This window comes from Strix uralensis, chromosome 1, assembly GCF_047716275.1.
Source record: "Strix uralensis isolate ZFMK-TIS-50842 chromosome 1, bStrUra1, whole genome shotgun sequence".
Taxonomy (NCBI): domain Eukaryota; kingdom Metazoa; phylum Chordata; class Aves; order Strigiformes; family Strigidae; genus Strix; species Strix uralensis.
In genome coordinates, this window is record NC_133972.1 from 132,516,460 (window position 1) to 132,588,548 (window position 72,089).

The window sequence follows — 72,089 nt, forward strand, 5'->3', positions numbered from 1 at the left end:
CTGGCGCGGGAGCGCGGTGCACTCGTGGTTTTGTACATCGTGCTTCAAACTGCTGTATTTGGTAGCTATTTTGCTCTGTTCATTGCTATCACTATTACTGTTATTGTTGTTGTTTGTTGTGTTGCTATTGCATTGTTGTATTAAACCTTTCCTTATTTCAGTCTTGGGGCTTTGTATTTCACTCCCTTTGTGGGGGAGGGGCAGCGGCCGCGTGGTCTCAGACCCCGGCAGAGGCTGAACCACCACAGGGACTGATTTTGGGATGGTGGAGCCGAAAGGTGTGTTGGCAGAAGGCAGGTACAGCTGATCAGATGCCTGCTGCCCTTCCCAGAGGCAAGATCTTGCTTTTTCAAGAAGCTTTTTCTTCAGGCATCCTCTGCTACAGTTTTCAGAGATCAATAAAACACAGACACAGTAAATTCATTTCAGAAGTTGGCCAGGATACTGGTTCTCTATTCTGGGGTGAAATGTGAATTGCATTGGGATTGTCTTTCATTACTTTTATGCATCTGGAATACTCTGGGACAGGAACTAACATTCTCTGTATTTAAATGTGAAATTAGTGAGCATGTTATTTGACCCTGTGCATAACTGCATATCTGCGCACCGTGATGTAGAATTTGCAGCTGAATGCCGTAATGCGAGGAATTCTTTTTGTGATTTCTTTCCATCGCACTCTGAGAAATTGCAAGTAACTAGAAAAACAAAGACATTTTTAGAATACTCGTAAAAAAAAAGATAAAGATGATTAAAGAGGGGAAACTTCAAGGCAATAATTTATTTTTGAGAACGTGCTTTTTTATTTGTTTTATACTTAAATCAGTTGAGAAAACTAGTTTCTAGGGAGGACATAAATTATTCCCGCTCCATAATAGCATATTCCCCCTTTCTTATTTGACTATTTTTTTAATTATATGCTTGATTGCATTCAAATATTTTCATGGCCTATTATTTGAAGGCAGTTATCTAACACCCTCCACAGCCTCCTACATCATCAAACAGAAGGCAAGAAATTATGAACAGGAGAAATTCTCAACATTTACTGACAAATAGAGTACACGGTTTACGGAGTTTACACAGAGATTAGTTAAAAATAACCTGGTGTGAAAGTACTTATTTTACTGTTTTATATGCAATGTGTAAATATATATTAAAATAACTTACTTTCTTTTACTGTTTTAAAAGGAAGTGCTAAGAGTCCAGATAGATTTAGTGTGAGACTCAATGTGAGTTATGTGCTTTTAAAAAAATAATGAACAGAACTGTATTTGTGAAAGAATAAAGAGCAATTTTCACAGCACCATTTTGTTTATCAGACATTTACATCCTGAAAAATCTCCAGTATCATACAGAAAATATTACTTAAACAAGGACTAAACCTAAATAACTCATTAATTCTGCTAATGACTAGAGAGGAAGTTTAAATTACTGGTACCAGTTTTAAAGCTATCTAGTTCAGTCCTTCCTTTTCTGAACAATGATGTTATCTAGGTGGTTGAAAATCCCAAAGTAATTCAAAACAAGCATTATTGTTTTCCTTGGTGCAGAACTGAGGTGGCAAATAATACAGAATTCCTGTTAGCCCATAAAACTGTGGAAGTCACCTTCTCCTTCCTCACCAGTAATCCAATCTAAAATCAGAGCAGTTAAGTCATGCTTCACAGTATTTCTTTATGTCTCTGGGTTTCATTTTCATTTTATGTTTGCAACGTTGCGCAGGAAGCAACAGAAGTAGATGAATCCATATGACCAAGAACACAGGGTAGATGCAATCATAGAAATTGCTAAATTGCCAGCATTTAAGATCTTCAGAGCCGTTTGCTTTCAGTTATTTCTCTTTCATTGAGTGAATCTTCAACAAACTGAGTAATTTTACTCAATGAAAGATTGCAAGGTAAATGAAAGATGTTAGCATCACTTCTGAAGGTGCCAAACTGAGGAGACATTTTTAGTTAGCCCTGAAAATATTGTATATTCCTCTCACTAATGATATATGAAAACCCCTTAATTTTATTTAAAACCCCATTAAATTCACATCTATATTAATATATAGTTATTGCAATATGCTATTTAGATATTACTATAATACTATCTTCTTTAGTAATAAATTTGACAATCTTGCATTTACATTTCCGACACTGTTCTTCATGATCTATCTGACCTCCTCAGGTTGCAGATGAAGAAGGACCCTCACTTCAATCAAACCCTGTAGTTGAGAGAACAGTCAGTAACAGAGGCTTCAGAAACTGGGAATTGTTGATTCCTCCCTCGGAGGGCATTTTGCCAGAGAATTCTGCTTGAGACTCATGGAAATTCTTGGACTAAATGTATGCATGCATGGGACTGGAAAAATATATATGAAGCATGTGTTTCTATAGGAATCCTATTCACCTAAAGCATAACAAGATTTGGAAACACTTTTTCTTTGTGACTCAGATCTAAAATGACCGTGAGCTTGACAGTCTACCTTATTGCACATTTTTACCAGGTTTGTAGTAATCAATATTTGCTAATCGATATTTGGCAGAGACAAGAAAGAGACTATGAAGAGGAAAGACACATTCTTAAGTGCTTAAGTAAGTGTGTGCTTGCGTTTTTCCACTTGAACTTCAAGCATGATCTTTCTGAAGGCGTACTCTACGTCTGAAGTAGAAAATGAAAATATGCACCTGATAAAATAAGAAACGGGGATTTCAAGAAAGTGTAAAGTTTCACATTCAAGTTTCCTTATTTTAAAGCAAACGATTTCAGTATTGATTCTTGAGTCTCACAGAGTTTTCTCTCAATAAAATCTGTAAGAACAGCTGCAGACATTGTGAGATTTTAACAATGAATAAATAACACTTCTTCCAGAGCCTGGTTAAATTTATAGGACTTTTTCCCACAGTAACTGGCTTGTTCAAATGTTTACTAACTCGTGCTATGTATAAATATTCAGAGTTCCACTTCTGTAAATGCATGCCTAATCTGGGCCAGCTGAAGGCAACTCTCCGTGTTCAGTCTCCTGCAGCAATACGGACACTTTTGTGGGAAGTCAGACTTTCTTCCCACACTCATACATACGAAGAAGGCTCAAAATATCAGCAGTACTTCAGACCAGCTACCTCCCTCCAGTCTCCTTTTCTTTGCTCTTTTCACTGTCTGTGTGGGGAACACATGTCTGCAGTTATGATTGACAGTTCTCAGAAAATTAATTAAATACGTGTTAAAAGCTGAAGTTCATGGCTGATGAGCAGTACTGCTGGGACAGCCTGATGCCACCTGGACCATATCAATGTTACCTGGGATATTAGGTAACTAAAAAGGATGCCAGAGTTCCTGGAAAAGCCTTTTTTCTTTCTTGTGCTGTGTTACACATCAGGAGCTATAACATGCTGTGAAATACTTGTGCCTTCCAATGGAAACTGAAGTAAAAGCATGAAGAATTGCAATGTCATTCGATGGGGTGTTCAAACTGAATCTAAACTTGATTGGGAGAAAACATTTATTCTTCAAGGCTGAAGCATATAGGGAGTGTACAAAGATTTTATTACAAACATATGTAGCCATGCAGTGGGTGTCTCTGCCCCAGAGAGCTACACATTAGTTCCAGGTTATCCGCACAGTCACTCTGGGTTGGATATGCCAGTAAAACATATCCACATGTTGTGCAGGCTTTGCAGAGCCAGCGAGTGACAGAGCCTGTGGATGCCTGCATCTCTCTCCCAGTATCTGTCCCCCTCAGGCAGGTGCACAAAAACACCTATGGTTTTTAACTGCATGTCTGCACAAGGACATACCTTTTTCATTTGTTTCTGAGGATATTTGCTGAGTAGCTGTGCTCCACAGGGAGCTTCATCTGCTTCACGAGAAGGAAAAACTAAGCCTTCCTGAGCGCTAGACCTGGACCACAGGGACATAACTATTTTTGACACTGCTGTACATCCTGGATGTTCTCATGTTTACAGAAGGTGAAAACCTCCATTCAGGAAATCTCAGCTATGTAATGCCAAAGGAAACCTGCACTGGAATGAGAACAATAGGAACTGTCTCCTGCAGTAGACCCTGAATACATGACTTTTCAGTGTAAACTAGGTCAGTGATTTATTTGCCTCTTTATCATGCCCTGGAGGACACTGTTTCTGTTATGTGCTCACAACTGCATCTTCATCACTCAGCATAGCTGACGGTGCAGGGAGCTGTGGCTCTCCATCCCCAACTCTTCTGCATTTTTGTGTGTTCATCCTTCTCTTCCCCCTATAAACACTGGGCAACCTCCTTGGCTTCTGTTATTTCATATTACCAGGGTTTCCAAATTTGGCTGTGTCCCATGTCTAATTTTCTGGATTCAGCAGTCTTCTGGGCATCTCTTTTTAAATATCTTGCTGCACTTTTATCACAATTTGCCCTCCCAGTTTCACTCTTGTGCCCAGTCTTTCCTTATTGCCAGGCTTGCAACTAATGAAGGTTTTATTAAGACTACTGTCAAAAATCTTAAAGAAGGAATACAAGAAGTCTTCCAGGCATATGAATGACTCCAGGATGCTTTAGGTGTACCTGGTTTTTCTGATACACAGGACAGTTTTCTAAAAAAAAGCGAAAAAACACTTTCAGCTCTAAACCATGAAAATTTCACTTAAACCTTGGAATATTCATGAAAAGGTATTGCATTAATTACACAGATGTTATGCAGTAGAGGGCACTTCCTCGTGCTTATATGGCACAGTGCAGCCAGGCAAGATCTTGAAAGTATCAGCTGGATTTAGGATCTTGCAGTTTTATAACGGCATTACGTGAATCTGTTTCCTTTAAACTGCTTTCTGGCTGTATGACTCTCTTGTGCCATTGAAGGGCAAACTCCTCATTTGGGGGGATTGTGAGGGCAGGGGATAGAAGAAGGGAGTGAAAAGAGGACGGACACCCCTCAGTCTCTTCCAGCGGTGAATGCTCTCGCCACAAAAACGCATGCCTCAGTCTGAACGGGAAACATAAATCACCGGCAATTGGAGAAAAACTAAAAAACCAAGAACAAGCCCGCCTTTTGCCTCTTCAGTTTTGCTTACAGGATATGAGAAGCAGATGAAGGGGCTGTGGAATTACCCCTTCCAAAGGCAGGACGGCGGCTGCCCCGCCGCTGCCACTCCTCGTCGGGGTGTCCCCTCAGGGGCTGGGGCCGCGGGCGCCTGCCGGCCCCGCTCCTGCCCGCCCGGCTGCCTCCCACAGCGGCCCCGCCTCGGCCTTCTCTCCACCTGCCGCCCCCCGCCCTCCCGGGACAGCCCCTCTCCTTCCCTCGGTTGGGCCGCTGAGGGGAAGGCGGGCCGGGCCCGGGGGCCGCCTGCAGGCCGCTGCGGGCCTAGCAGGGAGCGGGGCCGCCGCAAGCGCACGGCGGCCGCGGGCCGGGGTGGCGGCGGGGCCTGCACGGCCGGTGCCGGGCAGCGGGGAGGCCCCGCGCCGCTCCGGTGTTGGGGTGCACGGCCCTGCGCGGGGCGAGGGCCGGCAGCGGGGGGCGGCAGGCGGTCCCGTTAGGAACCGGGGGAGCGTGCTGTTCCCTGGGTGCTCGAGAACTGGTTTAGGTGTCGGGAGCAGCTGGTGAGCTGAAGGAAGATCCAGCCGACACGGTACTGTACGGCAAATGGGACAGCGTGTGGGAGAGAGACCAGGGTGCCAGGTGGCAAACGGGTGAGAGGACACCCGTGGGGGACAGCTGTGTGTGATGCGGGGTTCCTGCCACTGCCATTGTGCCTGAGCACGCTCCCAAGTCTACCTGTAGGTATGTACAGCTGAGTGGGTTAGACCTGTGTGCGAGTGCTAGGCTCAAAGGGAACATAACACGTTTCCTCCTTCTTGCCCACGTGCCTTTGCCCACAAGAAAACTGGGGGTCACCAAAATGCACGATGACCTGTTGATCCAGCAGCCCTGGCTCACTGGCAATAAACTGCACATTTCTAGTTTGAGCCCCTCCAGTGTGTAGCCAGGTAGAAATGGTGAGTCCACTGTTTAGGATCTTTGTATCTAAGATCGAAAAAGCAGAATGGGTACGGCTTGGCCATTGCTCCAGCAATGAAGTCGGAGCAGTGCAGGGACAGCAAGCAACTCACCACCAAGTCTGAGCCCTCTGCTCTTCAGCACTGTGATGCTGCACTGCAAATAGGGGCAGGTCACAGCGAGGGTCTCCCAAGCTCTCCCTGCCACATTAATCACCTTTAAATTACTTTCAAAGCTATAATGGGTCATTGAGTTTCTCTTTTCTCCTATATTCTGGTCTCTGGGGCATCATGCCTTCAATAAACTAAGCTGAAAATGTTGACCAGTTTTCATCTGGGGAAAAAACAAAACACTTGGTTTGCCTTAGTTTAACTGGTAGCTGACTAGTACCTCTGCACTGTGGATGCCTGGGACACAAAGGTAAGTGAAGGCGAGGGTGAAATAAATTATTAAATTGTCCTTAGTATCATCAGATGATTTTGTCACTTCACCCTGTATTCCAGAACAGTAACAAATGCAGGAAATGAGCACAGCCCCCAGCACAGATCTTGCTGGGGTTCCCCAAGCAGCCTAACCCCACTCTGGAAATCGACTCTTCACTTTTACTAGTTGTCCCTATCTTTTAGGCAGTTGTTTATCTATACAAGGACCATCATCTTCTATCCTATAGCAGCTTAGTTTTCATGAGTGAAAAACAGCATTTCTAGTTAACATAGAAATTTATAAGGTACCCTAGCAGTTTGTGTGATATAAAGAGACCAAAAATTTAGAATTTGAACCCAAACGTCACAGCTTCATCAGTACTTTTCATGACATGTTTGCCTTTCTGAAGTTGTGTATAAGAAATGGGAAGCAATCCTTTTAGCCAAGACCGCACTCACTAAAGCTGTTTTAGAAATGGGAGCTACTCATTCCTAACTTCAATAACATTTCTGAGGATAATATCCTGTAAAGCATGAAGATCTTTCATTCAGCATTGATCTCCACAGAGAATGAGTGATGTGAGGCAGATTTTACCAGAGGAAGGCTGTTTACCTAAAATACTAATTTGAACACCTGTAGCTAATTCAATAATCAAAGGAAAGACATCTGGTGTTTTAATTGCCTGCTGCATTCAACTCAGAATCTATTGTTTCCGGTTTGCCCAATGAGTACAAATTTATTAGTTATAAATAATTGCTAATCTGTGAAGTGAAGAAAGAAGGAATAATCTAACATATCAACAGCATTGTGATTTTGCCATTATATACAGTTACAGTATATATGTAGTTTTTAATGACAGTTTAAACTTGGATATAGATTACCTATATCCTTCCTGTCTGTTTTGTGATGAATAGTAGAAGTCCAAATTTTGAACTCCTATCACTAAGAACAGAGTGGAATTCCTTTACCCCATTTTTAAACAATTAAATGGACATTTCGGGATAGAAAATCCATCCAAACTTCCTCATCTCCTGGTAGAATTGCTGCAAAGTGATTCATGCTCTCAGAAACCAATCTGGCAATGAAATGAGTAGCTTGAGTCTGCCACCTTGCCTCCAGATAACTAAAATTAAGTGAGACAGATCACATACTGCTGTGGGATTGTTCAGGTGAGCAAATACATTTTAGTATAAATAACCAAGTGCTGCACAGTTAGATCTTCAGTTTAAAGTATGCCCCAATCCTATATAATGTGCTTTGAATTTAAATGAGTGTCATCAGGAATCTTCCTTCTGCTATTTAAGCTCTGGAGAGCACTTCTCTGGTAGTTGGTGATGAAAAGGAAGATGTTCATGTGCAAACAAAGCAAACAACATCACATTATTAAGTGAAAATCAGGAAAGACTATAATTGGTTTAATTAACATTCTTCATTCTGTGTTTTTGTGAGGAAAAATAGGACATTTAGGAATAAATGCCATAGATATTTAAACTTTTATTCATTAAATCTGTTTCACCTTGATTGGTTTAAAAAAAAAATCATAACTCTCACCTGTATTTTGTGCATTTTTGGTCCAGTCAGAGAATTTTACTGACAAGGAAGACAATTTTGCTGCCTTTCTCAGTGATGTGAAGCAGCATTTTTCAGAGGAGTCATCCTTGCTTCCAAACACAAGCAACTATTTCACCTGTCCTGCTTGTGCTAAGAATGGTGGCAACCAACTTCAGACAGACTTTTCCTTCACCTACTCTTTCCTTGATCCCTTTTCCTCAGGATGCGAAAAGTAAACTATGGACCAGCACTAAGCTAGGTATGTATCAGACTTGTAGGAATACTTTCTGCTTAAATAGAAATGTGTATAACTACCGAATTAGCCATTTTTACAGAATATTTCTGTCAAGCATTATGTAGTTTGGGGATACAATGCCATCCAAGATCTTTCTGATATGTATTTCTCAAAATGACTGCAAGCTCCTGATTTTCTTTTTCCCCACATTTTGAGGGGAGACAGGCTGTAGCTGGTATCGTGGACATGGTCTCCAGCACATTCCAGAGTATGTTGGGAGCTGCTGAATTAAACAAGACTTTCTAAGTGGTTGACACTGGCTAAAGCTGGTCCAGTTCAAAGTGACTGGGTCAAGATAATGACTATTTGAATATAATTTGAATGATGCTAAAATGTTGGGGTTTTTTTAACAATAGAATGCAGTTTTTAATAAATCTTAAAATCAAGGGAAATGCTATGAATCTCTTGCTTTTTGTACCAGAGTCACTTGTGGGAAGACTGGCACTGTGGCAAGCCAAAGACTCAGACGTTCTGAGAAGAGGAAACCACAGTGTCAGACATCAGTCTTTGCCTGACCTCTGTAACTGTGGGAGGCACCCAACCGTGGGGAGCAATGATGGCTCACACATACCTGGCAGCCCCACCTCCAGCGAGCAGGGAAATCTGGGAGGTAGCCCTCTGTTATTTCATGTGACATACATTTTAGGTATATTTTCTAATACCTGGGGGATTCTGAGCAATTTCATGTGCTCTAACATAAAGGGGAAGGTGTGGCTGTGTGGCAGCATTTGTGAACAGTGACAGAGAATACTCCCATTGGTGTGGGGTGGGAGGAGTTACCTGGCCAACCTCGAGCTCTCCAGCAGCCTCCACTGCACTCTGGATCTCAGCATACTTCAGAAGGGGTCTGAATCCTCTTAACCTATGTAGAGGGGTTTTTGAGGGGGAGAAAAGAGGTATAAACTGTTAGGTGTCTTTTTGTAGCTTTCGATGCCTTTCCTTTCTTAGATACCTGTCTGTAATCCAGAGCTAGTAATCTATTCTACCAACATCCACTCAGGATAAATCCCCTTTCTGCCAAATTGTTAGCACTTTCTACCAAACTTGTGACACATGACAGTAATTGCTTGCTGTCCTTTGCTTAAAGGCATATCTCCGGGAAACAAATGAAAATATTCTCCCATACCTGAGAGTTTGCACACTGATTTTGTACAGGTGATAAAAAAATTTTTCCATGTAGCTTTCTACTTTGTTGCTTTTCATTGTTCTTGTTGCAGCTTACGGTTTAAAGAAAACTGCTTAGTTCTTTCTGACTATGACAGACTGAAATAATATATCTGGAAACATGTATTCCTTATAAGATAGTCTTTGAATTCTTTGCCTCTAGTAAATGGACTCGATTTAATAGCCTGGAGAGTTTGAAAATGGATATTCTCATGTTTGAAATTGGTGGAATGTTATTTTACTCTTACATTTTAGCAACATTTAGGTCCCAGCCAGCAAAGCCAAGGAGAAAGTGCCGTTGAAGAGCCAAGTGGAGGCAGACCTTGTGTCATTGTGCTGTAGCTGTGGGGAATACCACAAGCAGAGTTTTACCCTTGCTGTGCCACCCAGGCCTATGGCATCAGCTAGGCTGAGAACCTAATGCCATCCTTGTTCCTAGTCACATCCCCAAAACCACAGTCTTGCCAGGCACTGTTGCTGATATACATTATTTGACTAAACATAAAGGGCAAAAGCAGAAGTAAGTTTCCTGCTTTTTATTCTTTCTTGGTACCCTTTGATAACTTTCTCAGCCATACAAGAGGGAGAACTTCAGTTTTTACGCCTAATTCTGATCTTTGACAAACAGCTAATCTGTTTCATGGGAAAGCTTAAAGTGAAGCAGTTTCCAAGGCACCTTGGACTATTTATTACAGACACAGTTTAAGTGTTGTTTACAACTTCCTTGTTGAATTAGAAAAAGATCATAGTCCTGTTTGTTTAATCCCCTTTTCCAAATGTCACAATTTAATAAAGCATAATTCTGGAAGATTTACTCTTCTAGAGAATGACAACACATAAGCAAGATATCCTCTCTTACCTGTGTGGCCCTCCTCCCTACTCCTGCAGCCATGCTGTAGGCAAACATTCCTTACGCCTCATTTTCTCCAGCTAGCCTAAGTCCCTCGTTTTATTTTCTTTGTCAGTCACCTAGAGCACTAGGGTAACTCCAACCATACCACAGTTTAAGGCAAACTGCCTTTCAATCCTGTCTGAACCTCTGCTTCTTCAGCAGGGCTTTTTCTGTCTGGAGGAAATATGGATGATATGAAAGCCTCAGAGAAGACTCCCAGGGTTTGAAGTGTCTCTGAGATAATTTTTAAGTTGCACAATATGCAAACGATAATTCTCTAATAAGAAAGTAAACAAACTGGAAGGAAAAACATTTCACTGAAACATAAAAAGAGGACTTGTGCACTTCAGAGCACATATGTCCCACCTCCCTATTTTGCATGCAATGCTAGTTAATGCTAAATACTTCTTCCTCGTATTTCCCCAGAAAGATGACATTTCCTATTATTAGTACAAGAGAAACACAATGCTGCAAGTGTCGTGCTATCAAATTCTCCTAATATTAATCTTCTGCACTTTTCTTTTAGATATTTTAACAGGCTATGTTAATAAGTATCTGAATGCATCTATGTTGCAATAATAATGAGGGAACTATTTTAAAGTATTTTGCATTTGGTGGAATACAAGCCACTAAAGCTAACCAATTAACATTAACGTCATTAGATATGATGCCACCTACAAACTGGAAACACGCCTTTCATTTACGAAGTGGATGGGATGAGAATTTATCCCAACAACACATCAGTTGCTGTTATGTGTGGTTGGAGTCACCTAAGTTTTACATTGTGAGAAGTGTACTATGATTCCTGAATTATGGAGATTGTTCCTTATGTAGGAATTATTGCTGATATATACAAACTTGTTTCTTATATAAAAGAAATTATATTTATTTTCTTGATTCTTACTTTAGTTGTTGCAGTGGCTTCTAACTCTCATGTAAAAATATGTGCCTTATTTGGGAAGGAGATTGTGAAAAATGCAAATTGAAGGAAATAATTAGAAAGTTACTATAAAGTCTGCATAACAAGCATCAGCTGCCATGAAATTATATATGTTAAAAATTATATATATTAAAGAAACACCACCAGTTTACCAGGTGGTAAACATATCTGTATAAGGGAAGCATGATCCTATGTAACATGGCTTAAGTATTGAAGTGGAACAATTTTCTTCTAATTTCCACTCCTGTGTGGGCCCACAATGTGAGCACTGACCTCCTGCATTCAAAGGTATGGTTAGAATCACGGCTCTTCTCTTAATTGGCAGCTGTTAATTTATGTGCGGTCTCTCAGATTTACCAGTTTAGCAGTTAAGGCACTGCTATTCCTTCAGTTTGCGGGAAGAAGTAAACTATAGATAATGAAGGACTTTAGATAATAAAGTAGACATCAGGTCTAGCCTGCTTTCCTACTTTAAGCTTGTTTGCTGTCAGACTCTAAGTAGCTTTCAAAGACCTTTTCAGGACTATCACACTCTCTGGCTTCTTTCAAACTCTTTTCCTGTTCTGGAGGAGTATCTATTTTATTCCTTATTTCCTGTTACCTCCTAGCATATCATCCCAGGCAGACAGGCAACACTGCAGACTCTTCACCCAGCTCTACTTAGCCCATGCTATTGCAGAAAAAAAAAAGTATGTGTGTAAATGTAAGAGAAGAATATGTATGCTTGCATCTGCATGAAATTTGTATTTCATTTAAATATGGGAAACCAAAAAAAAGTGAGAAAAGAAGCATTAGCTAGTGTTTTAAAAAAGATAATTTTAGCATACTTCTTAAAGGTTAGTATGTGTGACTAAGCTAGAGAAATTTCAAGGAATTTAAACCTTTTGGGGAAACTATTTTCTGATACACATAGGCTAGCAGCTACAACCATATCATTCATATTTATCCTCCTCTGTCATATATGTACTTTGCTTTAATTTTATATGCACTCTCCTTCAACACTAGACTAAAATTCCTTGTATCATTCTTTATAGGACAGTTGAATCTTGTGTACATTCTCTAACATCAAAATCTCAAGAAGCACATTAAAGTATATTATGATTGAGCTGAAAATTATATGAGATCTTTCCCTCTAAATTGTAAAACAAAGGGATTTAGAACCAAATTCATAACATCTATTTTAGATATACTCATTTGGTGATGAGGTGCCCTGAAAGCTTAACCTTAGCAAGGCACATGCAACTTGTCTGACTATATGGTCAAAAGAAAGAGTAAAATTAAAAGCAATACATTGCAGTATAGAGACGTTCCTAGAACTAACCCATGGGCAACACTGACAGCATCTGAAGAGCTGCGGAGCTCTTAGTGTCTTAGAACATGGAAGTATTTCACAAGACTTGCATAGTTCTTCGTTACCAGGTAAGATGGGTTAGGAAATGGAAGATATTTGAATTTTATTCCTGGATGTTTTGTCTGTTTGTGTGTCAACACTTCTGTTGTTTGTACTGGGCTCATCATTGCTGCTACTTTACAAATGCTTTTTCTTGGAGGAGCTGAGTTTGCTAAAAAGTAAATCATTTAACAGTGTAAAAGATATTTATTGAGTAATTTCTTCATATAGAACTGATGATGTACCTGTACTTCCAAAAAATTATTTGTAAGACCATAAATATGTAATTAGAAATGCTAATAATTTGAAAATACAGTGAAAAGATAATTTTCAATAATGAATTTTTAAGATTTGTGGGTCTTTTGACTAAAATGGAGGAATAAAGCAACAGTTTCTGTTCTAACATCATCCTTTTGTCTCTCATGAGTGAAAATAGAAACAATACATTTAAATATATGTTATGTCACACTGTTTTTTTGTGCTTCCCAGATTATAAATGCAGATATCGGAACAGCACATGTGTTGTGTAGGACAATTTTATGAAGAAGTGCCTTCAATCATCAGCCTGCGTTTTGGTGGGATGGCAAACAATACTTCAAGTGAAGAACTGCTACAGTGGTGCAGTGAAAAAAATACCATTTGAGATTTCTGAGTCTTCCCTCCATTAGATAGGAGGGCTGCCCTGCTCCTTGGGGAGTTCAGTTGACCTAAAGTAGACATCTACATCATACACACCTGTAGACACAAGCTACCTAGACTTCCTTTAATAACAATGTGGCAGAGAGGGCATTCCTAGGCGTGATTCATCTAAACCAGACACCAATAAGAAATCAGGTGAATGGTGACTTAAACGGCACCCAAGATGCATATTGGAAATATTAATGTGTTAATTTGTTAACCATATTTCTGATAAAGTAGCAGTGGAGGAAATGACAGAGCAACCGCTAGAATGCCACATCCACCAACAGAATACATTTGATCAGTGAACACCTGGGAAGCATGGAGTTTATGAAAGCATCGATCAATGCCTTGTGACTATTTAAATCACTGCTATCTCAGGCGGTGCTGCCAGCTGAGAACAGTTAATGAAACATGGATGGCCACGTGATCATTTATTTGGCTTCAGCAACAGTTCTGTGCAACGGTAAATGAAAATTAGATCTGTATTCATTATTTTTTAAATTAAACCAGTCATTCTTTATTAGCAGTCTGTGGCATCCTGAAGTATCTGAAGTATTGAACAGAGGCATTGTATTGACTGAAGAGAGAAACTAGGAATATCCACAATACTAATCAGTGTAGAATTTTGATCTGTTAATAACAGCTCATCGGATTGATTTAGGCCTTTCTACCTCATGAAAATATATGAAGTATTGAAAATCATGAGATAATATAGAAAGTAATAATGTTTTTCTAGGTGTAAAAGTAAAGAGGTGAAGATTCTGTTTCTCGTTAGCCTGAAAAATTGTGTAAGCATGAAGCCTCCTTGTCCACAACTTGTAATAGTGAAAAATAGGGACAGTACATTTATACGTAATTTATGCCACTTTCACTATTTTTTGTGTTTCCCAGGGTACAAATAAGAATATTGGAACAGTGGGATTGTCAAAGGTAGTGACAGAGGAACAGGGAATTTCCTGGCTTCCCACTCCGAGTCTATTCTTTCACAGTTGTCCCATTACTTGTGGGAACTGTGAACTAAACATCTTTACATGCAGAGGCTAAGAAGAAGATTCAAGTTACTCATGAACAAGACTTCAAATATTGCAGGATTTGAAAATATGTTTTTCACTGTGAGTTAGTATATAAAACTAGCCTCAAATTAGCTTTGAGTATCTTAGAATGTCTTTTTATAAAAGCTGTCCTACTAAAATAATTTCCTTTATTTCTCCCACTCTAGGCAATCTTGCAATCAGAATTACTGCTCAATAAAATAGGAGAATAAGGTGACATTGGGAACTCCTAGTATCTAGTAAGCAACATGTCTGTAGCACATTTCAACAGTAAGTGAAATTAATGGGAATCTTCCCCATGGTGAATAACATATTCAAATACTTATGTGTGCTGCTCTGTGGTCTGTGCGCAAATGCATCTGTAGCCTTTGTGCAGGCTGGGAGCATCTGATGGAAACGAATTGTCCTTACCTGGTATCCCGAGACCTTTGGCTGGGTTTCCTGCAAGCACCGGTATCTTGACAGCGTGCAAGGGAAACCTTGCACACCAAGGTCTTCAGACTGGCCCCTGTGTTATGCTGTCTTTTCCCATCTGTTTCCTTTTGTTACTGATTGTTACTGATTTGTTATTAATTTGAGTTGATGACCTTTGGTGATTTTGATAAGGAATGATTAGGACTAATCAATTAAATGGAATCTCACAGAAATACTGTTTTTTATAAAAGATAGTGGTGCAATGTTTTAAGTAATCATAGAGATGTTGTTTAAAGTAGCCATACAACCAGTTACACTGCTAGACGAGGTACCATTGTTAGACTGTTTGGTGAGGATGATTTATTGCCCTGTAGACCAGGTGTTTTAAAAGCTGTATTGTGAAAGGGCCTCGAAGCATGTTAAAATTGCAATGTGAGCCAAAGTCCTTGAGTCAAGGGCATTGGAGGGTCTTTCTTTTAGGTCAGTAGTCCATGGTGGTTGCAAAAGCAGCCCCCTGACTCATTTCAGGACTCACGTGTGCATGACCGGAAAGAGGTGGGAATAAGAAAATGAGTTACGGGAGTTAACATGTTTATGTATAAGAACTTGATTAATATGTGTTACTGTATCCAATATAATCAGCATGCTACATGAGTTAGGTGTGTGTTGTTGGTGAGACGACTCCCCTGCGCACCCGGCTGTTAATAAAGGAGTGTCTGCTTATCTACATCAAATTGGTGTCAGTAAGTTCCCGTTTTGGTGACACTTTGGTCTTCTCTTTGACTGTACTAGTCATTTACTCTCTCAGATTGGTTTCGCTCTTCAAAACTGGCATCCAAACAAACTCATTAGGTAACATAAGGAGTTTTCCAGGTTGATATTTAGGGAGGATGATCAGGCCTTTGCAAAGCTGGAGGTTGTTCTGGGAATGTTTTATAATTTAATGGGATAATACCAGTTCAGGTCATTAAACAGAACAAGCTATCAGAATTTCTGTGAAAGTCCAGTTGTTTGTATGATGTGCTGCAAGTTACGCCTCAGTGTCTCTAAGCTGTTGTTACATGCTTAAGTATACCAATGAAGACTTTGAGCATATATGAGAAACTGCAGTGATGACTTACAGGGAATCTAAAATGAATTTGATTGGGTGAAAACACCTCTCACATGAAATATGAACTAAAAAGTGTAGGAGAACGCATGTAATATATCTCCATTTTCATGCGGTGGCTGTCTTCACTAGAGCTGTGTATTTCAGATGGTTATCTCGATTTGGCTGTGACAGTGCATTATACACCCAGAAAGAGCTGCAGACATTTTGGGCCTGAGCCTAGAAGGCTACTGCATAATGATGTTTATGGTATAGTGTATCATACATTTGTATCATACATAGTACAATGTTCCCTGCTTTCTGCAGATGCATTAAAAACATTCTTCCTTAAGAAGGAGCTTTGCTGTGGGGCAGGGACTGAGCTGCACTGAGCCATCCAGCCTGTGGACCTAATCGGACAAGGTGCTACAGTGAGTGTCTCTTCATCATGCTCCGAGAGTTAAGGAGTCACAGGGTGCTGTGTACCACCAGAACCACCTGAGCCCTCGCTTAGGTGCTCAGGGAGTGTCACAGGGTGGCACTGAAATATCCAAGAGGTTACAGAAATTGCTGAGAAATTGAAGTTGCATGTGGTTGCCACTAAGATTTATTTAAAGATGTTAGATTACAAAGTGACCCAGCATTGTTCCAAGTGTTTCTGTCCTCAAAATGCTTGTTATTTGAATGTGATTAATGTTCTTTATAAGGTACCTGATTCTACAACTTCCTCTACAAGCAAAATGTGCTCTGAAAAGGTATGTTCTACTACTGGGTATAATAGATGAGCAAGAAACTCTTATTTTATCTGACATCACAGATTATTATCTCTTTATTGATGTAGCAACACAGGTAGATTCAGCCCATGGATAATCTGCCTAATCTGCTTGTCTCTTCATCAGTTTCACAGAGAACCAGGAGTGCTCCCAAAGGAGAAAAAACGAAGATATTCCAGTCCCATTTGAATCTTCAGTAGTAACAGAATTTCTCCCGCAACATTGTTTTTGTGTGGAAGAATTACAAGTAAGATGGAAAGCCTCAAAGAAGGAAAGCATTCATTTCTCAAGAGCTGTCAGTAACTCTGAGATACTTAAGTGGCACATTATATTTCAAAACTCAAAAGATAATTTTGTATTAAAAACCAGGAACAGCATCCGATTGTATCTTCTGAACTTTAATAGGAAGGTCTTGGCTTACAGTTTTACAACTGTATTACAGGATCCATCACACTTCTCTGTACAAATAAAAAATGAAATATTTTCCTGGTATTTTCATAGAAAAGAATTAGTTACTCATTTCTAGGGCTGATAAGAAGATCTAACAGATCACTGTCAGACTTAGAAAGTATAAGCTTTACAAAATCCTTCTTGAGACAAGCAGATTAGCCAGAAAAAATGGAGCCAAGGAGCGCCCGTGGCTGAGATTGCAGCAATACAGAATAAGGCTCTGCAGGGTGGCTATGCAGAGTAGGTGAAATATGGCTTAGAAAATCAAGGATTGTTTCCTTTATATTATTCTTAATCTTCTCATGTCCTGTGTAGATAGTCGGTAAATTTACAACTGCAAATGTTGGCAGTAAGGTTGACATATTTTAGTTAAAACTGAAAAAAAAAAGGTACTTAAAGGAGAGCCCTTACAATGTGCTCTTTGGCTGCAAATGTTTCATCCTGACATACCAGATTTTTAATGATGGTTAGTCCACCAAATCTTAATGTCACTAACATGTAACTAGTTCAAATGGTAGCCTCATTTTACAAAGCATTTTAAAATGTATGTCTCTTGCCTTGCAAGCCCTGTTCATGAACTCTGCAGCACAAGCAATGAAGTTATGTATTAAGCATATTCAAGCCCACAATACATTCACAAATATAACATCATGCCAGTTTGTATAGTCTCCTGTAACTGTACTTAAAACCAATCATAGATCCAGAGCCAAATTGCAACAGTCATGTAGAATAAGGGAATCCCAATATTCAACGTATTTGCTTGCAGTTGACAAAAGATCGTTATTTGCAGGGAGCAGTTTAGACTTTGTTCCTGTCTCATTAGTAGGAAGAAAACCGTATTTCAATTACTGATCACCTAGAGAGTTTTTCAAAATATAAATCCATAAACCTTGCTTTCCAAAGAGCCAAATTTCAGATAGCTTTCTCCTTCTCTCAACTAAAATTCTTCCTGTAATATGTACAGGGTACGTGAAAGAATTTACTGAATAAATGTGTACTTTGAAAAGACTGGGATTTCAGAAAATAGATTTTTAGTTGGAGTGTGCAGTCACAGGCATTTGTAGCTGAAAGGGAGCTTGTAAGTATAGGGTTAGTTAAGTACAATAGAAATATGGTGACAAATGTGGGCAATAGATGACTGTTTAAGCTTCTCTTTAATTCCTTACAGGGGAGTTTTATAAACTATGCTCTGTAGATTCCCTATTCTGGTCTGCAATTTATATATTTATTTTTAAATTAAGCAAATGATGAATGTTTTATGTTAGCATTTTCTGAAAATTTGCATGAGGATTGATTTTTATCAATTAAGTACCAGCACATACTTTTGCTTAACTAATCATTGAACTTCTGGTCTTGGGGTGTTTTTTCCTTTAGGACCTTTAGGTTGTAATTTCATTTAAAGACAGTTGAAGGACATGGGTGTGATTTCTTTCCAAATATAACAGAGTTTTTGCCCAAGATTGTCCAGGAATACATGAGGTATTCTTCCTGTCTATATTCCTTTTCCCATGATTTACAGTGGAGTTGTGTTTCACACTAACGAACAGGCTACCTCATTGAAGTTTCAGTCTCTGCAAGCAATACAGTCCACGCAAAATTGTTGCTTGGTCACTTAATACCTATGTAATTTTAAATTTTAACGATTTTTCAAAAATTACTGAGAAATTGCTAAAGATTTCCTGCACAGATTCCTCACTATGCTCTTAAGTCAACAGTTTTCTAAGTAATTTTAACTAAGGTCACTGAAACTAAACAGAACTGTGTGGACCAGTTTGCAGGTCCAGATTTAGCTGCTGACTTCAGGGGCCTAACCTGGGACACATCACCTTGAACCCAGTTATCTGGCCTTGGGGGTGCTTCAAAGCCGAATCAGTGCCTGTAAGGTGAGAGAAGGGAGTCAGATGCTTATAGACTTCACCAGTGTTCAACATGCCTACAGCAGATGCTCACCACAGAGCCCATGTGACTCTATTGTCGTAGGAACGTTTTACAAAATTTATAGAGCCAATTAATTACCACATAAGTAATTTCTGTAATGGATTTGTTCCTGTCAGGTTCCTCTGGTTGTGGGGCTTCATCATCTTTCCCTTCTGAGTAGGCACCCGATTTTTTGCCACCACAACAGTTTTACAAACGCTCTAAGCCACAACCTTTGATAAATGATCCGGTATCAGCCTCTAGCCATGGACAAAAACCGAGGCACACACATCCTGTAGAACTGTGTTTAGAAGAGGGCGCTGCGACTAACGAGGAGCACGGTAAGCGGCGCAGCACTGCGCACACTCCAGCACCGCTCGCTGCTGCTGTTCACTCCTCTTCAGGACACAGGCTCCCCACGCAGCTCTCCAGTCAGAGCACATCATCCCACAGTGCCCTTCTTCATGGTGGCTTTGTGCGAACTGCAGTGCTATTTTGGCCCTGAAAGGAAAGTATGTTAAATGCTTTGTGTTTTTTTTTTTTTTTTTTCCTTCTGCAATGAACAGTAGTGCGTTTTTCCTAAGCTTTGAGATTTTTCTCAGAAATTGAGAGTTCAGACTATGAAATGAAGTCAAATATCCCTGCTTGGTGTTAGTGACTTTATCGAGAGCTCAGATAAAAGCAACATGCTGTCATGAAATGAGAGAGCAGATTGTGGCTAAAAATCAGTGATTAAAAGACAGTTAAAATTAAATTGCATGCTGACCAATGTCAAATACCATACAAGAAGCAAATTTTCTGTCAAAGAATAAATATGATTCAAAATTAATTTTTACTGAAAATTTTTGATTAGATGGCACTTGAGGTCTTCAGAGTATTTTGTTTTCAATCCTTTTTCTTCCAACCGAAGGCCTTATCCATGCTGCTGGGGATCTTAAAGCAAGATTCGAAGAGTAATACTATTTTTCTAGGAATAAGACTGATGAGACAAACACAGAGTTAGCCTTATGGTTTTTTTTTTTTAGAAAAATGTACTCTATAAATAAAGAAATTATAAATTTGTTGTATGTGCTCAATAATTCTAACATCTGGGAGTAACACATTTGGTGCTCCCATGTTATAAATGGGGCAAACGAATGACAGGCCAAGCCATTTTGTGAAAGCCCAGCCAGCGGTGGAGGCAGCTGTTGGAAGCAGACAGTTCTAACCCATGTGTTGCTCCCAGTGTACCATCCCAGGAAATTTTTTGAAGTTTCTATACCCAACTATAGCTTAAGATGTATATTAGAGACAGAAGTGGCCAGAGGAATGCTATTCATCTAGCTTACTAAAAATTAAAACCACCGTTTCTTCATAATTGGGTACATATAACTGGATTGACTGCAGGAATACTAACTAAAGGACTGTTTTTACTAAACTTTCCTGCTGATTTTGCATGCATATGGCACAAGAAAGAAGGCAATGCTAGAAGATGAGTCACATTCTTACGTTTTGATAGCAAAAAAGTATGAAGTCAGAGGCATGATTAGATAAAACTTTTCCTTTTGAATTGCATCCATGATCTTGCTGGCTGCATACTCTGCATCATAAACAGGAAGAATAAGGGGGTTTCTGGTGAAACAAGAAACAAAGCATTATGAAATTATAAAATTTTGCTTTTGAGATGTATTCTAACACAGAAATCATTTAATTAAATCATTAAAGAATTTTTCCCATTCCCTCAGGTAGTTTTGAAAAGGACTCTCCAATCTTCTTTGTTCCTTCTATCAAAATAAATTCAAACCACTTTGGTGATATTGAGCATTTTAATGACTAATGAGTAACTTTTTGTGCAAACCCTGCTCAGACCCTAATGAAGTTAATGCCCACTGTGATGGTGGCATTGAAAACTTCCCAGCTAATCCATAGTATGTGCTGTTCTATGCACGAAAGTTCTGCCCTCCGCACACCTCCTCCTTTTTTTTACTGTAGATGTTGAGGCGACAGCGAACTAGACCAGGACCAGCTCTGTTTCCAGTCAGGAGAAAGGCTGTGCTCTGCATAATATATGCTACTACAGACGATGAATGGTGGAAGCAGGAGCAGAGCACTGAAAAACCAAGATCACTGGTACTGCACTACTGCAGTGGCTAATTCGGTGCCTGCAGCCCCTCCGATCACTACAACCACACAACCACCCACCAGTTACTACCACCACAGCTGTTCTCACTCAGAGAAGTACAGTACCTGCTAACACAGATAGCGGGGCATAGTTAATAGTGACAGGTCACGGGTATCCTGACAGCCAACTGTAAACACAGTGCCAAAATTACTTGGAGCAGAGAACCTCAACAGAGACCATTCTACTGACATAAGTTTGCCTTAAATACCGCTGTTCATCCCTAACCGTTCCTTGACTGCCAGGTTATTACGCAGTTCCTGTTGCATGTCACTAATTGTACGCAGGACTTGGCTTTCTTATGTCAAGAGTCTATGTCAACATAGCTGTATGTGCCAATAGGGCAAAAATACTGAACTGAAAAGCAAATCAATCTCATAATAGCTAGAGATTGAATACGGCACATCTAGTAAGCAGCAGTTACTTTTTACATATGAAATAGTACACGATCCAAGTTTTACTTACTCGGTTTGAAAACCTTTAGCTAATTTAGTGTTAATAAAATACGGGCAAATGACTGTGGTTTTCACACCATGTCTTCCTGCATGATACAGTTCTGAATCTATGGCTTCCATCATTCCAATGACTGCACACTTACTTGCAGAATAATCTGAAAAGTAAAGAAGAAATATCCAAAATATGTCAAAAGCACCACAGTAAGTGTTATATACAGAATTTAGTGTTTTGTAATATTATTTAAGCCCTGATATTACTTAGTTATATAATTAGCAGTCTTGTAATTAGAATTTTAAAGATGCTGTACATATTGGTGATGCTGACTCTGAAGGTTAATGGCTCTTCCCATGACTGATGCACAGTTGTCTAAGGATAAGATTAATCCTTGTCAGAGGACTTTTTTTCAGTGCACTATGGAGAGATACAGGAAAATGAGCTTATTCAACATTTTATGTACATTTCCAGACACTCGGATACAAACCAGGCATTCTTTCAGTTCAGAACGTCTTCACCCTTTAATATCACAGGTTACATTTCAGTAAGAACTATTTCTAGGGGTAAAATTTAAATACCCTACTTATAAATGCTGCTTCAACCTATTACTTCTTCTTCTGATTTGACCTGCAACTGCAAAACCATTTTGTTTGCCCAGGAAGGCTGAATCTTGTCTGATTTTTATTGTTTGATGAACGCATGAAACTCCATCCTTGAAAATAAAAAAATTTGTCCTCACAAGGCCCTGTGCAACCTAATCTGAGTTGGGCCTGCTTTTATTTGGGGGTATGGACCAAATGACCTCCAGAAATCCCTTCCAACCCAAATTATTCTACAACTTTGCAACTGTAAGAACCTTATTTTAATATAGGAATTTACATGTGTTTCCTAAGACTTTTTTAAATGTGTGTGAAGATAGTTGTTAGATACAACAAAATACTGCTAAAAGAGTAACTTCAAAAACTGGCATCAGAGACAGTTTGTTATTCTTCAGGAATTCACCCACAGTGGATGACCTAAAAATGCACAGCTAAAGTGTAAAAAGTTATAATGCATGGATGGGCAGGTCCACTCTCATAAGCCTTACAGTTAAATGATGAAAACTGGATGTGACCTATTATCAATACTGAATCTGGCCCAATGATAACAGGTGGCAAATAAACACTACTGCAGCACCATCAATCAGCAGAAGAAACAAGAGATATTTATTACACTGAAGCTGACATTCTCATAGGGCGACCTAAGAGATACGATCAGGATGTCAGACAGGCTTGAGGAGAGACTGGGCAGCAGACCCAGGCTGACGAAATAGTCAGGACTGTAGCAGACAGCTCTCCTGAAGGAAACAGCTGAGAATATGGAGCTGTTATACATCTTACAACACAGTTTATTCAAAATAATTTCAATGAAAGTTCTGCCAAAATGCCTTCTGGACCTGAAAACCATTTTCCAAATGTATAGTTCCAGGTATAACCCATGCATATCTCAGGACTCTGAACATTTTATCTGCAGAAAACCCAGCATGCGAAAGTGTTAGACAACGTGTACGCAGGGCTGCCTCCCACTGCACACGTATGAGCTGTATTGCCCTTGTTCTGTGGAGATACGACAGGCTGCAGTCAGACAGTAAAATCTGCAGTGAGCTTCCTGTGCCACTCAGGCAACATGACATCATCATCCTCTTCAATACACCACCACCTTTTGTATCTGCAGGCTCTTCCTGAGTGTTCAATATGTCAGTATAAACTGCTTAAGCCAAGCATTTATGAGATCTCCAAGAAAAGTTATTGGTATGTAGATCTAATTTGTAATGGCACTTGACAATAGTAACCTGGCAGTCTGTAATTTCCAACAATCCTGCTGCACTGGCTGTGCTAACCAGGTGTCCATGGTTACAGGTCATCATGGCTGGAAGAAAGGCCTTGCAAGTCTGAAAGACATATAAAAAAACCCCTTTATAACTAGACATGTCCAAAATGTTGCATTCCACATTAGGCTTTACAACCCAATTTGCTTTCTGGGGCTTCAATATATAAGAACACCAACCAACCTTCTATGTCTGTAAGAATTTATAAATGAGACATAGCATTTCCTTGAATGACTTCCCTCCATCTGAAGATCTGTCAGCTTTAAAATCGTGTTATTAAAAGCAGCAAAGTTTGTATTTTCTCTGCCTCCTGGTTCCTCATGGTTTCAGTCTATTTGAGACTATTACCAAAGATTCAGTACACAAGAGGGAGCTAGAAGTCAACACATCAAGAGGAATTCAGCTGTCTGTGGGCCCTATTTGTTACAAATCAAACAGCCTGAGAAGTCCAGCACCCCAGACCACCACTGTGGGTGATACTAATTTTATAAGGAGGATGCTAGTGTTTTATGAGGGGCAAGATAAGAAAAAAGACAACAGCAGTAAGTTTTTTTCAATAGCTGAGATGTACTAGGTACACACATCTAGAGTTGAATATACATTGCAGGACATGGTTTTTTGGTTGAGGGCCCATGGTCACTGTCCTCCTGCCCTATGTCTCTTCAGACCTGTCAGGAGGAACATCCCTCCCAGTCCATCTGCCTCAAGTATTTAGAAGAATGATGCACTGTGGGCTGGGAAATGATTAGAGGACTTCCGTGTGCAATGATTTTCCTTTGAGAAATGGCGTTTAGTGAAGGAGTTGCAATGCTACATTTTTCCCTGGTGCAGGCTGTCACTCAGGCATATAAACAACAAATGCAAAACGGGGCAAGAGTAACACTCCCTCACAACAAAACCTCCTAAAGGTCAGCTGAGACCCCAAAGAAGAGCAAATTCCTTCAGAGGCATTAAAACAAAACAAAGATAATACATAATATCCAGATTAGTTTTTTATAAGCAGATGGTGACTAGGAATGAAAGCACAACCTGAAGACTGACACAAACAGGTGCAGCATAGAATTACAGAATCATTTAGGTTGGAAAATACCTTTAAGGTCATCGAGTCTAACCGTAAACCTAACACTGCCAAGTCCATCACTAAACCATGCTTATGCCTCCCTGAATGCTACAAGTCTATTAGACAAAGCCTTCTGATGCCAGCAAACATCAGGAGCAAGAATGTCATGTGCCATCATGTCAGCACTAACTGCAGCCACAGCTGTTACAGATAGAGCAAGTTTCACGACACAGTCACACAAACTTGTGACTTACCAGAGTTCCCAGGCAGGTTTGTGTTAACATTACTGAGACATAGTGAGGAGACTGTCAATTTGGTGTGTCTTCAATTACAGGATGATTTAAAAAATGTATCTTCCTCCATTCAAGACCCTTCCCATCCCTATTTCAAACTGGGTTCCCCAGGTAGGTGCCATCATGGTGATTTTCACACTAAACACTTGCCTGTACCTTTTGGTTACCCAGGAGAGGAAAAAAATACCCAGACTTGGGAGAAGAAGTTGACTCTTAAGGTCTTTTCAAAATCTGCATCTGAAACGTCACAGAACTTTTCCCCAAGCAGTATGCCAGCATTATTGATTAGAATAGTAACATCCCCAACTTCTTTTCTAACCTGAATAAAAAAAAGGATAAACAGAAAGGTTTAAAAGGTATCCTTGCATCTTGTGCTTCATTTATGAAAATGTTTAATGATATTTGCAATTATTTATATCTCTGCTGGAGATGTAAGTATGTAAGAACTGTGGTACTGCATCAGATCAAAGGTCCATTTAGCCCCGTAGCCCTTGTCTAATGGTGGAAAGCAGTAAAAAAAGGACCAGGACTCTAAGGTCTCCTCCAGTGTACTCCTCAACTTCTCACACTCTGCAGCTTAGGATCCTCCCGAGAGAGATAAGGTATCTATATCTTTGTATTTAATATATCCCATGATTTTTTTTTTTTCCCCAAGAATTTGTGTAATTGCTTCCTGAACTCCAGAATACTTTTGGTTTCCACAGGAACATAAGGTAATGAGTTACAAATCTTTAGTGCGCACTGCGAGCATGCTTTAATTGCAACCTGAGCATTTCTTGTCCCCTATTTCTGGTATTGTGAGAATCTGTATTCCTCAGCCAAGCCTGTTCAACCCCTTTTCCAGATCATTTCTACTGAACAGGAAAGAATTCAGCGCAAATACCTGGGGGATACCAATCATTTGAGTACAGAAGCATGTACCATGAAATAGATAGATAACATCACTTGGAGAGAAGGCCAAAATCACCATGAGCTCCATTTGGGATTACTATAAAAATATTTTATTCCATGATTTGGATTTGTATCAAAGCAGATGGCCAAGATTTACTTATAGTATTAAGAATCAGGCTCGCTGCAGAGATTTCTGTGCTAGAGGCAAACAGTTATTTGGTGTCTCAAAAATTATAGAATGACTACAAAACCATAAAAATCCCAGATATGCTGCCATCTGGCAATTTGGTAATAGGTGCTAGGATCTGATGCCCCAACATTTCACCTTCCTTTGGCTCTGTCAGGAAACCTTAGTGTTCAGTTTGATACTCTTCCAGCTGTGTTAGGCTTTCTCCTTGTCATAGACAAACAGGGCTCAGATACTAGCACCTTTCCACCTGCACAAATGAATGCAAATCTGGACACTGCTGAGTATGACAGGAATACCCAGCTCTTCCTTTGTGGGATCTATCTGTACTTTCTCCCCACTTGTACCTTTTAACTACTGTGTCAGTCCATAAGACGATCCTCTTTCTCTTCACATGTTGACATAGCTTCCCCAATGGCAGCATTTTATTTAATCTGGCTTCATTTGACCTGTTTACTCACTACCCCAAAAAATGTGGGAAGCTTGACTTTCATTTACAAGAAGTCAAGCTGATTATTCTTCATTATGTATTTCTTTAGGTGACTATTAATTCTTCTCTTTATTATCACTTCTACCAATTTTCTGTAAGACAGGTTTAGTTTCTTTGTGTCCTCTCAAGTGCTTTTTAAAACTGGCATATGTGCTACTGTTTATTCCTTGGACACCTGTCATAGCAAAATACCCCCCTCCCCCCATTTCTAGCTCATCAGATCCATATCTGATTTCCTTCAGAATTCCCAGGTGGACACTGCCAGATCCTGAAAATTACCTGCTGTTCGCTTCACCAGTTTACTCTAAAAACCTCTTCTTTAGGGACTTGATGATCTGATTTGCTTCCTAGAAAGCTTCCATTATGGGAAAATACCTAGGTTTTTCTGCAATGAATACACCAAATAAAAACAATTAATTTAACTTTTCTGCTATTCCTTTATCTCCTGTGTCCAAGCTCAAGACTTTTCATATCACCAGCCAAAAAGCTGCGGCTATTCCCAAAAGTATAGGAGGCCCCTAGCTGAAAAACTCTAGATCTAAAAAAAATTTCTGGCTCCATCATGACTGTTCATGCAAATACCTACAGACATGTTGGTATTGTTAACAATAATTAAACACCTTAACAGCAATTCCTGGAATTTAAACAGCTCTGAGTTTCTTGCTTGTAGGTCAGTCTGTGCACTTCCGAATACTCTTTGCGGATTTGGTCACAGCAAATTCTGCAGGCTGGAGCCCTGTGACTGATTCGGTTAATGTGTTTGGAGATTGAGAATTACTTGAGTGCACAAAACAAACATTTTGAGACTCTGTTAAAACTAAGAACAAACAAATAATTTCAAAATGTTCAGCATCGACAGGAAAGTCCAACAGAGAAATCACTTACATAAGCTTAAACTAATAATTTTGGTGCATGTCTTTGCAAGAAGCAGATAGCATTTATGGGAACAGGGATTTAATGCCAACTTCAAATGTTATTTTTTAAAGAGATTTGATCTTGGTAAATTCTAAAATGAGTTTTTTCCTTGCAAAAAGGGGATTCTAGGAGAATTGCTGTTTGATTTATAGTATCATTCCAAATAAAGATTAAGTGTCACATTTGAAATACTGACTGCAAGTTGCTCGGACTGATTTTTCATCTCGCTGAGAAGTGGTAACAGATGCTACGATTGTTGAAATTACTGGGATTCCTCCTCCAAAATTGCAGAGTTGTAATCAATGTCTTACACGGCCAGGATCATGTCATTGGCACTGCCCGATTGGCAAACATCATCCTCCTTGAACACTGCATCTTGGGTCAGCACAGGCCAGAACACTCAACAACTTCCTCGTCTCTGCAGACATACTACTACAGTACAATATATCCTTGAGGCCACTGTCCATGTAATACTATGATACCACTTGCGGTTCTTAAAATCTAGCACCAATGGCTCCAAATGGAATTTTTTTCTGTGCGCTGTCAATTCGCTGTGCCCTAAATGCTGCTAACAAGTATGGGTAAAAGAATACCTTGCTGACTTGCAAGCATAACTGCAGTTCCAGGTACTTACAGATCCTGAATCCAACTTACCCTTTAGAAGTACTTTTCATCAGGAACATTTCTTGAGGAAAAACATTTATTTTCAACTCTCATAGCCATGTTAAGAAAACTAATCTGTTTTGGTTAAAATGAAAAGCAACAGCCACAAAACAAAGAGCCCCCCTGACAACTCATAGAAAATTGATGTTACATTTCAAGGCAATATTCATGTGTCACCGAATATTTTAGCTAATTTCTCTGAGATATGCCTTTGGACACTGAATGTCAAAGATGTGACTTAAGAGTTATTTATGCAAGTACATATACTGAGAACTTAACAGAAGAAGAATTTATCCTTGGATAAAACGGCAGAGTGGTTAACCGGATTATAAGTGATGTTATACTGGGAAATATTTTCAGGCAGTACATAGTTTAAGGGCGAGTTAAAATTAATTATGTTCATTTAATGTCTGATTTCTGGACTCTGATAGTAATAACAAAAAGTATTAGTGTACAAAGCGTAGGTCAGCACAGCAGAAGAGGCTCATTTAAAAGGGAGTCCTTCTCTACCTTACCTTCCAGCTGGATTGACCAAAAAATAAACTGAAGCTGAATCATCAATTTGACTGGAGACCAGCCATGTCCTGATGATATTTCTGAAACCATTACACTCCACATCATTCTTACAGAACTACAGTTTTCTAAACAAACAAACAAAAGGATACCCCCCCTTAGAATTTCCACTGTTTTTTAAAAAAAAAATTATTTCTTGATATCTTAAAGAAATTTTAAAGCCTAAACAAGCTAATACATGCAGCTAACTTCTGCTGCATGTCTTATGATACTCTTAATCAAAGTTACCATCTCTCAACGAAGACTGTAAATGGGTAAATCTTGACAGAACACATTAAACCCAGTTACTTTATTGAGAACATAGTTCCATCTAGAAGCTACTTGTCAAAATGAGAACGTCATTGCCCTACATGATTACTTCCCTTTAGTGAATAGTACAGTTTCAAAAAAAAAAAAAAAAAAATTCAATAGCATATACTATTAAAAAGAAGCAAAAAATCAGAAGCAAGAGCCAAATCAGAAGCCAGAAGATGCATCTTACCTTGTCTGCTTGTTCATAGACCTCCTCCCTATTGCTACAGTCACACTGGTAGACAAACACTTGTGTAGCTCCATTTTTCTGGGCCAATGTGCTTGTTTCTTTGTTACCTTCTCCATCAATGTCCCAAAGAACCAAGGCTGCTCCCAGCGGGGCAAACTTTAAGGCAATCTGCCTTCCATCTCATTTATGGAGCCAGTAATAAGCACTATTTCCCCAGCAAAACTTTTTTTTGCATGGAGGAAATATGAGTAAGATTAAATTCTCAAAAAAGAAAAAAATTAATAATTTCAGGAACTCTAGTATCTTCAGGATGCTTGTGAAGTTGGACATGATTTTTCAGGCACAAATACCACTCTTCTGTTATACAAACCCAGAAATACGTTACTGGCCCTTCAAAACATTGAAATATTGACTAAAAAAAGATTGACTTTCAAACAGGTATTTCTTTCACACTGTTCTTTTGAGCAGGTACAAAACACATTACTAAAGACTTCTTTTGTAAAAGCTGCTGGCTTCTTACTAGAGGATGAAAGCAAGTATTTTCTGCTAGATCCTACCTGCTGTTTTGCTCCAGAGTCCTCAGCTTCCTAGCTTTTAAAAAAGGTTTAGTAACATATATTTTATACATGTATGTTGTGGCAATGGCTGTAGAGTACTTTGTCTTCATAGCAAGGTGATCCTAGCTGAACAAAAAAGTACTGAAAACACTGGTGCGATACCAAGCTTAGAAAGGATGGTGTCCTCCTTAGCAGCGACCGTGATCTGTGGCTTCCGAAAGCAGGCAGTAAGCACGCATCCACACCGCGTGTATTTTCCAATGCTGTATGGGCCGCAATCACATAACACGTTTTAATTTGTGAGCAAATTACAGAGAAAAGCGCGGCCCTGTGGGTTACAAACCTTGATTTTTAGCTCGCATTCAGACCACACCATTTCCTTCACAGCACTTTGGACGGCAACGGCAAGGCTGAGGAGAAGGGGCACCAGGCCGGGGCCCCCGCCGCGGCCAGCCGGGCTGCGCCCCAGGGGTATGTGGGGGACACCCCCACACCCCCACTCCCGCCTCCCCGCAGCTGCGGCCCCCTCCGCACCGCCCTCCGGCCCTGCCCCAGACGGGCCGAGGGGCCTGGCCCGCCCCTCCGAGGGCTGCAGCCAGTCCCCGGTCCTCGCGGCCGGCGGGACCCTCCCGCCCTCCCGCCGCCGGCTGCCCCTCACCTGCCTGCCCGCCGCAGGCCGGGGGTGGCCTGGCCCGGCTCCGGGGATTGAGCTCCACGCAGGGCCGGAGGCGGCCGGGGAAGGTGCGGGGCAGGGGTCGCTTGGCCGCCGGGCAGGCCGCTCGCCCCCGGGGCCGGGGGTGTGTGTCCTGGCGGGCTCCAGGCCGCCTGTCGCGCGGCGGCCTCTGCTCCCGCGTCCCGCAGCCGCGCTGTCGCACCCCCGGCCCTCCCGCGGCCGGCCGGGCCGAACCCGGGGGGGGTGGCATCACGGGTTGGCATCTCGCTTGGGACTTGAGAGACGGCCTGGCCAGGGGCTTGGAAAGCAAGTGACCTTTCCTTCCTCTGCTGCTGCTACTTTATTATAGCTGTGCGGTTAAACGCTTCATACTCCACCTCATACGTTTCTGTTCTGCAGCTTGCCCGCTTGCTGGAATAGGAATAAAAAGGGAGATGCTGATCATAAATGACTCCCTATAGAACAGTGAAACCACCTGTTTATCATTGTTTCACGACTTTAAAATGACCGTTGTGGTTCCTCAGTTTTCTGTACATACATTATCCAGCTTTAAAACCGCAGTCCCGCACCACTGTAGTGTATTTTTTCCCAAGGCTGACTAGGAAGCCGTGTTCCTGCTTAGGCCCGTAAGACTGTGCTTTTCCTGTTACGCTCTCAGCTTGTCTTGATCACCGTGTCATCTTCCACACACTGTTTATATAAAATGGCAAATGAAGAGAGCACTACTTAATTTGCTGTGCTTTGCATTTTGAATAAGTGGTATGAAAGGTCTTGTCCTGTTTATCGGCAAATTATAGAAGGAAAGAATTTGAATAAAGTCACGGTGTGCTCTGGTCCATGCACCTATGTTGTAAACACAATTCAGATTACAGTTTATGGGGAATCACGGGGCATTTTCCATTTCAGCTGAAACAAAATGGTAGTTCACATAATTTGATGTAATTTACACCAAGAAATATGGTGGAAAATTCTATGTTGTCAGTGCCAATAATTGTATGGAAGTGATGTACTTCCATGCACAATTAACTGTTGCGTATTCTAATCAGATGCGAACAAAAGGTGAAGCTGAAAACACCCATTGAGGTTGAAGGCAGAGCTCAAAGACTCAATGAATTGTGGCTCCAAACAAGGTGCCAACCAATGCAAAAGAGATGGGTAAGGTAACACCAAGTGTCTTACGCTGTAAATGGTAATTACATGGCAAAACCAACAGATTATGGGAAGGGGAAGATGAAATGCTTCAGTGATGAATCTCTTGTTATGAAACAAACCAGCGGAGATGCTTGTTTGTTAGGATAACACTTCAAGGTAAACCACATCAGTGAGGAAATGTGTTGCAACCAGAACTTTACAAGCTGTAAAGTAACAGGAGGAATCTGTTTCCAAAGCACATGTTTATGCAAGTTTGTAAACATAGACCTTCGCTGTTCTTACACTGAACTGATTAAAGGAGAAGCTATCTAACTATCATTCCATAAGTAGTCAAGATTACAATGATGATTAATAATTTAGATACCTAAATTAGAGGCTTTGGTGTGGTAGTGGAGGGTTACAGCTCATTGCTAGCTTTAGATAGAGAGCGGATGTGGTGACAAGGGACTTGGGGGACTCTCAGTATATTTAGGATAGGTCGCATACTGCTCACCACCAGCTAGATTTGGTGTTTCCTTTAGAGACTTGTTTACCATTTGGAAATCATGTGTACGTGTGGCTTTTTGTCCCAATTTTGTCCCTGTATTTCAAAATGTTGAATTTTTCTGTCAAACAGAAACTTAGTCTTCTGGCGGCTGTATGCACTGTAACTAGTGTCTAGCCCCAAACTTACCTTTCTCTGCACTGATCTTCAAATGGCTTGTACCAAAAGCTCCATTTCATAAGTGATAGTAAAAATACAGGAATTAAATTGTCTACAATGTTTGACTGCACTGAAAAAATAAATAAAGCTACAGCCAGAGAAGCCACGTGAACGGTTCTATGAGAGGTGTTTTTATTATTGACCTTCCAGTAACAAACCTTCAGATATCTGGCATTAGTTTTAATCATAGCAAAGCTATTATATATATGAAACAGGGCAAATGCACAAATAGATCAATTTAAAAGTTAAAGGTACACCACTACAAGATCAAGAGTAGAAATAACCACACAACTGAGAATACCTAAAAATGACAGTACACCAGTATCTTTATGCATCTCTGTATACTTTGTATATACTTCATGTTAGGAAAAATTATACCAGGCATATCAAATTAAGCCTATCAAGTCTATTAAGCGAGATTATTATAATAAATCACTATCCTGCTTTTCTGACTGCAAAAGAATTGGTCAAACACACATGCTAAAATCTACCCATGTAGTGAGGGATTCAGGTGCGTTTTTTTCATGGTGTAAATCCTCTGGCACACTTGCAGTTGCCAAGATAATAAAGATGACATAACATTTCAGTAAGTATGTGTTTGTTGCAATACACCAAATTGTCAAAACTGCTGTCATGGTTTAACCCCAGCCAGCTACTAAACCCCACACAACTGCTTGCTCACACCCTCCATGGTGGGATGAGGGATTGAACTGGAAAAGTGAGAAAACTCATAGGTTGAGATAAAGACAATTTAATAAGTAAAGCAAAAACTGTGAAGCAAAACAAGGAATTCATTCACCACTTCCCACCAGCAGGCAGGTGTTCAGCCATCTCCAGGAAAGCAGGGCTCCACCATGCATAACAGTTACTTGGGAAGACAAATGCCATCACACCAAATGTCCCCCAATTCCTTCTTCTTCCCCCAGGTTTACATGCTGAGCATGATGTCATGTGGTCTGGGATATCCCTTTGGCCAGTTGGGGTCAGCTGTCCCAGCTGTGTCCCCTCACAACTTCTTGTGCACTCCCAGTCTACTCATTGGTGGGGCGGTGTGAGAAGCAGAAAAGGCCTTGACTGTGTGAGCACTGCTCAGCAGTGACTAAAACATCCCTGTGTTATCCACGCTGTTTTCAGCACAAATCCAAAACATAGCCCCATAGTAGCTACTATGAAGAAAATTAACTCTATCCCAGCCCAAACCAGCACAGCTGCTGTAGGCCATGCATAGTAAATACAAATGTAACTCATTTTATCAGCCTCTTGACTGATAGGAAAGATTAGAGAATTACACCCTGTACTGAAGCCAGTGGGACCTTTTGAATATTTTGGGCCACGAAGATGATCAGGGGGCTGAAGCACTTCCTGTGTGAGGACAGGCTGAGAGGGTTGGGGTTGTTCAGCCTGGAGAAGAGAAGGTTCTGGGAAGACCTTATAGTGGCCTTCCAGTACTTAAAGGGGGCAGGAAATTCTTACAGGAAAGATGGGGAGGGACTCTTTATCAGGGACTGTAGTGATAGGATGAGGGATAATGGCTTTAAATTGAGAGAGGGTAGATTTAGGTTAGATATAAGGAAGAAATTCTTTACTGTGAGGGTGGTGAGGCACTGGCACAGGTTGCCCAGAGAAGCTGTGGCTGCCTCCTCCCTGAAGTGTTCAAGGCCAGGCTGGATGGGGCTTTGAGCAACCTGGGCTAGTGGAAGGTGTCCCTGCCCATGGCAGGGGGTTGGAACTAGATGATCTTTAAGGTCCCTTCCAACCCAAACCACTCTATGATTCTGTGGTGACACATTGACCAACATCTTCTTGTTACTGACAATGTGAAGAAGCTTACTTGCTTACTGCCTTAGAAATGATATTGAAATGCATCTTGACCTCTGAGCTGTAATATATACTTTAAAGATGCATTATTAATTACTAGTGATTATTATATTCCACAGCTTTTTATAAACAGTTATTAAGTATGTATTATGTATTAATAAGGCATTCATGTATTATCACTATGTAAAACTTAAAACTCTACTGCCACAAAGGAAAAAAATTGATTTAGTAGAACTAAATTACTTTATTAAAGTGCTTGATGAATCATTATTTTACTAGGCAACTGAATGGCTTGTGTTTGTCTTTTTAAAACTTAATATAAGCCATTCACATGCTGCAAAGAGATGTGCCAAACAAATTCTTTGATATAGACAAATTAACTGATATTTTTAATATTTGCTGACAAAACTAATTTCCAGACTCTAATAGTGCTTTAGATCTCTGCTGAATTTCTGAAAGAATTTTATTTCAGATATTCGAAAGTAGTTTGATATCATATCAATGCTAGCAATTAATGGAGTTGTACAGATCATGTGGTAAAATAATTTGTATTCATATATTTGGAGAAACAACAAAAAAATCCAAATATGCCTAATTCCTCAAAGGGTGAACTGTTTAGCACTGGTAAGGACTGGTGAGGAAAAACAGCTCTCTGCAGGTCACTAGTATTCAGTGATGTTAGTGAATTTATATTATTAAAAGAAAATGTTCAGGTTTATAAGGAGCTGGACAAGAAGTTTATAGCATCTGTCTGTGATAATGAATTTAGTCATGTGGTTGACTTTTAAGAGTAGTCCAATATGGGACACAAGATGGAATGTGGGAATCCCTTATTACACAAGATAGATGACAACCTTAACTCTCCAGCCCTTCTTTAATAATTTGAATTTTCTGAAGGACAGGGAAAGCTCAAATTGTCTCCTAAATGTCTGTGTCAAAACACTTTTGATCCATAGGGGTCAAAGGTGCTAGTCTGAAATCTTAGCAGGTAGCTAAGACTTAAGCTAAACAAAATCAAAGTAGTGGTTTTATTAATTCATCAGAAGGAAATTAAAGCCTCAGCACAAACTTCATGTATCCTTTGGATCTGTGCATATTCTTTCTAACAGCTTTGGCCAAAACTCAGGACTACAACAGAGCACCCAGGATGGAATACACCCTGTAGTGAACCTCAAGATGAAGTTGATCAGGGATATAAGGGAAGTGGCTGTACACCCTATAAATGAAGAGGAAAAGGAGTTCCAGCTCACAAAACTTGGATCTTGTACCCCGAATAAAATCATGAGTTGCTTTATTTCCAAGGAATAGAGGAGAGCAAAGAGGACCTCCTTTCCTAAGTTTTTTCTTTTCTTCTAATTGGTTCGATGTACTTTATCACACAGTCAACCAAATTAATTTAATTTCCAGGCCAAGTGTTGAAGTGAATATTATGAGTTACTGTATCAGATGGCTGTTGCAATACTGCTGGGGCATGATCCGGGAGATAACTATAGGCTATTGCAGCTATGGGAGGGTTTGTATTTCTCATAGGCATTTAAGAAAGACTTTAATACTGTGAATAAAATCCTCAGCTATTGAATTTAAGCCGTTCTACAGTGAACCTACAGAGGCATTGCTGCCCAGATCTCTATATCCACGTAGGGATCTCTTGGCAGGCCGGTGCATCTTCAAAACTGTTGCTTATCTGCATCTGCATCTAACCCTGAAGGTGCTTAATGATCTGCCCATTGGCAATTACAATGTCTGTCAAATGGCAACGCCACCCATGACTGAGAAGGTGCTTGGAGTACATGCCTAGCCAGAGCCAGGTTTGTACTCCTTGTGATCTTGCGGTATCTGGATGTGGTATCTGTGATAGTACAGTCATACCTGGCTTAAGTTTCACAGGGCACCAATGCTTGTCCGCTGCTTCACTCTGAGGAAAGCATACAGCTGATGGTACTGTTCCTGAGGAAGAGGGCATGAAGCACAGCGCTTGGCATTATTGTGCCAGAAGGCACTTAAGGATTTAAGCTGCAGAACCTCATATCCCAGTGTGTGTCATTTGGGAAAACCTACTCTTGACTGTTCTCTTCACAAGGAAAAAGCCAGACATCTTGAAGACAGGTTTGGGCAAATGACCAGAGGACAAAATTATAAAGTTTTCTCTTGTACGTAAGCAGGTCAAAAAGAAAACTGGCTTTGCTCCCAGGGGGAAATGTCCATATTCCCCAGAAGAAGCTGGGGAGGAGAATGATGTCTTCTGTAAGTTAGTCACATACAAAGTCTTTTCTTATGTAGTCTAACCAGTTCTTTCTGTCAAACAGTATTCCCTGTCTCCCAATTAATTGAAAAGACTATGGAACTATATATTCTTTTCTCTCTTTAGCCCTTTCCAGCTTGAATGATAGGCAATTGGGCTATTTCACTAGGATGGGTTGTTTATTTGCATGTGGGCATAATGGCACCTTGAATATACTCTTAAATAATTTGCCTTTCTTCTTGTATACCGAAAAAATAAGTTCTTATATTAGTGACAGTAGTGCTGAGGACTACCAAAGTGGGTTGTCTGATCTCTTTGAGCCTGACTAAACAGTACCCAGTGACACTGTGCCACTGTAGAGCCTAATAGCGATGGGTGAGGGGAAAGAAACATGGTATTCCTGCTGAGGAAGGATCTCTTTTTTGAGATCACCTTCTGAGATCAGGGACTCTGAGTTGGATTCAGGGACTCTGAACTCCAACAGTAGTGAGACAGTACAGAGCAGAAGGCAAAGGGGATATCCTGATGCGTGTCTGGGCACTCAGATAGACAAACTGTTATGTTTTATAGTAGTTGGAGCTTTCTCAAGGCATGACACAATGCATCTAATGAACTTGAATAATCAAATAATCTGAAAATCACCAGAGAATAATGATGCCAGGAAGAAGTGCAACCAGGAGACCAGAACAACTGCAATGTACTAACAGTGACAGTGAACCACAGAAGATCTCAAAGCTGTGCAGGAATTGGAGGGGCAGTTGACTTCAGTAATGAGGGATATTATTCAGAAGATTGTTTCTCTAAGCATTTCTCTTTACCTACTGCTACGCCTATTTATTTTGCCTCAGGTTAAGGTCAGTTAGTGATTTAATTGCTCTTTTCATTAAGAGACTGAGAAAACTGGTATTCCCATTTATATAAAAAAGGTAAAGTAGATGTGTCAGCGTGCTGCCATCTTTTTTGGCCAGGCCTCACCAGTGACTTTAGCCTTTTGAGGTTCCACAAGGATTGGTGCTGGGACAGTGAAGGCTGTTATGTTTAATTGCAGGCGCTGTGTTGTGAATGGTCATGATGCTGTGAGCAGATTCGTTTTATGGAGTGATGATGAAACTCCTTGAGTCTAAGGGATCTCTGAAGAATTCAGAGGGAGAAGCTATTACTTCTGAACCTCTTAATCTAGCCTGCGAAACCTGTTAAAGTAATTTTTGTCTCAGTTAATACAGAGAAACTCTGTATGATGGATACCTGGGAGTGAAATACCTCCCATATCTCAAGTCTGCAGATCTACAGCTCGATAAGCAAACTTTAAGCATGCATGGTCTGCCATGGAAGTTCTTTGCTTTGACTAGTTTCCACTGCTGCTGTTCAGACGGAAGCTGACAGCTTTTTCTTCTGGCTGATGGGCAAAGAATGTGTTAATCACTTTCTGGGAATGGCTTTGTCACATTAACAGTGTCATTAGCTGTCACAGCATGACAGCTATGCCACATTAACAAAAAATAAAATAAAAAAGACATTCTTCTAGAGAATATTTTTCTAGATGTAGAAATGTGGTGCAGTTGAAATTTCAGCCCCATTTCCCACCCTTCTCAGCTAGTTATTTGCAGAGATGAAGATGGAAATGTAGAGAAATGTGAAAGTCCTGCTGTAAAACCCATTTATACTGCAGGTCATGATTGAAAAATGCTGGTGTATATATTCTAAGAAAGGTTTATGTGGCTTATCTGCCTCAACTGCATTTATGAGAGAAATTCACTTATTATTTATACTGCTGCTGCCATTGTCTTCTGCTCATGAGAGAAAGAAAAAGCATTACCTGAATAAGTGTTTGAGAATATTTTCCAGAGGCATTAATTCTAAGAGTTAAGATGCAGATTCTCATAGGAGTGTAGGAGCAGTTTTCATAACTCAGTGTCCTGTAATTTTATATGGATTGGAATTGAGATGAGTTGTGATCAGGGGTCTGCACACAGATCTCACTGCACTTGGAGTGCAAGTCAGTGCATACAGTTAAATTTAGTAGGAAAATACAGGTTGGTAGGATCTTTTGCAAGCATTCACTGTTGGGCTGGAGAAGACTGTGTTGAGAAAGGGAGTAACAGCAGAAAGGCAAGAGGCGAAGTTCATGTATGTCCCTGTATACCTACAGACATGGATAGCTATGGAAATACACTCATCATCTGTGTACAAGGATATGCCAGCCTTCTCCTTGAGGAAACAGTGCAGTGCAGTGCTTTTAACAAATGATTTAGCAGAGTGATGTGCTTTTGTGATGACTGTTTAACCTTGAGAGATTTCATTCCATGGTTTCAGCAAGGATTACAGTAAATGCTCAATTTAGGTAAAGCCACAATCTAATTGAACAAATTCAGTCTAAATCCCTGCTGGGCCAGTAAAGATTTGCCTGTCAAATACCTCTAAGTGTTTTCATTTTCTATAGCAACAGTTAATTGGATATGCAACTGTCAGTTTAAATGCTTTAAATGAGGCTGATGGGATTAGTAATTGAATGCTCAGATTAATGATTTACAGCTGGTTTTACTACCTTGTTTGTTGCTTACAGCTATGTTGATGATAGCTCCCTACCCTTATGATGTAGGTGGAGTAGTGGTTTACAACTGCAATACAGTTATGATATTATGAAATACAGTAATGATGCAGATTTGATGTAATCAGTGCATTCCTGATGATATGTATAACTACTTCTAATACTGTGGGCAGCAAAGGATTATGATCAAAATATTAAAAGCAGAAAATCTAAAAATAGCCACCCAACCTCCACAGTTAGGACTTGGAACTGGAGGTCTGTCATTCTCCAATTAAATGTATACAATTGTCTTTTATGGTTTGAGTCAGAAAGTAAACCTCAATGTTGTGGGTGGTGAAATTACATCCAAAGCTGTGAGTGGAAGCTGACAAAGGGATTTCTACGAGACGTGGTAGGGCTGCAAAGGAAGAGGAAGAGATGAGGTCTGTGTACTGCCAAAGTGGCTGCTCTTGGAGAAAGAGACCAGACTGCAAAGCTTAGTCAGGTAGAGGGATCTCTTTGGTGATGCTTGAATCACCTTGGTGTGAACTGAAGAGAAGCATGAAAGTTTTAGGCTTCCAGCAGGGGACTGATTACACTGTTCTCTATGTGACTTTTCAGATCCTACTTCAGTGCTTTAAAAGGCCAGAAATATGGTGTTCTCCTTGGGGTCATCCCAGAACATCACTGTAAATAAAATGTTTCAAGGCCAGCTGACTCATGCCAGGAATTAATTCTCAAAGCAACTTAGAGTCAGGGAACGTAACCATTCGTTTGCTTTTTAAGTTGCAAATTCTAGGATGCTCCTGTTGGCATAAGAAGGAATCTTGCTGTTTGTGTCCAGCTGAGCTCAGTAGTGTTTGAGGAAGAAGGCTGTAAAGAAAACTTTCTGTGGCACTGAGATGTATACATAAACTGTAGTTCTATGATTTTATTATTTTGCCTTATATGTAGGCCTCCAAAACCATCCTTAATGAGAGAGGCCCTTATACACTACACATTGAAAACTTTGGTTCTTGTTAATTAAGTTCCCTTCAGCATTAAAATGAGCCAGTGTATATTTAGAGTCTATGTTCAACATAGTTTAATAATACTTATTTCGGTATATTAAATTAGAACATGTTTCTGTTCTTATAAAGATTCTATCTTGGGAAACATTATCTGAAACAGCTAACAACATTGATGTTATAATTACTTGTATTTATGATATGGTTAGAAACCTTTATAAAGTGAATTATTGTAATTATTTAGACATAATTACAAAATAATTATTGTAATAATAATTTTGAAGTTATTTATATTTATTGTATATCATGCTACATATTTATTTACCAGAAAAAAACCCCAGGAAATTCAAAGTCATGCTCTGCATATTTCAGCTCATAGAATATGCCAAGTTCATCTGAGATGTGAGAATGGCTCTATGACCTTTCCTCATTATCCCAAGATTTAAGCTCAGGTTTTCAGGCAGAGCTCCAGCTGAATGCAGTTTGATATTCAGAAATCATTGTATTCATCAGCTTCTCTCTCCTTCATGATTTGCTCCTGTATGTGAACGTCATTTGGTTCAGGAAATCCTTTTTTTAAATTATTTTTTTTATTCTTCCTTCCTCTAATTAGTTGCTATTAAAAAGCCCAGCTCATCCTTGCCTTACTTCAACTAGACTATCTCTTCCTTTTGTTCCTAATGCAGAGGCATTAATCTCTTTCACTGGTTTAGACTCTTCTAGCATTCATTGTTCATATTCAGTTTTTGTTACACTTATTCAGTATTCAGCCCAATGATACTATATTTGATCATACTCTGGAATATTGATTGCCATGTAAAAATGCCAAGCCAATTATAAAAGCCAGGGAAAGGAAATGTATAGTCTGTTTTTTGGTCTCAGGATGACATTTCTTCCCTTGGAATACTCTTGCAATTAATTTTCTTTCCAGACATCAGGCTTTCCTCCTTTCTGCTTTTATTTATATAAAGCAATGCAGCTGTTTCAGTAATCTTCCAATGAAGTGACAGTTCTAGGAATGTATTGTAAGAGGAAAACTAGGGGACCCTTTCAGAACTTGGACCAAGAGTGAGATGCCCTTTTTCATCTCCCATCCCAGTAGACCCTATCTTCAGCATTAATTTTGATTTGTGATATAGTAAAGTGGGCTTTAGGAAACCTTGCTTGATTCACTGACACGTTTTGAGCTGATTTCACCTGAAATGTTAATTACTGAGAATGTTAGAACACTTTAATGTTAGAGAGCCCCTGAGTGGTGGCATAACTGAAAGTTGTAAGATAATAAATTCCACTTCAACAGAAGAAATTGGATCTTATTCTAATTTCACATCTTTTAAAGTATAATTATTAAAGTGTCTGACTGGAGAGGTTTTCAATTATAATGGAAGGAGTGAGGACTATTCAGCTTTGCTATTTCATTCAGAGAATCAAAGTTGCATCCCCCTTCCATGTACATTGCCACCTGCCTGTTCAACCTTGGAAGAGACTTACTCCTCCACTTTGCTTGCCTGCATATATCCCAGTTAGAAGTTTGTATCAAGTACTTTTTTTACTGTGTAAATTGATATAAATGGGAAAGTTTAGTAGATCAAAACGCTTCGTTCCACAAGATACTTACTAGGTCTCTAGAGCATTGGGAGTTTTATTCCTCATTAAATCACCAATTTCTGTTAACTGTAAAGGATGGGTGACAACAACTGGTACACGTTTTGCATCATCAAGTACAGCAATGCTTGCTTTAGTTAGAAGTCTGTCAAGGGCCTATTCTGACTAAATTAGAGGTAAGTAAGTTTTAGGGAAAAGTGAATGAATGTTGAAGCGAAAGACTAAGGATGCAACTGCATTGTCATTTTAGTTCTTTCTGGAACGTACATTTGAAGCAAACCCATTGCTGACGCCTGTATCCCATGCATGAGCCTGTGCTGCAGAGCAGTCCCAGTGTGCACAGCCCGGGGTCCTTGTAGATGAAACTCCTCAGGTGGTATGTTCCAAGAGCCTGACTGATGTCCTCCGGCCACTACTGGGAAGGTGCTATGGGGGAAAAGAACAGGAAGAAGACTTTTCCTATGGCTGGTGGCATCTTGAAGAACTCTCTAGAAAGGTGATAGGAAACACAACTGAATCCTGAAAAGGCCATGGAGTTTCTACAGGCATTTGTATTTCTTCCTTTTAAAATTTGGTATCATCAATTCTGTACAGCAGAAAGAGGAAAATAGGTGCCCTGCTTTTTACTGAAGGAAAAAGAATGCCTTGCATTTTATCAACAGTTCAGTAGGATTTTGGCTATTTCAGACCACCTATATCATCCTCTAAGGACCAAGCTAAAAATCATTACAACTGATTGTATGTGATGAGGCTTTTAAGTGCATATTTAAAAACAGCTTAATTTTTAAAAGTCGTGAGTACCTAGAACATCCCATTGACTTGAAGTTAAAGAAAAGTCAGACCCTTAATTTGCCCTTTGTGTCAATAGGTAGTACTGTGCAAAACTGAAATACAGATACTGAATGCAGAGGCACAAATGGTTTTAGACATCTAGCTCCCATAAACTATTTCAGCAATAATCATGTATCTAAACAGCATTGAAGATTTTGGCTGTAGAAACTAAATTATTGTCAGTGCCCGTCGTCAAAGTGATTTTTATCAGGTTAAGTGGGAAGTAACCAGTAACTAGTAGCAGTAGGTGGGGAAAAAGTGCTCACAGACTAGAAATCTAGGGGGACAGTCAGAATTATGGAAGGAAGCGCACACTGGAATGGGAGCTGGCCTTTTGTGTAAGTGTCACCTATGTAAATGCCAAAGAATCTACAGTGTTAGTGTTGGGTTTTCTGTTTGTTCTCAGATTTACTTATATGGCCTTTGTTTGAAACAGAAAAGACTGACCAGCAGTATCCCATATTTCAGTAGTGCCAAAGTGATTTATACCAGCTGAGAAATCAAACACAAAACTCTTCCATGGAAAACCATTTGTCAGGTGTGCTGTAAAATTAGGATTTTGAGGTTTTTTACGCAGTTTTGGGTCATGTTTATTTTGCGCTTACTGCTTTTTGAGTTAGTGTTTATTTCTTTAAGGCCAACCGTACAATCTTATATTGAATGGATATAAAAGGTGTAACTAATCAAACGTGGCATTGTGTTGTGCACTGGAGAAATGGTTTTAGGGCTTTAAGTCAAACGCATGATTTTCTTTTTTCATGTGAATTGGCTGAACACTATGAATTATAAATTTAGGCTTTAAACATTTATTCTGTTAACTGGTTAAAATGAGAGCTGTTAGAGCAAATACAGTTATATTTGCTTTAGAGCATATTTATTATTCTCGTATTCTAGGAAACAGAAAGCTAAAGACAAAAATGTGTTTCAGCTGTTGTGTGTGCAGTACAAATTCTGTAATTACAGAAAAGAGGTTGACATTGTTCTGATTGCTTAAAAAAAATTGAGGTGATATTTGATTAAATGACTGAGAGAAAATAAATAACTTTTCAGAATTTATGCAGTTAGGATGAAGAATTTATTGTATATACAGTTAAGCAACTCTACTGTAGATGTACTTCCTCTTTAAAGAAAATGAATACAGTAATCAAAATAGTTCTAGCATGGAAACTACAATACAGACTGAAACTTGACTAAAACAGAAATTAGTTATTTGACTTGAAAGAACACAGAACCTGAAACAACAAATCGCAGGTTGCATCATTAACCAAGGACAGTAAAAAACTGTACAGTACAAGCAACACGTTACAATAAGTTATGACCAATAAGGCAGTCTTTCTCATTTAGGACAAAAGGGACAAAAGGAAAGGTATTAAAATCTCATAAATCCACCATATCTCTTTTCCATCTCTGGAACCTCTTTGGAATAAGTTTCCCCATCTTCTTCTGAAGGGAGAATGGAGTCGGCGAAGCGCTTAAGAAACCCACCGTATCGTTTCTGGTAATCCAGCCACCATTCTGGCCTGCCCACTCTTCTCATGAAACCACCGTATCTCTTCTGCAGCTCTTTGGCTTCATCTTCCAATTCGGGGCTGCGCTTTATGCTTCTCATGAACCCTCCATACCTTTTGCTGACATCCCCGTCATTTTCATTTATCTCTCGGTAATGCCCCGCTTCAGGGTTGTCCCCTGTTCCTAGAAGCTCCTTCAGCAGATCAGAGGAATTAGCAAGGGCATCGTCATCCGAGTCTTTCTTCATAAACCCTCCATACCTCTTAGCCAGGATTTCTCCTCCGTTAGCTTCACCCTCTGGTTCTACCCGATAGAGCTCATCCATTTTCTTCATGAACCCCCCGTATCTTTTCATGAAGCCTCCGTACTTCTTTGCAAGCAAATGGTTCTCATCCAGCTCTTTCTTGTCTCCTGGAGCAATGTTGCCATTCTCAGAAAGATCCAGCTTTGCCAGCTGCAGGAGCTCCTTGCAGGTCTCCCAGGCTTTGGCAGAAGGCAGCTTTCCTTCACATTCTAGTGTACATGCCTGAAAAATGGATGCAGTTTACTGAGAATGATTTGGTAGTAACAAGCACCTCACTGCCACCTTGTCTTAGTTTTACTTGTTTTTAAAAGACCATGAGTGAGCCTCTCTTTGTGAGTGGCTTGGAAGGACTGCTCTTCTGATCTGGTACCTGTCTGTTTTGAAGGTCTTCATATCCCTCTCTGAAGGACACGGTAGTCTCACTCTAAGAGACAGAATACCCGACAAGATGGATTGTGGGTCCTGTATGTCAAGGCTGCCCCTATGTTTCTGTTTCAAAGGAAGCCACACGTACAGTTTCTGCACCTCCCTTACACTCGGGTGCATTGTTATCATTTTTTTGTTGTTGTATTTACTACTGGGAAGCTAAAAACCCATTGTGGTTTGCTTCATAATGGAAGTGTAGAAGTATATTCAATCTTCAGAATTAGAAGTAACACTCAGAAATTTTAGGAAAGAAGTTACAAGGCATTGTCATTGCAAAGAAGCCAGCTGTACTGTACTGCTCAGTATCTTCAGTTCGCTGCATAGCTTTAAAGGCTGTATTTCTGTCTGTTATCATTAGTTGCTCTTTGTGGAACAGATCTTTCAAATGTGTACAAATACAAATGTAGAAATACAGGCTCTCTTAGGCAGGATCAAAGTTCTGGTTTTGCTAGTCTGACATACAAAGTAGCGACAATCAGAAAGAGGGAAATAACCCTAAATGGTGTTGCTTCTGAATGCAATGACAAATTTTCAGGCTAAGACATAAAAAAAGGTTTTCAGTACCTGTATGTGTATCTCGTAACCTGCCGTGTAAAGATAATAACATACATATTAGCTACTCCTACCTCTGTTGTGTCAGGGGAATTCACTTGTGAAGCCACACTCTTCAGTTGGGAAACAAGTGAATCTGGTGTTTTTCTTTCTTGCCCACGGTTTTTATGCCACAATAATTAAACAAGAAATCATTAATATTTTCAATACGAGAAACACTTATTCTGCCTATAGATGATGATTTCTAAGGATCTTGATATGCTTTAAAAGTGTGAAATTAAACCCCGGCACAGTTTTCTCTAATACTGAACTGACCAGCTCTCTACCTCTGGCCTTACCTGTCTGTTGAGCCCCATTTTAGTCTGAGAAATTTATATAGGGGTTTTGATATGATCAAAAGAAAATTAAAGGGATTTGTGTATTTTGCAACAATATTTATTTTAACTGGCACTACATGCTTGTTATATATTATAGGTATGCTGTAAAGAGAATGTGATCTCAGCTTCAGTCTGATTTTGAAATTGCTCTAAATCAAAGCAAGAATAGGTCTTTGCCTTCCTTTTCCCTTCTCAAATAGTTTAAATAACCCCCTATGGCCACATTAACATCTGCTATCTCATACGTGTCAACCACCAGCTACAGTATGGTAAACCTTACAGATACAATGTGATAAAATCAGTTATGATATTACCAGATGCTAGTATCTACAAACACTTGTTTCTAAAAGCCGTATGAATGTCTATAAGGAATATATGGTACAGCACATTGCTTCTTTTCCCGGAAATGGACTCTGAATCTTTCTTGAGTAATTGCTGAAGGTGTACAAGAGAGAATATCAGTATAGACACCCACAACATATAGTCCAGAAAGCACATATCCCTCCCTCTGAAAGAGCAAACTACCACTTTTTTTCCCTAGTTGACATTAAAGTTTGATTGAAAGCTAATGGAAGCAAAAATATAGGGAACTGTTTTGCCAGCCATCCTAAGAATATTGCCCTTATGAACCCTGTTGTGGTTAAGAGTGAGTCCTTGCTTTTGGAGTACGCAGAAATACTCAGTGATTCCTAATTCTGTGTAAGAATAGGGTCCAGTCCTTCCTTTTCTGTGCTCCCAAATAATCGATGACATCACAGGAACGAAACTTTTCAGATCATTTAGATGTGCCGAGAGCAGGATGCCTCACGCATCTATGTGAGGTCAGGCACCGCAGGTGCCTCCGGCAAAGGCCTCGGCAGCCTGAGTTCCCGCCTCCCTCAGCTGAGGGACCCCAGACTTTCACTGACCCCGATCCTTAAATTTCGAGTTGAGTTGCCTCTGTGACTATATTTTTAGATCATTTCACTATCATTAAAATTACAGATAACACACACCCCCCACCCCCCGCATTCTGGAGATTTTTTTAGCAGGATTTGTCTTCGGAGACCCTGTCAAAGGGATCTTTCAGAGGCATATTCGTAACGCCGTGCAGCACCGTGCACAGAGGACGAGCAGCGGGAGGTACTGCTCCTCAAACCAGGCTTGAACCCCACTCTTGGTGAGATTTCAGGCAGATCCGCCGCTTTTCAGCTCTACAGCCACCCTGCCTGCAGAGAGCTCACGCTGCCGGGGAGCCCGCGGCCGGGGGTGCGGACCCCGCTCCCGTCCCGCCCGCCTTCCCCCGCCCAGCCGGCGCCGAAGGCCTTTCCCGGCAGAGCTGCCCTCTCCGGCCGGATTTCCCTCCCCCGTTACGTTTTCACTCGTTTTTTCCCTTGCCCCCCCCGGGGCTGCCGGGCGCGGGGGTATGTGTGTCCCCCCCAGACCCCTCGAAGCCGCCGCTCGCTGCCGGGCAGCGGGAAGGACGGGCGGGCGGGGGGGGGGGGTGGTGGTGGTGGGGGGGGGGGGGTGGGTGGGGGTGTGTGTGTGTGTGTGTGTGTGTGTGTGCACCCCCTTCAAAAACGGGTCTTCCAAGCGACCTCGGCCTGTTTCCCCACTATTTTTTTTTGCTATTTCCCTCCTTTGCCCCTTCCCCTTTTCCTCCCTCCCAAAGTTAAGGCGGGGGGGGGGCGGCCCGCCCGAGGGGGTCTCCGCGGCGCTGAAGCGGCCGGGCGAACCCTCCCCGTTTCCCCACCTAGGCGCCCCCCCCCCCCGCTCCCGCGTACCAGGGGGTGGATGCCGGTGCGGGGTCCCAGGCGGTAGGTGCAGGCAGCGCAGTCGCGGCCGCAGTCTGCCCGCACCCCGGGCAGCAGGCAGGTGCTGAGGGCCAGCAGCGAGCAGCCGAGTCTCAGCAGCAACGCCATGGGGCTGCAAAAAGGAGACGTAGGTCAACGGGCAGCCGCCTTCCCCCGCTCCCCCCCCTCTCCCCCCCCCTTGCCGGCGCTGCCTCCCCCAGCTTCGGGGCAGGAAAAAGCGGCCTCAAATTGTCCGGCCGCCGCGGTTTATAAAACCAAGTCTTGGGTCGCAGGCAACTGCGGTCACTCACACGCTTTATGGAGCCGGGGCGGTTGCGCTTGCGAGGTGAGCGGGCGCTTAAGGTAAGCGGGCGCTTGGCAGCTGCAAGACAACGGACCTGCGTCCCGGAGAGGAGCGGACCGGAAGGATGAAGCGCCCAGAAGCTCCCGTCCGGTGAAAGGGCTCGTCCCCAAACAGTTTATCCCGCCCAGGCCCAACCCCAGGGGGAGAGAACGGCAGCCCCTCCCGGGAAGGCTCTCCCGCCGGAGCGCCCCGAGGAGCGGCCCCGACGACGGGCACCAGCCGCCCCGGTTGCCCTCCCCCGGTCCCCGCCGCGGGCAGAGCGGTTCACTCACAGAACGGGCTCCCGTCGGGGCTCCCGGGAGTTGCTCGGGACTGAGCTGCGCCTTGCCGGAGCCTCGGCGTCGGAGCCGCTGTTACTTATAGCGAGGACGAGCAGCCTCTGGAGAAACCTCGGAGGGGGCGCGGGGGGAAGGAACCCGCAGCCTGCGGCTGCTGACAGCTCCAGGGAGGGCGGCTCTGGGGCGGGGGGCGCCGATCCGTGCGCCCGCCGCTGCGGAGCGGAGCGGGTGCGGGAGGCAGCGGCGGCACTTTATAATTCGTGAACGCGGGGAGAGCGCGGCCTCCCCCAATCGCCGTCGGGCTCCCGCTGACGCAGCACCTACGACATCCCCCCCCGGCGCCGCTGCCCGCCGGCAGTGACTCCGACGGGACTTGGGATGGAATGGGGCGGGGGGGGGGGAGGGGTGCGCCCCTGCCGTCGGGGGGAGCGGGGGACCGGTACCGGGAAAGTTACGGGGGGAAGTTTTCACCGGGGGCGGGCGGGGATGAGACATCGGCGTGAGTCAGCCGGGGGGGCGGGGTGAGGCCCCCCGAGGCTGGCGGCAGCTCCTCGGCGGCAGCCCCTATCCCCGGGGCGGCGGGCGCGGTTTCCCCGCAGTGTTTCACAGCGCCGGGGAGCGGGGTTGCTTCTGGGGGTTTGGGGTTTAGGGTGTTTTTTTGTTTTGTTTCGAGTTGTTTTGGTCGCCTTCTCTCCCTGCCACTCTGCCAAAACCCCAGGCCGCTGGTGCTGAGGGTCCCTGCCACATGCCTGCTACCTCCCTCCCTGAGCCTCGGGTGTAAAACACTTTGGGGGAAGCAGGTTTTACTAGAGCGAGCGAGAAGACAAGATTTTTGATTTGAAAATATCGGGATTTCACAAGTACGTTGTTTTCACAGTTTTGGTGACTGGGATAGCACAAATAGGAAGGAACCAGGTAGAGGTAAAATCCCAAGCACTTCTGCAAGGTTCTCAAGCCCAGCAGCTGGAGCAGCTCGCTGCTCTGCTCTGTTTGACATCCTGGGGAACTGGTGTAGAGCGATGACGCTGATCCCTCACACCTCTTGTTTGTAGAGGGCACTGCCCAAGCCATGCTAAGCTGCGTTTCTTTGACTGTCAGAAGCCATCTTCTATTTCCAGCCCCAAATCATTTCTATCTGGTTTATATTTATTTGTTTTTCTTTCATAGAATTGTAGAATAGTTTGGGTTGGAAGGGACCTTTAAATGTCCCAACCCCCCTTTCAGCATTGTCCTTCAGTTTAAAGAGCATTTTTCCCTTTCCTGGTGCGTTTCTGGGGTGGGATTATTCTCCCTAGTCCTCATTTGCTGAAGCGAACAAGGTGTGCTCTTCAGCTTTCTGTCATGAGATGGGCCCTTTTCATGTAAATGTTCTGCTCTGCATTTGCTATACTTGGAGTTCATAATTTCTGGGCAGGAGTGATGAGAATGGTACATAGTATGTTGGTTGAGATTTCATTAGGGCATCAATGCATAATTATTTCCCCTGGAGGAGGAAGACACCTCAGTTTATACCTCCTCAGATCTCATTTGCGTTTCCTGATGCTGCAGTACATTGATGTCACACACTTGGCTGGTAACTGAGATACAGCCAGGTCTTTATTCTTCGGAACTAACACAAAGTCCAGTACTGTTCTTGTACGGAAACTGCGCTTTCTGCCACCTGTTGGTCTTTACATCAGCTATCTGACTCAGATTAAGGACACTCAAATGAATGTCTGGGTTTTTGGAAATACATCCATGCAAGCCAAAGACATAGATCAGTGTATATGAGAAGACAATCTCTGCTCTCTGTTGATGCAGTAATATCAGCCAACTTTGTAAGTGAACCCTCAAGAGAAGAGGTAGACATTTTCAAAATCATCCCAGTGGGTATATTTATGTTAGCATGTGAGGGATCTACATTTGGAGCAATGAGCAAATTGCTATGCCACTGAATCAGCAGGAATGCTATAAAGTTTGTTCCTAAGATGGTTAGGAGAGCACTGAATAACTCCAGAGGTGACACATTTGGTGCCTCTTTTGCTGTAAAGTTGCTTTCTACAAGTACAGCTTTTTGTGATGGACATCATCAGATTAGTCCTCTGGGTCAATTCCTGACCCTCAGCTCTGCCACTGTTTACTGTCTTGCACTCTAATAGTCAACATGGCCTGGTGGGACAGATAGCCCAGTAGCCTCCTGATTTTTCCTCCTGCAGCATACATCCCATGTCCCTAGGCTGACTGGCTCCTGCTTTCATCATTCTGCATATGAGCATCCATGCTCAGCCTGCCCACTCAGCTACTCAGTCTGCCATGCCCTTCAGTACTCTGCATAATGTCACTTATTGTGTTTAATCTGGTCATAATCAAAACCCAGCCAGTGTCAGAATGTCACTGGGTGCAGAGGTGCAGATAATCCCTGTAGATAAGATAAAGACTATAGCAGGAAAAGGTGAGGGATGAAGAAAGAGTAAAGCATATAAAAGGACCAGAGGGTTATTTTACAGCGGATAAGTCTTATGACTGCTGGTAAGGACCAGAGAAGAGGAAAAGATGAAAAGAGATTGGGTGTGAAATCTACATGTGCAAGGTAAGAGAGAGAGGAGAGGTTCTGTGCACAGCCAGCACTGGGCAGAAGAAATCCAGCTGTGACTGTTGGAAGTGCTACAGATATCCCTGACTCTGTGGCTCTTCTGCTTCTCCATATCCTCTGTCGTTTGAGTCTTTGGCTGGTTCCTCTCTATCACTGGTCCTCATCCTGCATCCTTATGGAGGTTGTATGAGGGTCCCTAGGGCCTGGCAGGGTGGGGAGCAGGAAGAAGGTCCCAGCCAGACTCTCGTTTTACCCTTTTCTCACCAGGTGCTACACAGGGTCCTCTCCTTCTGAAAGATGCTAATATTCACAAAGAATGAGTAGTAATACAAGGAAGGAGTAATTAAGAAAACATTTCTTAAAGAACTCACTTTTCCCAGTGTCAGCAGATGAAAGCTCCATAATTCCCTGTCTGAGTTCAGTTTTGTACGGGGAAAGTATTCTTTGCTGGGAGAGGATGAAAACAGGAGAGTATTTGGAAAATTTTGACAAAATACTGCAAAGAAAAAACTACATAAAGAAAATGACTCACTATAGGAGTGGAGGATAATATTTCCTCAGCAACAGAGGACTGAGAAACAAAGAAACAGGGAGGCATAAAAAGAAAAGGACGCTATTCACAGCAGTGAGGTTGATAACTTGTTGCTCCCTACTAACTTTATAGTAGAAGTGTCCTGGTGTTGATAAAAACTTTGGCATTCATATAATTCAGAATTACCACAGACATAAAATGCTTTTTACCTGTCATCAAAATATACCAGCCAAAAGAAGCCTGTTTGTATTATGGTAGTGCTTGCAGCCCCAGGGGCCCTGTTGTCCTATGGCTTGTCCAGACTCCCAGACTTAAGCTGGAACAAGGTGAAGCCAAGATGAAATCATCTTTATTTTACTGATCAAGAACACAATTTGAATGACTTTACAAAGTCTTGCCAAAAGTGGGCAGCCGAGTTAGAAACTAAATCTCTCTCTCTTGGATTTCACATCAGTATCTTTACTGCAGGACCAGCTTTCCTCTCCAAACTATACTCATTATACTTATTGAGATGCTACAAAATCATTAATGAAGATGGATTTACAGAAATATGAAATAAACATGCTGTTAGCACCCCAAGCAACCCTTCTTGCAACACAGAGCTTTTTTGATAGAATTGAAATGAAGAATAGGGAATCTAAAACAGCATGTTGATATTATTTCTAGGTCACAGCATTTCTTAAGACCAGTCAGGTTCTGTTTAGCTCAGTCTAGATGGGCTTAATTTTTACTGGGAACATATATAACTGATATCAGAGCTGGGAAAAGCATTGCAGGCCAACTGTCCTATACCAAATATCATCAAAGTAATTTAGAGACATGAGTTATTAATCTATAGGTACAAGTTATGGATTGCTACTTTTAAAAGATCTTTATTAAATTATGTCTAATGTAAGCAGAGAGGAACTGCTATACGGAGAGATACTCAATGTATGGTTGGTATGGCGTTGCCCAAAATGTACCTTTACAGGACAGAGATGTTGCAGTGCTTCCCATATCCCTGGATATCACTTAATATACATCTGGGTGTGTGTCATTTAAGATATGAAGAAATAAGGAAGATACCAGTGATGCAGACATTTCTGCTCAAAGCTGCTGAAGACAATCTTGTACGAAGAACTGGAATGCTAAACTTTTCATCTCAGACAAAGCTGGGTCTTCTTACTAATATTTTTGCCCTTTTTTAGAAGGCAAAACCATAAGGAGATTTTTTCACTGAAAGAGCACTGACAGCTACTGTCCCTGTATCATGGCTGATGCCATGCAGCTTTCTAAAGGGGAAGATGGGCTTCATGCTACTTTCTCTGAGTGAAATAAAGAGTGTGACATGTATTCAGTATAAACATACAGCAAATACAATTTTTGGTGCATTTGTTTACCTGCAATTGCATCAGACAAGAACGAAGCAGAGAAATTTATACTGATCTGCGGAGATACATGGAGATTCACTTTATTACATGTTTCTCTTTCTCACAGGCACATGAATATGTGCACTCAAAGATTTCCAAGATCAGGCCTGAACTGCAGTAAGTAGAATGTGCTGCAGAGTAAGTAGAACAGACTGTACAAAATCCGTATTTGTTATAAAAGCATTATGTTGCTCATTTCCACAGAGGCCATGGGAGGGGTATTTCCAATAAAATAAGAAGAAAACAGGGTGCTCAGTAGCAAAATACATTGTGATGGAATCCAGGCACAGTGATTATTGTTTAAGACAATAACTACTCCACATGAGTTGAGTGATTTATCCTCATTTTTTTAATTAAGAAAACTCATCCATGAATTACAAAGGAAGTATTAGATTCCATCTATGAAAAGGATTGCAGTGTCTAATGGATATGTGGAAAGATTAGCTGAAAATTGTAAATGAGAGATTTTGATCACTTCAGTCATATTAAGAAAAACAAACAAGCAGAGTTTAACTAATGTATCTGGAGTGCAAACTTCAACTATTTTCCCATTATTCACATTCATACAGTAGATTTTTGGAGCTTTTTCCTCAGTTTCAGCCTCACATTTTCACTGCTAGTATTTTATTGCCCAGTTGGGGAGTGCTGTGTTCACACTTTAACACAACATTCAAAACAAGTTATTTTTGCAGACTGGAGCTGTAAGGAGAGCCTGGCGTATTACATGAAGACAGGGTAAAGGCTGGCTGGATTCCTTGTTGCGCTCCTCTGGGGGCACAGCTTGGTGCTGCTGGGCAGGCAGAGGTGACTTGAAACTCCCATATTTTGGGCAGTTCAGGAACTTAATTTGAAATGGTGTGATTTCCAGCAGCCCAACAGGGAGTGTTTTACAACTGAGCACTGAACTCTCTCCTTTCCACTCCCACCATGGCCTGAGCACGACCTCCCTCGCGCCATCTCTGGGCCATGAAGGGAGCAGTGAAGGGCCATGTGTGCTCTCCCTCTTCTGCTCGTGCGCCGGAGGGATTCCTCAGAGATGATCCAGATAGCAATGAGGGTCATACTTCATTTCATTATACCTCTGCTGGAAATTCCCTGGTCCACACTGGGAATCTGTCTGCCTTACAGCCTGCCGTGGCTGTAGCACACAGCCTGTGTGAGAGCAGCACGGAGCCTCTTGTGCTCTTACAACATACCTTGGTCTAATGGTGGACTAAACTCCTCAGCTGCAAAAGCAACTTTATGCTCATTTATGGTAGAGTTCACCCCATAGTAGCTACAGCCACAGTTGTAATCCCTGTGGAATTGCAAATACTAATCAGATGATGTTCATGCAAAAAATGGAGTGGAAAGGTGCATAAAGCACAGGGTTCTCACCAGCACTGTGTGAAAGGTCCACCATTTTTCTTTCAGTGTAAATGCTTTTCAGTTGCTTTATGTGAATTGGGACTTCATTTATGTTCCAGAAAGTGTTTTCCATAGGAAGGAAAGCTGGAGGTTTAATCAATCATGTTATCTAGCTAGGACAGGGAAGAAGATGCTGACATCCTAAGAGCGTTTGAAAAAGAAATAAGAAACATTATCATTACATTTCTTCATTTTACACATATTTGACTTGTTCCACTGGCCATTGTTAGTACCTCTTTGTGCTTTGTATTTCTATTAAAAAACCTGGAAACTGAACTCTGACCTTTCCCGTCTCAGTTTACCGGTCTACATTCCTTTTCTCTAAAGCTGCTTGCTTTATAGTTGAAATTCATTTCATTTCTCCTGCTGAATAATTGAACACTCCAGAAACTAAAGAGCGACCGCAGACAGCTGAGCCCTTATTGCTTTTCCTGTACGGAACTGGTGAAAATATTTCATGAAAGTTGAAGCTGTGAATTTGACTGGGGCCCAGGTTTAACCTGAAGATTGAATTTGTGCAGAAGCTGGGAAGATCCTGAATGATTTTGGATGCAGAAGAGTTATCACATTGAGTGAAAATGTAGGTGCAGCGACAGTGCATAGTAAAGGAAGACAACAGATGTGATAAGATGTTTTGATTATTTTGGGGTGACATGCATATATTGGAGAAGATTGCCTTGTGGTTTTCTCCTTTCCCACCTTCCAAAGATACATTTCACATTCTGGTTGTTATATGGCCTTGCTATCATGACATCTAGCTTTTCCTTTGTCAGTTTGAAAGCTTATAAAATCAGGGTGGCAACAACTGCTAAAGTGGAGGTATAATACAGGGTTTGTTTTTAATATGAAAGTGGTCAGAACAACATTGCTACACAGCTAACCAGTGCTGTCATGCCTTTTCTGGTTCTGCCAAAAGCTTTCTGTGTCACCTCAAAGTGGTGAATTCACCACTTCCCTCTAATGTAATGTAGGTGCTATTAGTTATGACCTGATAATACCTGGCTTGGCAGCATTTTGCTAAACAAAGCAATTGGTGCTATTCCATAGCCTTTGACTGAGTTCATTCAAAGTATCAGGTATAGTGTTTATACCTCTAAGACAGGACTAAAATATCAGATACTTTGGACTTCTAACTTAGTGATTTGGACTACCTTTGGAATGTCCCTTGTCTACACTGGTACCCTAGGATTTAATCAGCTGATGTGTTCAGACACATCTAAGGTAACCATACTGGTGTGTGCTAAGATTTCAGAAAAAAAGACAATATAAAATAATACAAATCTCACAATATTAAAATACTAATATATTTTAAGCAGAAATAAGTTGTACTTCAACTAATTCAAATGCATCAGCACTTTGAGTATAGAGAATGAGTACTGTAAGCAAATAATTCACAGAGAAGAAAAATTGAGTCTAGGATGGGGTAGAATTGGGAAAGTCACCATTGTGAAGTTTTTATGAGATTAGGCTAGTTTATGTCATAAAACATTCCTCAAGCTGATTATCTTCCTTTGACTTTCCTGCTATTGCCTGGTGTGTATTCCCTGCTTCTCTGCAGGCAGCAGTGCTGGTCAGTGGCTGAGGCAGACTCTCCACCTGCTTCTGAGAGCATCCTAGTAACTGCTGTGTCACCTCACCCAGATCTTGAGCATGAGGTGGAGTTTTACCATGGGACATGATAAATCAGAGATTTATTTAGAGATAAATCATTTACTGAAATGAGGTTTACTCTCCAAAAATGCAGCAGCAAAGTTTCTGTGCTTCGAAGTTGACTAAAGCGCTCGGCTATTTTCTTGTGGCAATAAATAAAATGACTCATTTGTCTAATTGTCTTGTTTTTTATGATTAAACTAGGCTGCAGTTTCCAGAATATTTAGGATTGGTCTGGTGTATACTTCATGCTAAAACTGGATGTAATGTGTGTGCCAACAGAGTGATGCCAGAATTTGGAAGAGCTTTCTTTATTGGTGTTTTCCTGCTGGTTCTTTTAATGTCATCTTAGTTTTGGAAAGTGGAAAGCTTGTTATTTGAAAGACTGCAAAAATAAATATTAATTAATATTTTTAAAATGATAGCAAACTAAACAAAACTTCAAAAATAATTGGCATTTGTATTACCTGGTAAATTGATCAAAATACCACCACAAACCAACAGAAGGAAGTGGGAGGCTTTCAAGGAGGTCAGGGTGCTTCTAGGCAAGGGTGACCACTATCACCAGCCTGGTTGTTCAGCTCTTGGCTTCAGCACTTGGGGACAGAGCTGTGTGCTGTCGCACACCTGCTTTGCTTCCCTTTGAAGATGGGGTATAAAGTAATTACCATACGTAAGAGCTGACTGTCATTTGAGCCTTAGCCCATTGTTTTTGCCTCTGTTTAGGCAGTGCAGAAGTGTACAGGATTACCTGCAGGTGGTGGAGGGCTCCCCAGGGAAACTGTGTCAGGTTTCATCACTGACAGAATATTCAGGGTGGTTGCCTTCTAAATACGTCTGAGATGTCAAGTTTTTCTCCATGGTACATTCCTGTTTTTGTTAGGACAATGATGGAACCTCTGACAACGCTCAGCCGTTGAGCTTCTGGTTCTTCTGTTAAGACCATGTATAAACTCAGGAACAGAGTTGCAGATGGGATGCCCAACATGACTTGCATGCATGTAAACCTCCTGAAAGGATGTGTGAAATAAACTAACTATAAATCAGTAAACTGTAGCTATGGATCAGTAAACCGTAACTATAAATGTAAAGCTCAAATGCAAAAATGTCAAAATACTTCATTAATGTAATTTCCAGGTTTTTAAAAATTACATGCTTGTGAAGGTTTACTAGACACATACAGTTCCAGTGATTTCTACTTTCTCTTGCCTGCAGACTTGTCTTCTGGATGTTTGATGGCCTCTAGGTTCTCTACATCCAAGCTGAAGCTCTCTGTCTTTGTGTGTGGTGGGCCATGGCCAAATGAACATCTCTGATTAGATCTTATGAAGAATGGAGCTGCAGCAACAGAAAACAGAGACAGGGCAAAGTATAAGGCACATCATGTTTTTCAGTTTTGCCAGTTATTTTATATTATGGTGAAAATCTTCCACCCATCATCAGGTTTAGTCTGATATCCATGTTTCTGTTATCCTTTGTCGTGGGCCGTTGAAAGGTGCTTTGGAGGGGAGAAGTATTTGCTCTCTGTTTTGCAGGGAAGGGTGAGAACCTTTCTATAAGTCTTTCTCTCTGAAAGAAAACTATAATCAAACTGAATCTGGTATTTCAAATGTGTTTTACAAATGCAGAATTAATGCAATTCTGTAAAAACCTTCATTTAACTTTTGCAGAGGTTTATGGATAATTTTTATGTGGGTATATGATATTCAGTTCCAGGAGGCCGATTTAAAACAGAGGTTCAGTTTTAATCACGTACTCCCTCCTTGATCCTGTGAATAGGAACTCTTCACTTCGTTTGAGTTGTGGTTAGTTCCTATTGTGCAGTTAGCAGAGTTATAAATTAGAGCATATGAAAGTTTCAGGGGAATAGTATCTGAAGTGCAGTGATCTAAGTATTAAATAATTGCTACTTTTATGGATCATTGCTTCTTGAGCATCATCTTAAAATAGAAAGCAATTACAGTATGTTACAGAAAACAAACTAATGGCATTAGTACCTGTGCTAATATTTACTCTCCGGGTTACTCTTCCTTTTTGTACCACCTTTTCTGAGCAGGAGGAAAGGGTTACAGGTAATTTACTGTGCTGGGTAATCTGGGCTTCTTGAGTGGCTCCCAAATACCAGCATTTAACTCTCGTTTTAATAAAATAACCCATGAAATCATGAGAGATTTTCAGTGCTCCACCTTTCCCTGCCTGTTCAGAGCAATCTCCTTGCCTAATCTTACTGAATCTCTATGTAAGAATTAAGATTCTGTGTCTCAGTCCCATGAGGAATCATTTCGTGGCCGAGGAGTACAAAGTGTCACCCTTTAGAAATTTAGTGCCAACATCTTGGCTCGTCCAAATTAATTTAGCTACAGTAATACCATATTTTGTATTCTAGATGAAGTTCAAAACTACTTTTCCTTGTCTGTGTGTCATGTACTCATGTTAATATTTTTCCAGTCTGCCAGTTTTTATGGCACTGATCTTTTTAGTTGCTATGCATCATTTGATTTAGTTCCATTACAGACAATGATTTGTAAGTGCTTTATTATAAAGAAAAACAGTCAGAAAAGAAGAAGATAGATGCATGACTGTGAGCAGCGACAAACTGAGCTAACATCTGATGTACTTTTCAGGAAAACCTTTTAACATAATGAAGTTCTTAGACTGTTCCCCCAAATTAAGCTGCATGTGAGGTAAGTGGTGCACTCCTATTACTTGATTTAGTTTCAGCCAGTTGATTTAATTATGCGGTGGGGAACACTATATCAGTGCAGTAAGGATGTTTAGGAAAGGTCACTCCATGCCTTATTTTGATGCTTTGAAGCACAGTATATTTCAATGAGAATGTACCTATAAGCCCATAGATATCTATATACTGAAGACAGGCCCTGCAGACCTTGTTAATTCTGTTACTGTTCACAAAGCCAAACTTATCTTAAAAGAATTAAGAAAAATTTGATTTCTTTTAAAATTCAGTGCAATTTTGCTCAGTGTTTTTGTACCCATACACTTCCCATCCAAGCATCTCAAAGCGCTTGCAATGGACAAGTTAGTCAATCTCATTCCTGCAGGAGCAGTAGTCTCTATGTGGTTTAGGAATGAATGCGTTCATCTATGTAATTTCCTACTGGTGCCATGAATTACCTCCTTCTTAGTCGACATATTTATATTTTTTTCCATATACCATTCACTTCTTCTGTGTGTTCCTATATGCTTTGAACTTTTGTGATTTTACTTTGTCGATTTTCTCTAATGTCCTCTAAAAATTCAGAGAAGGTGATCCTCACCTGAAGACCTGCTTCAGATTACTAAACCTTTCAAGGGTGACCTTTGCAAAAATTTGACATTTCTTTGTTATCTCAGGTTTGTACCATAACCTGACCTCATAAGGATTATCCATTGCTTTAAACCAAGGCTGTGCATGAGTAGTGAGAAGATCAGAACTTTACCGTTCCCATTTCCTTGTCTTCTTGAATGACATTTCCCATTTAACATTTATATTGCTGCATCTCAGGTGACATTATAGAATAGAAGACCATTTCTTTTGCTGTCAAAATGTAGTTTATGTGACCATATTTTCAAGTGTTGGCGCATATAGATTTCAAGGACTTCTATTGTCTCATACACAAAATTCATGTGCTATAGATTCTGCCTGTAATTTTAATTCAGCTAAATTACAGTTCCATATTTATCATATAAATATATATAAAAACAAGTGAAACAATTCTTTATATTAATAGGTATTTACATTTATTTTTAAGCAAGCTATATCCTTCTGTTGCTTGAGTTTTACTCTGTCACACAGCAGCTTTACTATTACAGTAAAGTGTGCATTACTATACAGAACTATTACAGATGACTCCTCATGCTTCAAGCTGATAGCTTTGTTCAGTTTCTTGAAGTTTCCCAATCAATTCTGTAAACAAGCTTTACAACTGTAGGTAACAGCAGATAATGATCAGAAAATGTTAACTGCCTGTCACAGTAACTGTTTATGAAAACAAGAGAGCTATGTCTAAGAAGCTGTTGGTAGCATCATGGATATGAAATTTTATTTCTGTTGATTAGACCATGATGTCTTTTACTATTCAACAACAGGAGACAGAAAATATCAACTTTTCATAGAACAGATTTTTAACTTTTTCATTTTTAGCAGAAGCATCAGAGAGGCAGCAGGATACAAAACAGATGAAGTAAAGAATAAATATATGTGATTATAGATTTCAGTTAAAGCAAACAGAGCTTTGCCTAAGATGTGTCTACATTTGTCAAATCCAAAACAAACTCTGTAAACTCTATTGAATAATTTGGAGCTGCAGTTTGCAAGGCTCACTCAGACTAAGGTTATCTTAGCAGTAAATTATTTCTCATTCATCACTCCCTCCATCTTGGTTTATTGCAAGACAGATTTGATAAGATAGGATTGCTTGGACAAAGGATAGCTTTCCTCCATTTCAGACTGCACATCATTGTCTGTTATATGTACTCCTTAAACTGAAAAGCAATTTTCTCTATAGTAAATCTGTCTATATGGAACCAACCTTTGGAAAGTAACCTAGATTTCAAACTCAGTCAATAGCAAGCTAGGCAGCACATGATCTTACTAACCCTTGCCTAATAATAAAAATCTCACTGACAGAAAAATGTTTATTATTCTTATTTTAAAGGTGACTTTCAAGGGATACGATTCTATGTTTATTCATCATGTGTAGGTCTTTAAACAAAGTGCAGTCCTGGAAGTCTGCAGCATAACCCTGCCTGTCTCATCTAAAGACACAGGGAAGAAAGTGGCTCTTCATCCCTGCTGGCACGTAGAAGTGCTGGAGTGAATGGGCCACTGACAAAGTTACTAAAGACACAACTCACAAGCCAATAATGAGCCAACACCAAGCAACCTTCTGTCTCAGTTGGAGTGCTGAAATGGCAGAGGGTACTCTAAAAAACTTAGTGGAAAGCTCAGAAGAAAATGGCAGCCAAGTGATGATCTGTGCACAGCAGCTTGCAGGCACAAAATAAGTACAGAAACACCAACAGATTAATGCATTTTGAATGGTCATTATTATTCTTTTGAGGAGTTCCATGGCTCAGGAGCATCTCTGGCATCTCTAATTCATGAATTCTAATGAACCTAATTCATTAGGTTTTATCCAACCTATGTTCAGTTTTCACAGATACTAGTAGTTTATGCTAAATATGCCAGAAATTACAATCTAATTCGGTGTTGTCTAATGTTACAGACATTACAATTACTTCCTCCTGCCAAAATGCAGTACATGGGTGAGGTGGTGTAGCTGTGTGTGAATTTGATCTGTTGCTGTCTGTTGTATACTATGCCCTGAAGAAATAATGCATATGTCCCCATGTTCAACTAATGTTTTTTACCATCATTATCTTTATTCAATGTACATAAAGATATTTAATATTACTTTTATAATGAGAGAGGAAATAAAACAAGTAATATCTTCTTATGTTTTTATTTGAATCCCAGGTACCCAAGACTGAGTTCACAGGAGCTGGCTTTTGAAGAGACAGAGCCTTTGCAGCTGATAAATAAATGGGGCCAGAGCCATGTTTAATAAGTCCTTATAATTGCAAAATGCCAAATAGGAATGTTAGTTTCTCTTTCAAGTCCATCCATCTCTCTGCTGCTCTGAAGAGCAAAAGCATCCTTTTTTTGTTGTCAGATGGTGAAGAGTGAAAATAAGATTTCTTTAATGAGGAATAAAATCAATAAATGAGGAAGAAAACCACCTAATGTCCTTTTACCACTGATATAGGGAAGGATTAATTTTAAGAATAATAAAAAGGTCACATTTATGACATTTCAAGCTACCACCAGCATAGAAAATACTAATTTCAGATACTAATCATATAAATCAATGCTAAGGTCTAATAAGTATCTTCCTGAGCCACTTCCTTGTAGAAAATTCCATGAAAACAGTGCATATATAATGTGTTGTTAAAATGAAGTTGGACACAACTTCATTGAATTTTACATAAGAGGAGTCTTGTTAAAGTTAAGCTGCCTTTTCAGCTCTCTTTCCATTTTGCTTTAATGAACCATGTTAGCACCCTGAAAAAGAACTATGCTATTTAACATTAAAAACAAAAGCATTTATTGTAGGACTTTTGTTTTGGTGATACATGTGTAAAGATGAAAACGGGCTAAGTCTGATTAAATTGTTCTGCTGTATGGTTGACACTTCACCAAGAAAGATGCTAAGAACTGCTCATTTAAATTGAAAATGTTAGTTTCCATATTTCAGAATTTGAGATAGTCGGTTTAAGTGAGGAAAGCAGAATACAGTGGAGAATATCTGTCATTAATTATCAAGTGACATAAATACCAGCCTACATTTCCAGCATTTCATCTGCCTTTTCCCACCACTCATTAAAAACCTCAAGTGTTAAATCTGGGGTTTGTGAAATGACTTTCCATGGTGCATTTTGTCACACGTGGGCAAAACTGTCTTTAAATTGCCTCCTTCAATTCCTGGGGTTTTAGAAAGACTCAGATTCCATTTAAAGTACTTTTTCATTCCTGTGTGCATCATTCCATCAAGATCCATCAACCCAGATGCATCAATCCACTGAAAGGACTCTAAGATGCAAGTTATTTATTTTTTTATTTGTTATTCTGAAGATGAGCACTGCAAAATGTCTGGGAATGTGTTTACAATTTTTTCAAGCACCAAGATAACCAAAGCATTTTTGCTCGCTTTTTTCTGAGTTGTATTACTACAGCAGATTGCCCTTCAGGCTATGACTTTGCTGCTAAGTACTGTGGTACTCCAGTAACAGCACTTGCATTAGGTGAGAGTGGACTCCATCAAGTCTGCAGAATAATTCTTTACCACATTTTTCATCTTTCTAAATTTTGATTCATGTTATTTTCTGTGGATTTTAAGACCAGAATTGGCTATTATTGCTAGTTTTATCATAGTGTTATCATAGACCATTCAACTTCATCCAGTTACCCTGTTATGAGGCCAACATCTTGGCTTTAGGAGAAGCATGTTGTTCTAAGGATATCCAGAGATGGACAATGCTCAGATACTTTTCATAGCTTTTTTCAGTAATTAACCTGTTTCCCCATAATTAAGCAGTGATGCCTAATTTTTAATTTAAAGTAGTTTTGCTTAGGATTCAGCTCTTGATCCTTGTAATCCTTCTTCTGCAGGATTACACAGCCTTTCCTATCTGATGTTTTCTTTTCAGGGCAGTATTTATGCACTGTAATCAGATCTTTTCTAAATGTACTCTTTCAAATGAGCTATTAAGATCTGTCTTGTCTGGTCTCTCACCGTAAAGGATTTTCTCCAACTCTCAAATAGTTCTTGTAATCCCTCTATTTTCGTAATGCTTTTAGAGAACATTGATCCCAGAAGTGGACACATCATTCCAGCACTGATCTCTATGAATATTGTTATCTTAAAGAAAGAAATCAGATGTTTTTGACACAATTCTTTTGCCACATTGACAAGTGTGAACTACTTTTTCCTATTGGTAAATCCTACATGATTTTCTATTGAATCTGTAATACTTCAGCTCATACCTGGTTAGATAGTCTCCCTGTTTCTAGCATAAACAGGAACTCCAACAAACCTTTGTGCTAAACCAAATAACCAGCATTTTAGTTTTTTTTGTTCCTCCAACATGCTTAGGAGTGCCAGATGCTTAACAATCTACAGATTTCAAGTTTCCCTTCAAAAGTGATTAGTTTCCCCCTTTCCCTCCCTCTAATTTCTTAAAATCAGGTGTGTCAAAATCTCTTTCTCAGGGCAGGAGGTGGGATCTCTCTCTGTGACAGATGATCTAAATCATGTGTAAAATTGGGAGATAATCTGCAAGTTTAGAAAGCAGGGGCAGAGATAGCAATGGGATACCAGTCCTCTCTGAGCCCAGGACTGGAAGGAGAAAAGGCTTCTATCTATGCCATGATATATTTCCTCATCTCAAGCAAGTTTCAGGATTTACTCTCAAACTCTACAAGCCACCTGCAGGTATTCTGACTAACACTGAATAATATTTGACAAGAATCGCATTCATTTCTGCAGAACCACGCATGCAGCACAGTATTGCTCAATGTGACTGAAAGTAAGAAAAAATTGGCCCCAAAGAAAATGACTCATGCTAGTCTCCCTTTTCAGTTCTTTTAATAATGAAATAATTAGAATGGAGCCTGACTATTTTTTTTTGTTTTTCTCTCCCCAGCCCACCAACAGCTCTATTTTATGTCAACCCCCTGGCACCACGTCCAGGTAGTTGATGGCTATCTTGTTAACAAGAGGATTTGTGGGTTTTTTTCCAAGTAGTTTGTACTCCACACAATCCTTTTATACCACTGTCAAATTGAAAGGGCTTAATACAGTTTTCCACTTAAATATTAGACAAAATAATCTTTATAGCATCTATTGAAAGATGAAAAATGCAGAAAGCTTATAAATACTTCCTTGTATTGAACAAAACCCCCACAGGATATGAACTTCATTGGTCTGAGTGTTATATCTGTCTTATAGCTAGGGATGTGAAGAGTCCCGTGTGCTCCTTAGCTGCCCCTTTGACAGAAAGGAATCAGTCTTGGAGAATGGTTTTGAGAAAGGCTCTGACTTAGGCTTGTTAATGTGCAGGATCACAGTAGGTTCTTTGAAGGAGGGTAACCAGAAAACACCTGAGATATGTAGATTTTCCTTATTAAATAACTCCTATGTTGTAACAATTTTTAGGAAAAATAATTATTCTTTCTCTAGTACATTTGTAGAAAATAAATTGATTGCCTTCCTACCTCTGCAATCCTATAGTCAGAATTTCATGATTGCTGAATCCTTGAAATCAGTAGGAAGTGAAGATAAGATGTGGTTGTGAAATCTTGGTTTTCTGAACTAGAAGTATCTTTAGCCTGAATATCGGTGACATTTTGATGGCAAAGAAAAGCATAAGTCTCGATGGACTTTGGTAAAGTGGAGCACAAGAATTCATGATCATAAACCAAGCTAATTTTGTGATTTTTTTCCTGTTGAAAAATTCCTTCTTTCTTCTCTCATCCTAATAAAATGAGCTATCCTGGCTTAGACCAGTGATCCATTTAGTTCAACACTCAGTATTCCACTGTGTCCATAAGTACCCAATTACATCACTGTCTAGGAAAGTGCAAGGACAGGCCAAGCATTTGTAATACTTCCTTCTTATATTTTCTTAGCTTTTGGTTCTTTCAGCACAGATGCCTCCTGAGCTGGATTGGTTTCTGTGTGTCCCATAGCAGAGGACTCCTCTCACATGAGCAGCTGCCCTGGAAAACGTGTCAATTTTTAGCATTCACAGGGTCATCTTGAGAACCTCTGCAGATCCACTACTCTGTACGTGTGGGAGCGCCAACTTCCCCCTAAAACTTTTTTAAGCTGAGTCCTAGTAGCTTCATTTGTAGTTCTGGTTTGAGAAGAGGCAGTGAACTGTTGAATCCTATTCACCCTTTCCACATCACTAATGATTTTGTAGCTCTCTCTTGTATTCTCCATGAGTCTTCTCTTTCCCAAACTGAAACACATTGGCTTATGAAGCAGTTCCTCATACAGAAACTTGTCTATGACTTGATTCCTCTTCTTGCCCTTCTCTGAAAGTTTTCCAGTTCTGCTCTGCATATTTCTTAAAGATGAGATCATAACTGTGTATTGTGTTCTAACAATATATAAACATGCAACTGTTTATCCATTTTCTGAAATATTTGCTCTCTATATATACTTAGGAGCTGAAGAGACCCTTTCCTTGTTTTGGGCTGAGATATTTTTAAAGACTACTGAACACATTTTATGTGTACAAGAAAATGCCATTCAGCCTTACTGACCTTCCCTCTGCTCTATGCTACTGTCACCATCATCTCTATTGCTCCCAGCCATGTTAAGATGTGTATGAGCAGTGCTCCTGCTCCATATGTTGGCTCCATTCTTTGGAACAGAGCTATCAAATGCAAACTAATGCAAACTTGTTTTTCCTATCTGCTCAGGCATATGCTTGTTTTACAAAGACATTTTAGGTAAACGTAAAAGACATATCAAAATGTGCAGATTATCCTTTTTGATATATTAATTAACTATAGAGAGTAGATGGATTGGTTTTCTTTGCGTAACTGGAGCTGTAGCATCGTAGAAGATGTAGCATCGTAGCACAAATAGTAGTGTAGTGCACATTATGTAGCTATGTTATTTAGTTTTATACTGGATACTGGTTCTGCACAAGCTTTATACTAATAAGATTTTACCTTATTGTTCTCTGGTAGGCAAAACGAATAATTGGAAATGTAATTCCAAGCTTCGCTGGCAACAAGACCAGTGCTTGTTTCCTAAGCAGTATACCGTAGAGGCATGTCAAAGTGTTACTGATTCTTCAATATCTCTGGCTGTCTGATGCTCTGAACACATTTCTCAGGAGGATAATGAACAGCAGGCTGTTCACATCAGCTCTTTTTAGGTTTGCTGTGTTCTTCACAAGAGAATTTCTTTGTTTTATCTTGTTGCTGCTGAAGCAGCTGTTCTGCTTTACTTTGGTGCCTCATCCCACTTGATGGCTTTTGAAAGACATGGTGGTAGTCCATTTATTTTCTTCACTATAGAAAGATACAAGCTGAAACCCAGATTCAATTCTATTCTACAGTTCCACTTTGAGGACATGGGAGCTCTCTTTCTCTTGCTATGATCTTCAAAGAATTTGGTGTCAATGAAAAAGCTCCCCCAAAGAACACAACTGGTACACTTTCTGGAAGGCAAATGAGGTTATGTTTAACCTGTGTTTTCCATAAACTAACTCTGTAAAGCTGTTCCAGTGAAATAAATGCCAGGGGTTTTTCTTATAAGGGTTACTCTCAAGAGATGTTGGGATGAAGCAATTGAGGACTAGAAGGTCTGTATTATCCCTTTAGGGATTTTGTTGGAATTCATTCAGTACATAAACTGACGGAGTTAAACACATGGCAAGCTACATGTGTTTCCCCTGATTTGCAGCAGTGTTCCCAAAGGGTGTCTATCCTGCTTTTATCCGTGTTCTTCAGTATTACAACAGGGACTATTTGTCTACAGCCATGTAGAATATAGCTGAATTTGAGAACAGTTACACAGTTCAAAAAATCAATAACATTTACCAAAATATCTCTGCTGAATCCTTAAAAACCAGCAGCCCCCTCCCCAACATTAAGAAGGTACCGAGTTTTTGGGTTAATGTCAATAGAATGCTGCTGAAATTCTGTAGAACCTGATTGGTTGGATCCCTATAAGGGATATTAATAGTCTAGATTTTCCACAAAGGAAAAGTTGTTTTCCATGGCGCTGAGCAATGACTGTTTAGTTTACCAATTTCTACCCAACATTTCCTACTAGCTAATGTCTGATCTGAAAAGTCATAAAAGGTTTCTTGAGGACCTCAACTACATGTAATGAAAAATCAATTCACAGCATTTCTTTGATGTTTTGCCTAAAACCAATGAAGAAACATTAGAATACTGATGTCATTCCATACTGAATTTTTCTTTAGATGAAAAACATCAGCACTATAGTTCTGCTTATTATATCACTTTGTATGCCCTATCCATATAAAATCTGAGATACTATTGCAGGAGCTGTTGGCCTTAATTTAGTACAAAACCGGGATTTTTTATACTTTCCTTCTAGTAGGGATTAAAAAAAATATGTAAAACTACTTAGTGACCCTTTTTTGTTCAAAAATGGGATATTCATGTACAAACCAATGGAAACATATAACTTTGCTACTTTCTGAGGGTAAAATGACATTATTTTCAGGAGTTATTTAAAAGGATGCTATTCACAGTAGCATTAACAGCTACAAAACTGCCAACTGAATGAAACCATGCATAGGAAATTTGCTGATACTTTATTCAAAGAGGATGTAAGCAACTCATCCCTGAATAGCCAAACATTACAGAATTAGGTGAGGATAGAGGAGGAGATGAGAGGACGAGAATTTCTTTTTGCTTAAGGTGATAAGATTTAGAGCAAAGGGTGAGCAAAGAGTGAAATATCGGTACTTTTGGATGGAAGATACCATATGGATTTTGGAGCTCCAGATGAAGAGGAGAGAGAATCAAGTGCGTTTTGGTGAAAGCTTGATGTCAGCTCTGTTGGGAGTGGTATATGACAGAGCTATTGAAATGTAGGTCAGCAGTTTAAAAATACACAACTTCCACAGGAGCAAGGTGTTGCTGCTCCTTTCATGACATGATTTTGGTGCACAACCAGTCCTCTCCCTCCATCTTCTCGGGTGCCACAGAAACTAGCAAGACCTTCCGAAGAGCATTTAGCCCTTCTCATGTACATGAGTAAAAGAGGACATCACTCATCAGGCCTATGAAGCCAAGACTATCTCAGTTAATCAAATTTCCTGTTTGTTCTGAGGGAAATGAACAACAAAAGGAACTGATTTGACTCACAAGTAAGTTTCAACTTATTAATGAAAAAATAATACCAAAATGAGACTCTTTATCTTTACATCTGTGTTTTTAAACAAATGTTTCTGAAGTGATGCCTTCATGACTGAGCTAGAAGGCTATATGTCATCTCTACCCAGGGAATAGAGCCAGATCAGGTCTCAACAGTAGGCAGACAGGGCAGGACTTACCCACTGCACTAAACCATTCCTGTATCAGAAAGTGCTGGCTTCTGTCCAAAGAGCAAGAACAGAGAATGGAGGTAACAATCTGCATGTGACCCTAGAGACCTGTGGTTTTGGTGAGTCGTTTAATTTTTGCTTTAGATGATGACAAATTCTGTATTTTGAATCTGTCCCCCTTTTTCTGCTGCAGAAAGTGAATGCGAACAAAAGGGGAAAGAAAAATTATAGGAGTGAACATAAAAGAAATGCTAAATTTGAAATTAAATGAAGTTCAGATAATCATCTGTCACTCAGTTTCCCAGTATTATCCCTTAATAACCTTATTGTCTCTTTGCCTATTTGCTTCTTATCTATTTAAAGCAGTTGTTTATCATTCGCAGCCTGATTGGTTCATCATCTATGTATTTCCAAAATAAAGGGAAGATAATATCTCTAGGACCCAGATAGTTTTTCCTCCTTTTTGTTTCGTTAGTTGATGAGAAAGTGGGGAATTAGCATAAAAAAAACCCCCTTTGCTACCACTAGATTAAAGATGGGCTTGAAATACAGGGCTTGGAGCCAGATCCATCCTTCCCAAAGTTTGGATGAGCTCAGATTTGGGCTTTAGGGGCTGGCAAAATGCTAATTCCAGGCTAGCAAAGCATAAAGTCCAGGAAAAGCACAGCCTTTTATTCCAAATGAATAACTGAGAGACACTGAGGGCCCCAACTGTCAATTGCTTAACATAGTGTGTGGAGTATTCTGGGCTCCCATTAAGCCCAGAATTAATCACTATAAAGTACTTAAACACATGCTGAATTTGAAGATACCAAAGAACCCTGAGTCTGGCACAAATGACCCCAAGAAGCTACTGCTGTGGACACCTACAAACATGTTCATCTTCACTCATGGAGTCGTTCAAATATAGTCAGTAGGTCTGGTTTTACTAGGCAGTAAGTAAGCACATGCATGTGTGCTGCAAGAATGAGAAGTTAAGGTTTGAAGTAGCACTTTTGGGGATATTTAAGTAAGGGACAATATTTTACTTTGTGTCAGAGTATTCCCACGTCAGCCTGTTTTTAGACGTGTTGGTACTGTCAGGGCTGGCAGCAGAGCTGCAGAGCGGTCTCAGTGTTAATCCACACATGTGAACTGAAGCTCTGTCCCAGCTGTGTGTGTAAGGATGCTCCCACCAGACCCCACAGTAAATTGGTGCTGGGCTGTTTGAACTCATGATGGATGTCAGCTCCACTACTCTCTGGTGTGCTGTTGGTCATAGAAATAGATTTGCTTTACTAAATAGATTCAGGTGGGCAAAGGGCTATGGAGTCATGTGTGTCAGCTTCTCCTGTGCAGATGAGAATAAACATCATGTACCAACTCCACAAACACTTAAATCTTGCCTTTGTCATGCAGCTCTTGCTTGTGTTGCTTTGACACAGTGTACAGGAACACTCCGAGGTATTTGGCACACATTAAAATGGGAGATGTTTTTGAGTTAAATGTGAGTAAAAGCCCGATAACAGAGCCACTGCTGCACCTACCCTCCCTTCAGGTGCTCTTATATGAAATGAAGTATTGATTGGTTATGCTGTTCTTGGCATCCTCAGTTTTCAGTCTGATCTATAATGGCAATATTGTGTGCAATGTCTGGAGGGTGCTGGCTGAGGGACAGTTTGGTGGGTTCAGGTATCTGTGAGTTTGGGATTGCATTATAGCTTTCAGGATCTCAGTCAGATTTTAACTTGGCAGCTGAAGAATTTACTCCAGCAGATCATCTGGCAGGGACTGGGATGCAACGGCCTGGGCTATTTTAAAACAAACCAGAATTGATAGTACTTTCATTCACATGCTGGGCTGTGAGGGAGATGGTTGGATAGCATGTTCAGCTGTGGTGTTGGTGGGGTTGGTAGCCTTGGGCACATGGGGTGGGAGGATGGAGGGGACAGAAACTACTGCTGCTGCTGCCCCAACATGGGCTGTCAGACGTAATGAGGGGTAGGGACCAGGCAGTGTCACCTTGTGCATGGGGTCAGAGTGAACTGGAATGACTGTAATGACCCACTGGTTCCTCATCCCCAGGAGTGGGATCTGTAGCAATTGCTGAACTTAGCAGACTGAAGTAAACAAAAATTTTTTTTGCTACCCCAGGCTGTAAACTGTGGAGATGGGAGAGCTGTCACAAGACTGCTCAGCCATGGTCCAAGGTGGTGCTTTGGGTGCAGGACCAGATGAACAGCTGGAAGGGAGGGCGGAGAACTGATCCAGCTAATCCAGGGAAATCAGCAATTTCTTCTGTAAAGTGTTAGATATTTTTGTCAAAGCAATCAGCAGTGAACTAGTTAACAGTGCTGACACTTGAATGAGGGCCCTGGGTTTCTGGAGGAGCACCCCAAAGCTGTAGCTGACTCCACTCGGAGTCCTTGCTGCAGCCGCTGGCAGGGACCTGGTGTTTGCAAAGCTGCTGCTGAGAAAGGCACTGGCTCTGAGGTTCCTCCCTGCGCATTCACAATTGTATAACATCCTTCTTGCAGCTAAAGCAATTGTTTACATGGAAAATTAATGCTATTCACATTTTTTTTTCTGTGTTTTTTTACCCATCTTTTAATGTGATTTAACAGCTGGAGATGAGGAGAAGGCAGCACCAGGAGAGCAGCCAACTCTCTGCAGACAGGCAGAGAGTGCTCTGGGGACTACCACTGGTCCATGGATGACAGATGGGAACTTACGGTCTATAACTTAACAGATGGATCACAGCTCTGTTTTTTACTTGCATGGAGAGAATCAAATGATTATGGGGCGGCTAAATAAAAGCAGCTAATCAGAAAGATCTGTGATTCAGTGTAGTAATTTGGGAGGATGTAATTTTCAGGGGTGAAAACCTTGTGTCAGTGACTAATGTGTAAAAGCAATGGCAAGAAAGATGAATTATTGCCCTGATTCACTTTCCGTAAATCTATATTTCATCAGATAAGCATATTTTTTTTTATCTGCCGCTCACAAACACATTTATTTTTTCTGTGAAAAGACATGATTTTGCTTCAGAAAGTTAAGATTTAATTTACTGTGGAGACTAAAATAGAGATATAATGTTACATTTTCATGTGACATGCTAGATATACATTTATATATATGTATTTATCACTCCACTCAAAACTATTTTCTGTATTTGCTTTACCAGTTACCACTAAATTGACAAAATCTACAAGAACTTTTGTGACCTCTGTCAGTCTCTGACCCTTTGCACCATAGTGGGACATGATATGTTTGTGTATCTGTTATTGCTGATAGTGTGCTGACTTTTTTCTGCTTTTCATGAATTCCTGTCATGGTAAGAGATACTTTTTGCTTTCATTATCTTTATTACTATGAAACATACAGTGACAGCACACATAAAATATATTAAATACTTTGATGCCTGCATTTCTCAGTAGCCTTCAAGACCTTTCATTATTACAAAACTTAGCAAAAATAAACGGGATGCAACAAAGTCATTCTGAGTAATGGAAACCCCAAAGTGTGTTATAAATTCCCCCTTCCCTTCTCCCCAGTATGCTTAAGACAAAGTGTACTTTAAGGCACATCAGCTTTCAATGGATGAAGTTATCTTTCTTTTACCAGGCTGTCATGGCACACTCAAAGTTACTTCTAAGTGGAAGTGTGGTTGCTTGTGCTTTTTTTCATGTGACACTTTCCTTTCCCAGGACCAAAATGTTGAGTTTTTTCTTATACTTTTCCCACCTTTGCTCCAAAGTTATGTTTTGTGTTCATACCCTGTTTTTTTTTATAGACAGATTTCTATGCAGTCCTCCTGTGTGTGCATGTGCTTGTATCAGACTCCCTATAACAAGTTTTGAACTTGCTCAGTTTCAACCCCCTTTAACAGAAGGGTGGAAACCTCTCAGCTGCTAAGTTCCCACAAGACTTACAACAGATGCCCATGTAGACAGAAAGGCTAAGAAGCTCACCCTTTATCAGACAACAGAATCCACAGAGGAGAGTAAAGACAGAGAAACCTGAAATTTGAGTTTCATTAATTCTGCTCTTTATCAAATTGCTTGTCTTTAGAAAGTTTCCCAGTGTCACCCCTTCAAAGCTTTATTGATCCTGAAAGCTGTTACAAGGCTTACTTTCAGCATGAAAGATGGGAAAAACTGTGACTCCTGACAATTACTAAATTATAATGAAACATATTGTGTGCCCCTTTCACATGAA

General features: G+C 40.5%; 2 protein-coding genes across 2 annotated transcripts; both read right to left on the reverse strand.

Moving 5' to 3' along the window:
• Positions 1 to 19,879: 19,879 nt before the first annotated feature.
• LOC141954338 (epidermal retinol dehydrogenase 2-like) lies at positions 19,880 to 29,352 on the reverse strand. The gene is given in 9 exon segments (XM_074893753.1): positions 19,880 to 19,973; positions 20,483 to 20,605; positions 21,618 to 21,762; positions 23,434 to 23,454; positions 23,457 to 23,532; positions 25,010 to 25,141; positions 29,023 to 29,201; positions 29,204 to 29,273; positions 29,275 to 29,352. Coding segments are annotated over 9 exon segments (918 nt in total).
• A 13,837-nt stretch (positions 29,353 to 43,189) lies between these two features.
• On the reverse strand, positions 43,190 to 47,928 carry PENK (proenkephalin). The gene is made up of 3 exons (XM_074893763.1): positions 47,714 to 47,928; positions 47,069 to 47,210; positions 43,190 to 44,172 (listed from the first exon to the last, which is right to left on the reverse strand). Exons 2-3 carry the CDS (start codon positions 47,204 to 47,206, stop codon positions 43,507 to 43,509), a joined length of 804 nt encoding a protein of 267 aa, XP_074749864.1. The 5' UTR covers positions 47,207 to 47,210; positions 47,714 to 47,928; the 3' UTR covers positions 43,190 to 43,506.
• Between the last annotated feature and the right edge of the window lie 24,161 nt (positions 47,929 to 72,089).

What these genes read in the sequence shown, in the direction of transcription:
- PENK (XM_074893763.1), bottom strand. Translation starts at nt 47,206, where the DNA reads ATGGCGTTGCTGCTGAGACTCGGCTGCTCGCTGCTGGCCCTCAGCACC. An exon ending in GCACCGGCATCCACCCCCTG is followed by an intron (nt 44,173 to 47,068) that starts GTACGCGGGAGC and finishes TCCATTTTTCAG; the next exon opens with GCATGTACACTAGAATGTGA.